The 53,688-nt window shown below is 38.7% G+C and overlaps 2 protein-coding genes across 2 annotated transcripts in view; both read left to right on the plus strand.

Annotated features, from left to right (window-relative positions):
* Positions 1-403: 403 nt before the first annotated feature.
* On the plus strand, positions 404-33,880 carry LOC133659107 (extracellular calcium-sensing receptor-like). Its single transcript, XM_062061842.1, has 11 exons — positions 404-461; positions 4,290-4,515; positions 4,580-4,874; positions 10,806-10,892; positions 13,285-13,392; positions 13,455-13,621; positions 17,302-17,752; positions 17,831-18,061; positions 25,382-25,505; positions 25,575-26,047; positions 33,127-33,880. Exons 1-11 carry the CDS (start codon positions 404-406, stop codon positions 33,559-33,561), a joined length of 2,655 nt encoding a protein of 884 aa, XP_061917826.1. The 3' UTR covers positions 33,562-33,880.
* Positions 33,881-44,596: 10,716 nt separating this feature from the next.
* The window catches only part of LOC133659108 (uncharacterized), an 18,496-nt gene continuing 9,404 nt past the window's right edge, over positions 44,597-53,688 (plus strand). Inside the window, exons 1-2 of the mRNA XM_062061843.1 lie at positions 44,597-44,630; positions 47,650-47,722. Of these exons, the coding sequence (XP_061917827.1) occupies positions 44,597-44,630; positions 47,650-47,722 (107 nt within the window). The remainder of the gene's footprint in view (positions 44,631-47,649; positions 47,723-53,688) is intronic.

Here is a 53,688-nt window from a genome sequence, read left to right on the forward strand (position 1 = left end):
CTAACAATCCTGAAGGTTTGTGTTCCAAAAAAAGCAATCAAGATTGTACGTAATCCAAAATCGACATCAATAATCCAGAAAACTATCGTCCCACGGCACCGTCATCGTGTCCTGCATCGTCGCCTCCGCGACCTCCAGCTTGCCTGCCGCACAAGCAGCCACCAGGCGCCCGCACGTGGCTCCCTCAGTGGCCAATTCATGGACGCCCCTTGCGCCAACAGCGGCGACGCGCAGGACTTGGGCGTAAAACTCTTCGGCTGCTAAGGTTACGGCGCCACTCACGTCCGCCTCCTCATCGGCCACAAATATGGCCGTTCCGTGGGCGACCTCCTCGCCAGTTGTGACGGCGTTCGACTCGCCGCCACCACCTGACTTGTCCCCGTTGGATTCAGGGACACTTGGCATGGCGACCCACAACCAAGTCTTCCCTCCGCCCTCCCATGACTTTGAACTGGTTCTGGGTTTTTTTCTTGGGACGTCTGGAATCCGTCCCCTATGGGACGTGATGATCCCTTGTTTCTGTTTCAGCACCCCTGTTTTTGTGTTCCTTGTTGCCATGGGTGCAGGACATCAAAAAGTTGCTTTTTATGCGATGTGATCTTCAGCCAAGAAGTCGAGTGATTTCCTCGACTTCTTGTGGGTTTCTCTTGGGGGACATGTTGGCCCTGACAAGTCAGCTATGGCGAGTCTGGTCCAACAGGATCGAGCCCGCCTTCGCTCCGCTAGCGGCTTAGCTCTTTCCCAAAAGCGAACAAGTCCAGTCTGTGATCCAAGAAGCACCAAAAATCTTGAGGTTTGTGTTCCAATAAAAGCAATCAAGATTGTCCGTATTCCAAAATCGACATCAATAATCCAGAAAAATATTGTTGTTGCGCGAGAAGCACAAACAACAGCGTGACCGCGTTTTTAATAAATGTTTCCCAAATACAAAATAATTAAGGACGCTAAATATGTTGTTTTTGAAGCAAATACCAATATTCAAGACATGACAACCAATAACTTAAATCTAAATTTGACCAACAATAGATATTATTAACTGTAGTTTGTGCACACCTGGAGGTAAAAATGTGTCAAAGAAAAGTGGATTTGACAAACTTTACCTGTAGATTAGTTGACAAAATCCAGTATCTTCAAGATAGTCAAGGGCAGGTCGTCCATGATAAAATCAGAAATTGCTTCAGCCCTCGGGTTACCTCTGCCAAACTTTTTGCACTTTTCAAACGCTGAGGCGAAAAGAACAACCCCCCGGGCTTTCTTCATGGCTGGCTTTGGGGAAGCTCCTTTAGCAGCAGGCTTCTTTTTAGGCTTTTGAAACACGATTATAAAGATATTGGCGTTTCTGGTGGCTGATTGTGTTTGATGTGTTGAAGCACGAGGATTTTTTGGGTGCACAACATTTGGTGCAATAGCACATGAAGAAGTCTATAAGAGCTATTTTTTAAAATGTTATTGAAATAATTGGTGTGATGTCATAATTCCTAAAATTGGACTGATAATTATTATAATTAGCGCTTTCCCAAACGCAAGCAAGTCCAGTCCCTGATCCAAGAAGCACCAAAAATCCTGAAGGTTTGTGTTCCAAAAAAAGCAATCAAGATTGTCCGTAATCCAAAATCGACATCAATAATCCAGAAAAATAGATATTTGGGGTCAAAGTATGGTTGTACGGTATACCAGTACCAGTATAGTATCGCTGGTACTAATGAATCAAAAACGGTACGATACTCTGTTTGAAAAGTACCAGTTCACCATATTTTTTACAGGCATGACGGCGCGTCGTCACGTTGTGACATTGCTGGTTTTACGAGCGGAGGAGCATGTTCGGCAGCGCACACACACGGAGTACTTACAAGCAGACACAGTGTGTAAACAGAAAAAAGAGAACGGACACATTTTGGTCTAAAAACTAAAGATAAAGGTGAAGTTATAACACTGAAAGCCCTCAGGAAGAGGTGCTTTAAGACATGGCTAGCTAGCTAGCGGCTAATGTCCGTCCGCAATCTGCAGTGTTTTAGCTACTTCTAAATCGCTGATCCTCGCCTCCATGGCGACGAATAAAGTGAGTTCCTTACAAGTATCATCCCTGCAGGACGAGGAATAGCTAAACATGCTTCACTACACACTGTAGCTCACCGGGTGGCTCTACACCTGACATCCACTGTAATGATACCAAGTACAGGAGCGTATCTAGTCGATACTACTATGATTACATCAATATTTTTTATCGTCACAAAATCTTCTTTCTTTTAATTCAGGAAATATGTCCCTGGACACTTAAATTATGACCAATGTATGATCCTGTAACTACTTGGTAACATCCAAAACTAATTTAAAGTATGAAACAACAGAAGAATAAGTGATTATTACATTTTAACAGAAGTGTAGATACCACATGTTGAAACGGAAAATAAGCAGATAATTACAGTAAATTAACAAGTGGATTAATAATCCATTTGTACAGCTTGTCCCTCATAATTTAGACAAAATAATAGAATATAAATGACACAATATGTTACTGCATATGTCAGCAGACTAATTAGGAGCCTTTGTTTGCTTACTTACTAATAAAAGAAAAGTTGTCTAGTATGTTCACTATTTTATTCAAGGACACAATTGTTCTTTGATTGCAATAATAAACATATGTTTAATGTACCCTAAGATTTTTTGTTAAAATAAAGCCAATAATGCAATTTTTTTTGTGGTCCCCTTTATTTAGAAAAGTATTGAAATATATTTTGGTACCGATACCAAAATATTGGTATCGGGACAACCCTAGTTCAAAGGGTCACCATAATGACATAGTAACTGCACAGGCAATTCTTAAGTAACTATGGCAGTATTTAAATCTGTGCACGTGTAATCCAATTCGCGTGTACGTGTACTAATTTGTGTGTCTGTATTTCATACAGTGTGTGCATTCAGATCTGCATAAGTATGTTTTAGATCCGCTTATATATGGTTTAAGTTGTCTGTCTCTAATCCGAAAGAACCCTTTATACGATGTCTACTTACACGTGACTTTTGCAACACTTCTACTGTGTAAGATTGGAGCGAGCGCGTCCCGATTTGTGAGCGTGTAATAAAACGTATGCACGCGCAATCAGAAGTGTGTACATGTAATACAATCTGTGTGTGCCTACATTTTACCACCACACAATTTAAACCAATCAGAAACAAGGTACAGCTGAGGTGTGTGAAAAAGAGACGCCAAGACCCGCCTTACGTTGTTTCTGATTGGTTTAAATGGCGCAGTGTCTTCTGTGGCGGGAATATCGCAGAAGTCACGTGAAAAAAGAAAGCCAATAGAGGATTCCTGCTTCTCGCAGATCATAGATATGCACATTCAGATTGTATTACACCACCGGTGTCAAACTCAAGGCCCGGGGGCCAGATCTGGCCCGCCACATCATTTTATCTGGCCCGCAAACACCTGGAAATGATATGCGTCAATAAAGTACTTCATATTTTCTCACTAAATGTAAAAAAAATTTTCATGTCGTATTTGCTGATGTTGCTCTATTGTTGTTGTTGTTGTTACTGTTGTGTTTGCTGTTGTTGTTTTTTGTCTCTCCGTCTAATCCCCTCCTGTCCCCACAATTTCCCCCTTTGTCTTCCTTTTTTTCTCTTCTATCCCCTCCTGCTCCGGCCCGGCTGCACCAAATGATAATAGAAATGCATTTAATAAAGCCAAATACAAGTAAGGCAACAAGAGATGTATCCTACACTTCTCTTTTGTAAAGTAAATCTGAACAGCCGATATGGGCATCTACATCAACTATATGATTTGCCTGAGAAGCTGAACAGGACAAAAAAAAAAAAAAAAAGAAATACTGTCCTAACATTTGCTTGCATGTGTCGTGCATGTGTCATGTGTGTGTCATGTGTGTGTCATGTGTGTGTCTTGTGTGTGTGTCCGCCTGTCTCTTCCCATCACTGAAGGTTGAGTTAGGCCGCTCAGCATGACATGGCGACATGACACTGCTTCCTTGTTATGGTAGTTATTTACTTTGCAATCGAGGTTTCCTTTTCCATTGATCGCTTGGGAAATGTGTTGACTTTGACATTGATGACTTGTGACAGGGGGCATATTCAGTACATATTAGGCTGCGGATTGGGGAGTCCTCACACTTTAGTGAAGCGCCATGGAAGGTGTCCACTGAATATTACTCTATAATTTTTTAACACAGCGAGCATATTCATCAAGATTTGCAGTCATTCATTTGCTACCGGGGAATTTTTTCGGGCAATATGTTTCGGGTGTGGATGAAGCCCGGTTTATCGCGTGGCAGGACAGCACTTGTACTGTGGAGTGTCCTGTGGTGGGCCATGTCGATGCCCCACAAATCCCGCCAAGACCAGGAGCAACATTGTGACGGTCATCCCAGGTTCTATGAGCCTGCCGGTGCTGGAGAAGGAAGGGGACATCGTCCTGGGAGGACTCTTCTCTCTACATGATATGGTGGTGGAGCCCAGTATGACCTACACCTCCAAGCCTCCACCTACACAATGCACCAGGTACACAGGTGAGAAGGTGATAACAATGACATTTACGTTGACATTACTTCTTTTGTACTTGCAGATTTAACTTCCGGACATTCCGCTGGATGCAGACTATGATATTTGCTATTGAGGAGATTAACAGGGAGGGCAAACTCCTTCCCAATGTGACTTTGGGATATAAGATCTATGACTCATGCAGCACCCCTCACCAGGCTCTCAAAGCTACTATGGAACTGATGGGCAGCCATACGGCGGAAAGTGGGGTGCAGGGTCCAAGCCGCTGCAAAGGGGCTGTACCTGCTGTGATAGGGGATGGAGGTTCCACCCAGTCTCTGGTAGTGGCCCGCTTCTTGGGAGTCTTCCATGTGCCTCAGGTGAGACCAGATAATATCATTTATTGCCAAAAGTGAGAATTTTTGTAATACCATATTTTCTGGACCAACGGATTATAAGGCGCACTGCCGATAAGCGGGTCTATTCCGGTCTTTTTTCATACAAAAGGCGCATTAAAGGGGTCATATTATGATTTTTTTTTCTAAATGTAAAACACTTCCTTGTGGTCTACATCTACATAACATGTAATGGTGGTTCCTTAGTCAAAATGTTGCATAGATTATGTTTTACAGACCATTTTGAAGTCGCTTTTTGTGGGCGCCGTTTTGTGGGCGGTCTTATTTACGTGGCTCATCTTTGGCAGCGTCTTCTCCCCGTCGTATTTGTTGTAGCGGTGTAGCGTGCAATGACGGGAGTGGAAGAAGTGTCAAAAGATGGAGCTAACTGTTTTAATGACATTCTGACTTTACTTCAATCAATAACGGAGCAGCATCTCATCTCATCCGTGGCTCACTAGTGCAACAACAAGGCCGGAAATGTGTACCATGAAAAACCGTCTGGCCGGAACGCTCTAATAACTAAAGTTCCTTGGGTGAATAATGTAAACTCACTACACCGGTAGTTTTTAGTGCTTCCATAGCTAGATATAAGTTAGAACTTTATGCTACTTTATATTAGAAATGGCAACAGCAGAGGATAAATGTCCCATAACAAGAAGATAGAGGAAAAAGAAGAAGCTTATCGACTGCGGCATCAGCACGGACTACAGTGGCGGACCTGCACAAATTTTCAGGACTTATGCAGATCTCAAATACACATCAGCAGGTAAGAAAAGTTGGTTTTGCATAATATTGTGAAACAAAACGCCAGATAATATGTCTGCTAATGGGTGATATTTTGTGGTCCTTATACACACACCAGAGTAATACTTGTATCTCTGACTACGGTAGCCGTAATGGGCCGGTGCGGCTTCAAAGTCGTACTAAAACATTTTGACAGATTTTTGAGTGCCGTGCTTTATTTTCAATGGAACATTTAAAGTTTTGGTGTTGTTTACTGGCGTCATATTGCAGTCTACACGTATCTCTTATGTGTGACTACCATCTACTGGTCACATTTATCATTACACCATGTACCAAATTAAATTGCTTCGAGGTCGGTAAGCACAACCAGAATTATCCTGTACATTAGGCGCACCTGGTAAAAAAAGACTGACGAAGTTGAGGAATGTTCATCAAACACTTATTTGGAACATCCCACAGGTGAACAGGCTAATTGGGAACAGGTGGATGCCGTGATTGGGTATAAAAACAGCTTCCATGAAATGCTCAGTCATTCACAAACAAGGATGGGGTGAGGGTCACCACTTTTGGAACAAATGCGTGAGAAAATTGTCGAAGAGTTTAAGAACAACATTTCTCAACGGGCTATTGTAAGGAATTTAGGGATTTGACCATCTACGGTCCGTAATATAATCAAAAAGTTCAGAGAATCTGGAGAAATCACTGCACGTAAGCGGCAAGGCTGAAAACCAACTTCACTGGTTTTGGGTGTTGTATGAAAATATGGATACGGTGCTGACTTAGACGCAGCTCGAAAGACATACCGTAGAAGTACACTGTAATTATTACATTACTTCATACAACTACCGCAAATGCTAGTATTACATTCTAGTGTATTGTTGTTATACAATATATCCGATGTAAAAGTAAAAAGGCATGTTACATGTTAAAATTCTGCTGTTTTTGGAGGTGTAAGCACCATTGAAATTGTTTAAATTGATTTCAAAAGTGGACGTTGATTTGAGATATCAGTGTTTTGAGTTAAGAGTGCTGTCACAGAACTAATTAAGCTCATAAATTGAGGAACTGCGCTACTGTATAAATTACACTCAATTCCTTTTTTAAATCAATTCAATTAAATCACACCCGTTGAGCTACTTTCCACTAAAAGTGTGCCCAGAATAGGGTTTTATTACAATTTTGTAGCAAATAACGTTTTGAATATTGAAATTGAAGCTACACAAATAATATATTTGATCACTACATTTCTGCATTAAACTAGTTTAAAAGTGTACACCTACAAAAATGCCCCAATCTCCATAATATGAATGTACCCTCTCCTTTAAGAATAGAATTGTCGTAGCACTAGGACAGGGGTCGGCAACCCAAAATGTTGAAAGAGCCATATTGGACCAAAAAAACAAAAACAAATCTGTCTGGAGCCGCAAAAAATTAAAAGCCATATTACATGTGTTATGAGATATAAATTTAATTAAGAGGACTTAAAGGAAACTAAATTAGCTCAAATATAGCTACAAATTAGGCATAATGATGCAATATGTACATATAGCTAGCCTAAATAGCATGTTAGCATCGATTAGCTTGCAGTCATGCAGTGACCAAATATGTCTGATTAGCACTTCACACAAGTCAATAACATCAACAAAACTCACCTTTGTGCACTCATGTACAACGTTAACAGTTTGGTGGACAAAATGAGACAGAAAAAGAAGTGGCATAAAACACGTCCTAGAAAGTCGGAGAAAGTTATGCATGTAAACAGACTATACGGTGAGTTCAAGGACCGCCAAAATAAGTAGGACAAAACGGCGCTCGCCAAATACTTGAATCAGTGAAGCATATTTAATATAAACAGTGTGATTTATAACAATTACGGAGGGTTGTGTCATGTTTGTCCTCCTACAGAAACCATACTAAAACAAAAAAAATTATTTTTTTTCCCCTCATCTTTTTCCATTCTTCATACATTTTTGAAAAATCTCCAGAGAGCCACTAGGGCGGCGCTAAAGAGCCGCATGCGGCTAGGACGGGGGTCGGCAACCCGCGGCTCTAGAGCCGCATGCGGCTCTTTAGCGCCACCCTAGTGGCTCTCTGGAGATTTTTCAAAAATGTATGAAGAATGGAAAAAGATGAGGGGGAAAAAAATCTATTTTTTTGTTTTAGTATGGTTTCTGTAGGAGGACAAACATGACACAAACCTCCCTAATTGTTATAAATCACACTGTTTATGTTAAATATGCTTCACTCATTCGAGTATTTGGCGAGCGCCGTTTTGTCCTACTTATTTTGGCGGTCCTTGAACTCACCGTATAGTTTCTTTACATGTATACATTTCTCCGACTTTCTAGGACGTGTTTTATGCCACTTTTTCTGTCTCATTTTGTCCACCACACTTTTAACGTTGTGCATGAGTGCACAAAGGTGAGTTTTGTTGATGTTATTGACTTGTGTGGAGTGCTAATCAGACATATTTGGTCACTGCATGCCTGCAAGCTAATCGATGCTAACATGCTATTTAGGCTAGCGATATGTACATATTGCATCATTATGCCTCATTTGTAGCTATATTTGAGCTCATTTAGTTTCCTTTAAGTCATCTTAATTAAATGTATATCTCATGACACATGTAATATGGCTTTTAATTTTTTGCGGCTCCAGACAGATTTTTTTTTGTATTTTTGGTCCAATATGGCTCTTTCAACATTTTGGGTTGCCGACCCCTGGGCTAGGAAGTGCATGGTATACTCCACTACAGTATATTTTTTTGTGAAACAGGCGGAAAATTACACTCACCTGACCTTTCATAGTTACAAAGCTAATCATGCTCAGTTCAGTTTGCTTTGGTTTTCCACACTGTAATCCAAATATCAACTACTAATATATTTTATTTATTATAAAATATTATATTAATTACAGTCGTGGTCAAATATGTACATACACTTGTAAAGAACATAATGTCATGGCTGTTTTGAGTTTCCAATAATGTCTACAACTCTTTTTTTTTTTGTGATAGAGTGATTGTAGCACATACTTGTTGGTCACGAAAAACATTCATGAAGTTTGGTTCTTTTATGAATTTGTTATGGGTCTACTGAAAATGTGACCAAATCTGCAGGGTCAAAAGTATACATACAGCAATGTTGATATTTGGTTACATGTCCCTTGGCAAGTTTCACTGCAATAAGGTGCTTTTGGTAGCCATCCACAAGCTTCTGGCAAGCTTCTGGTTGAATTTTTGACCACTCCTCTTGACATCAGACCACATAACTTTCCTCCACAAGGTCTTATCTTTGTCCATGTGATGTCAGATGAAACAAAAATTGAGCAGTTTGGCGACAATACCCAGCAATATGTTTGGAGGAGAAAAGGTGAGGTTGTAGCGTGAAAGATAGACAACTTGACGTATAGTTGACACACAAAAACGTGTGCGTCGTTTATTAATCAAAGCACAAGCAAGAATGAACGCTTTCATCACAAACACTCAAATATCGCGGGAACAACAAACCCCCACCTTTGTGAGAATCTACTGAGGGCCACTTAAAGGGGCCGCGCCGAATTACTCGCTCTTAACTGCACACAAAGAACAACATCGTCATGTACACAATAGAACAGTACAGTGAATGATGATGACAAAGTCAAATAACAGGTGTGGTGAATTATGTCCTTAAATCAACCGCTACAAGGTCTTTAATCCCAGGAACACCATGTCTACCGTCAAGCATGGTGGTGGTAGTATAATGCTCTGGGCCTGTTTTGCTGCCAATGGAACTGGTGCTTTACAGAGAGTAAATGGGACAATGAAAAAGGAGGATTACCTCCAAATTCTTCAGGACAACCTAAAAATCATCAGCCCGGAGGTTGGATCTTGGGCGCAGTTGGGTGTTCCAACAGGACAATGACCACAAACACATGTCAAAAGTGGTAATGCAATGGCTAAGTCAGGCTAGAACAGGGGTCGGCAACCCAAAATGTTGAAAGAGCCATATTGGACCAAAAATACAAAAACAAATCTGTATGGAGCCGCAAAAAATTAAAAGCCATATTACATACAGATAGTGTGTCATGAGATATAAATTTAATTAAGATGACTTAAAGGAAACTAAATGACCTCAAATATAGCTACAAATGAGGCATAATGCTGCAATATGTACATATAGCTAGCCTAAATAGCATGTTAGCATCGATTAGCTTGCAGTCACGCACTGACCAAATATGTCTGACTAGCACTCCACACAAGTCAATAACATCAACAAAACTCACCTTTGTGCCTTCACGCACAACGTTAAAAGTGTGGTGGACAGAGTGAGACAGAAAAAGAAGTGGCATAAAACACGTCCTAGAAAGTCGTAGAAAGTTATACTTGTAAACAAACTACGGTGAGTTCAAGGACCGCCAAAATTAGTAGGACAAAACGGCGCTCGCCAAATACTCGAATCAGTGAAGCATGTTTAATATAAACAGTGTGCTTTATAACAATTAGGGAGGTTTGCGTCATGTTTGTCCTCCTACGGAAACCATATTAAAACAAAAACTTTTTTTTTTTTTCCTCATCTTTTTCCATTTTTCATACATTTTTAAAAAAGCTCCTGAGAGCCACTAGGGCGGCGCTAAAGAGCCGCATGCGGCTCTAGAGCCGCGGGTTGCCGACCCCTGGGCTAGAATGAAGGTTTTAGAATGGCCTTCCCAAAGTCCTGACTTAAATGTGTGGACAATGCTGAAGAAACAAATCCATGTCAGAAAACCAACAAATTTAGCTGAACTGCACCAATTTTGGCTACAAAAAGCGCCTTATTGCAGTGAAACTTGCCAAGGGACCAAATATTAACATTGCTGTATGTATACTTTTGACCCAGCAGATGTGGTCATATTTTCAGTAGACCCATAATAAATTCATAAAAGAACCAAACTTCATAATGTTTTTTGTGACCAACAAGTATGTGCTGCAATCACTCTATCACAAAAAAAATAAGAGTTTTAGAAATGATTGGAAACTCAAGACAGCCATGACATTATGTTCTTTACAAGTGTATGTAAACTTTTGACCACGACTGTATATATTATATTATAAATATTAATACAATATTAAAGATAGCGTTTTAGTTTTGCATAGTGCAACATTTTGTTAAATTAACTTATCTTTACATTTTTTCTGTGTTTTGTCTCTTTCAGGTTAGTTACTTTTCTAGCTGTGCTTGTCTTAGCGACAAAAATGAGTTTCCTGCTTTCCTGAGGACCATGCCCAGTGACTTCTTCCAAGTGAGTACAGCAAACTGAAGACGTATTTCCAATTTCAATAAAAAAATGTACCATTTTCTTTTCGATAAGTCATGGTCATGGGATGGATATCACATGGCTGCCTTTGAAGACACGACCTGATAGTGAGGGGTGTCAAACTAATTTTTAGCTCAGGGGCCGCATGAAGGAAAATCCATTCCCAAACGGGCCGGACTGGTAAAATCATGGCATAATAACTTAAAAATGAAGACATTATTTTCTTTGTCTTACTTTGGCCAAAAATAGAACAAGTGCATTCTGAAAATGTACATAGTATAAAAAAATCCTCTTGGCGAAACACTTGACATACACTACCGTTCAAAAGTTTGGGGTCATCCAAACCATTTTGTGGAATAGCCTTCATTTCTAAGAACAAGAATAGACTGTCGAGTTTCAGATGAAAGTTCTCTTTTTCTGGCCATTTTGAGCGTTTAATTGACCCCACAAATGTGATGCTCCAGAAACTCAATCTGCTCAAAGGAAGGTCAGTTTTGTAGCTTCTGTAACGAGCTAAACTGTTTTCAGATGTGTGAACATGATTGCACGAGGGTTTTCTAATCATCAATTAGCCTTCTGAGCCAATGAGCAAACACATTGTACCATTAGAACACTGGAGTGATAGTTGCTGGAAGTGGGCCTCTATACACCTATGTAGATATTGCACCAAAAAGCAGACATTTGCAGCTAGAATAGTCATCTACCACATTAGCAATGTATAGAGTGTATTTCTTTAAAGTTAAGACTAGTTTAAAGTTACCTTCATTGAAAAGTACAGTGCTTTTCCTTCAATAATAAGGACATTTCAATGTGACCCCAAACTTTTGAACGGTAGTGTAAGTTGAAAACTCTGAGGAAAAAATTGGTGCAGTTTAAAAAAACACCATGAAGAACACAATGAACTTAGACTTTGTCTCAGTGTTTTCACAAAGCCATTGAACTTTAAGCACTTCCTGTTTAGCATTCTAACTAGAGAAGTCCGATAATGGCTTTTTTGCCGATATCCGATATTCCGATATTGTCCAACTCTTAACTACCGATTCCGATATCAACCGATACCGATATATGCAATTGTGGAATTAACACATTATTATGCCTAATTTTGTTGTGATGCCCCGCTGGATGCATTAAACAATGTAACAAGGTTTTCCAAAATAAATCAACTCAAGTTATGGAAAAAAATGCCAACATGGCACTGCCACATTTATTATTGAAGTCACAAAGTGCATAATTTTTTTTAACATGCTTCAAAACAGCAGCTTGGAATTTGGGACATGCTCTCCCTGAGAGAGCATGAGGAGGTTGAGGTGGGCGGGGTTGGAGGGGGTGGGGTTTAGGTGTGTGTGTGTGTGGGGGGGGGGTTAGGGGGTGGGTATATTGTAGCGTCCCGGAAGAGTTAGTGCTGCAAGGGGTTCTGGGTATTTGTTCTGTTGTGTTTATGTTGTGTTACGGTGCGGATGTTCTCCCGAAATGTGTTTGTCATTCTTGTTTGGTGTGGGTTCACAGTGTGGCGCATATTTGTAACAGTGTTAAAGTTGTTTATATGGCCACCCTCAGTGTGACCTGTATGGCTGTTGACCAAGTATGCCTTGCATTCACTTGTGTGTGTGAAATGCCGTAGATATTATGTGATTGGGCCGGCACGCAAAGGCAGTGCCTTTAAGGTTCATTGGCGCTCTGTACTTCTCCCTACGTCCGTGTGCCACTCCGTACAGCGGCGTTTTAAAAAGTCATACATTTTACTTTTTGAAACCGATACCGATAATTTCTGATATTACATTTTAAAGCATATATCGGCCGATAATATCGGACTGCCGACATCTCTAATTCTAACGTTGGCAGTTTATTAAAAGTTTTTGTTTTGTTAACCTGCGCAGTGGCCTTGTGGTTAGAGTGCCCGCCCTGAGCTCGGCAGGTCGGGAGTTCAAACCCCGAGTCATACCAAAGACTATAAAAATGGGACCCATTACCCCCCTGCTTGGCACTCAGCATCAAGGGTTGGAATTGGGGGTTAAATCACCAAAATGATTCCCGGGCGCGGCCACCGCTGCTGCTCACTGCTCCCCTCACCCCCCAGGGGGTGGAACAACGGGATGGGTCAAATGCAGAGGGTAATTTCACCACACCTAGTGTGTGTGTGTGACTATCAGTGGTACTTTAACTTTAATGGCAACCGATTGTTCCCACAAACCGCCGCGTTGGTGAAATCTGCATACTGCCACAACACATTCATTTGTCATCATTCAAATATTACAATTAGTCAAAACAACACCATAGTTTTGTGGTGTGGCTTATGTGAACAGACCTTGTTTTAATGTATCCGCCTTTGTTCTGTGTCCATATTGTAGACGTTAGATCCCTTGTTTCTTTACTTTAGGTTGATGCACTTGTACAACTGGTCAAACATTTTGGCTGGACCTGGGTCGGCGTGATCGCGGGCGACGATGCTTATGGTCGTGGCGGGGCAAACATCTTTGCTAATGAGGTGAGTAAAAAAAAAAAAGTCTCATTTGTGAATAATAGTGTCATCCTGCAATGTTTCCTCAGGTTAGAAAATTAGGTGCTTGTGTTGCCCTTCGTGAAATCATCCCTAAGAACCGGGCACATACTGCAATTTCAGCCATCATTTCCAAAATACTCTCCTCCGGGGCCTCAGTGGTACTCGTGTTTGCAGTGGAACAGGATGCAGCGGCACTCTTTGATGAAGCTCTCAGGTTGGATCACTTATCGTGTGAAATGCCTCAAACATGAAGTACACAACCTAAAACCAGTGAAGTTGGCACATTGTGCAAATCCTTTTCAACTTATATTCAATTGAATAGACTGCAAAGACAAGATATTTAATGTTCGAACAGAGGATTTTTTTTGTTGTTGCAAATAATCATTAACTTAGAATTTAATGGCAGCAACATTGCAAAAAAGTTGGCACAGGGGCATTTTTACCACTGTGTTACATGGCCTTTCCTTTTAACAACACTGAGGAGACCAATTTTTGAAGCTTTTCAGGTGGAATTCTTTCCCATTCTTGCTTGATGTACAGCTTAAGTTGTTCAACAGGTTGATGCCCTTGTACACGTTGTGGTATTTTAGGCTTCATATTGCGGCACACATTTTCAGTGGGAGACGGGTCTGGACTACAGGCAGGCCAGTCTAGTACCCGCACTCTTTTACTACAAAGTCACTGTAGTGGATTGTCCGAAGCTTAAGCAGGCAACAAAAGTAGTTTAGTACAACAAATTTATTTACCCATTATCAGAAGTGCAGGTTGAATTGAGTTGGCCGTGCAGACAAACCACAAGTTACTCCGGAGCCAACAAGACACACACAAGCCAAAATCACCCCCCAGTTCCGGTCTTCTGCCATTTTTTATATGTCTGTTGTGCGTCATCGTTCCTTATCGAGTGCGTCAATTTCTTGTTTGCTTTTCCTATCTGTTCCATAACAACTCAAATCCTTTAGACAGTCAACACATTCTGTAGACAGGTTGGCACGACTTAATATTCACTTTTGTCCCACAACTGGTCCATTCAATGGCACAAAATACAACAGTATTGAAAATGAGCGGACATTCTTAAAAGACAAGAAATATAGGTCAAAAGGTCAGAAATTCTACTACATCACGCTGTTGTAACATGTGCAGAATGTGGCTTGGCATTGTCTTGCTGAAATAAGCAGGGGCGTCTATGATAACGTTGCTTGGATGGCAACATATGTTGCTCCAAAACCTTTATGTACCTTTCAGCATTAATGTTGCCTTCAGAGATGTGTAAGTTACCCATGTCTTGGGCACTAATACACCCCCATACCATCACACATGCTGGCTTTTGATTTTTGCGCCTATAACAATCCGGACGGTTTTTCGTCTGACAACCACAGTTTGAAATGAAGATTCGTCAGACCACAGAACACTTTTCCACTTTGCATTAGTCCGTCTTAGATGAGCTCTGGCCCAGCGAAGCCGGCGGCGTTTCTGGGTGTTGTTGATAAATGGCTTTCGCTTTGCATAGTAGAGTTTTAACTTGCACTTACTTACTTTCAGCATTAATGGTGCCTTCGCAGATGTGTAAGTTACCCATGCCTTGGGCACTAATAAACCTCCATACCGTCACAGATCCTGGCTTTTGAACTTTGCATCTATAACAATCCGGATGGTTATATATATATATCTTCCTCTTTGGTCTGGAGGACACGATGTCTACAGTTTCCAAAAACAATTTGAGATGTGGACTCGTCAGACCACAGGACACTTTTTCCACTTTGCATCAGTCCGTCTTAGATGAGCTCAGGCCCAGCGAAGCCGGCGGCGTTTCTGGGTGTTATTGATAAATGGCTTTCGCTTTGCATAGTAGAGTTTTAACTTGCACTTACAGATGTAGCGACAGACTGTAGTTACCGACAGTGGTTTTCTGAAGTGTTCCTGAGCCCATGTGGTGATATCCTTTACACACTGATGTCGCTTTTTGATGTAGTACCGCCTGAGGGATCGAAGGGCCGTAATATTATCGCTTACGTGCAGGGATTTCTCCAGATTCTCTGAACCTTTTGATGATATTACGGACCGTTGATGGTGAAATCCCTAAATTATTTGCAATAGCTCGTTGAGAAATGTTGTTTTTAAACTGTTGGACAATTTGCTCACGCATTTGTTCACAAAGTGGTGACCCTCGCCCCATCCTTGTTTGTGAATGACTGAGCATTTCATGGAAGCTGCTTTTATACCCAATCATGGCACCCACCTGTTCCCAATTAGCCTGTTCACCTGTGGGATGTTCCAAATAAGTGTTTGATGAGCATTCCTCCACTTTCTCAGTCTTTTTTTGCCACTTGTGCCAGCTTTGTTAAACATGTTGCATGCATCAAATTCCAAATGAGGTAATATTTGCAAAAAATAACGTTTCTCAGTTCGAACGTTAAAGGCCTACTGAAAGCCACTACTACCGACCACACAGTCTGATAGTTTATATATCAATGATGAAATCTTAACATTATAACACATGCCAATACGGCCGGGTTAACTTATAAAGTGACATTTTAAATTTGCCGCTAAACTTCCGGTTCGAAACGCCTCTGAGGATGACGTATGCGCGTGACGTAGCCCGGCGAACACGGGTATGCCTTCCACATTGAAGCCAATACGAAAAAGCTCTGTTTTCATTTCATAATTCCACAGTATTCTGGACATCTGTGTTCGTGAATCTGTTGCAATCATGTTCATTGCATTATGGAGAAGGAAGCTGAGCAAGCAAAGAAGAAAGTTGTCGGTGCGAAATGGACGTATTTTTCGAACGTAGTCAGCCACAACAGTACACAGCCGGCGCTTCTTTGTTTACATTCCCGAAAGATGCAGTCAAGATGGAAGAACTCGGATAACAGAGACTCTAACCAGGAGGACTTTTGACTTTGATACACAGACGCCTGTAGAGAACTGGGACAACACAGACTCTTACCAGGATTACTTTGATTTGGATGACAAAGACGCAGACGTGCTACTGTGAGTATGCAGCTTTGGCTTCTAAACATTTGATCGCTTGACCGTACGTGCGCAACTTTTTTTTGCGTATGTACGTAACTTTTTTAAAATATATAAGCTTTATGAACCTTGGGTTAGGTGAACGGTCTTTTGGGCTGAGTGATTGTGTGTGTTGATCAGGTGTTTGAATTGTATTGGCGTGTTCTATGGAGCTAGGAGCTAGCAGAGGAGCTAGGAGCTAGCATAACAAAGACGCAGGTGTTTTTATGCAGGATTAATTTGTGGCATATTAAATATAAGCCTGGTTGTGTTGTGGCTAATAGAGTATATATATGTCTTGTGTTTATTTACTGTTGTAGTCATTCCCAGCTGAATATCAGGTCACCCCCGGCTCTCAAAGCATCTTCCCTATCTGAATAGCTTCAACTCCCCACTAGTCTTTCACTTGCACTTTACTCATCCACAAATCTTTCATCCTCGCTCAAATTAATGGGGAAATTGTCGCTTTCTCGGTCCGAATCTCTCTCACTTCATGCGGCCATCATTGTAAACAATAGGGAACTTTGCGTATATGTTCAACTGACTACGTCACGCTACTTCCGGTAGGGGCAAGCCTTTTTTTTTATCAGATACCAAAAGTTGCAATCTTAATCGTCGTTGTTCTATACTAAATCCTTTCAGCAAAAATATGGCAATATCGCGAAATGATCAAGTATGACACATAGAATAGATCTGCTATCCCCGTTTAAATAAAAAAAATTCATTTCAGTAGGCCTTTAAGTATCTTGTCTTTGCAGTCTATTCAATTGAATATAAGTTGAAAAGGATTTGCAAATCATTGTATTCTGTTTTTATTTACCATTTACACAACGTGCCAACTTCACTGGTTTTGGGGTTTGTCAGTTAAAAGAACCTTCTTCCCAGAGAGGGACTCACTGGGATACAATGGCTGGCTAGCGAGGCTTGGAGCACCGCGGCCATTCTCTCCAGCCCCAAAAAGTACCAGCCTATCCTACAGGGATCCATGGGGTTTGCCGTCCGGCGAGCGAACATCCCGGGGCTGCGTGACTTTCTCCTCCGCCTGCATCCCTCCGGCACCGAAGCTCTTGAGGACCCGTTTCTGTTACCATTCTGGCAAGAAGTTTTTCAATGCAGCTTAGGTGTTGGGACTAAACCACCGTGCACCGGAGCTGAAGACCTGAAGAGTGTGGCAAATATTTATTCGGATGTGTCCCAGCTGAGGATCTCCTATAATGTTTATAAAGCTGTGTATGCTATCGTCTATGCATTGAGGAGCATGGAAGGCTGCGAGGAAGGAAATGGGCCTTTTGCTTTTCAGGCATGTCCATATTTACAGAGCATACAGCCATGGCAGGTATTTCAAAATGATGTCAATTTGCTTTTTTTTTTGCATCATCTGCTCATCGAAATAATTCCCTTTCCGTGCTTGTAGCTTCTTTATTACATCAAACAGGTGGAATACTTCAACTCCTTTGGCGATGAAACCAAATTTGATGAGAACGGTGACATCGCAGCCATGTACGACCTCGTCAACTGGCAGCTGGGACCGAGTGGAGAGGTCGAGTTTGTCACCGTTGGAAAGTTTGACGAAACAGTCGAAAACGGACAGCAGAAGCTCCGTATCCAGGAAGAGGATATCGTGTGGAACGGCAACCAGACCCAAGTAGAGATCTCATTCAAATATTCTACTTTCCTCTATGAATACAGCAATCTGCACCTTTTAATGAGATCCAACACTTGAACTGGGATTGTACGGTATACCGGTATTAGTATAGTACCGCGATTATAATGAAGAATTTTCGGTACTGTACCGCGTCGCAGTCATGTCGAGTCATTGCTGGTTTTACGAGCAGAGGAGCATGTTCGGCAGCGCCCAATCACGGAGTACTTAGTGTGTAGACAGAAAAGGGAGAACAGATGCATTTCGGTCTAAAAACTAAAAATAAAGGTGAAGTTATAACACTGTAACGCCCTCAGGACGAGGTGCTTTAAGACATGGCTGGCTAACTAGCGGCTAACGTCCATACGCCGTCGGCAGTGTTTTAGCTACTTTTAAATCACTAATCCTCGCCTCCATGGCGACAAATAAAGTACGTTTCTTACAAGTATCATCCCTGCAGGACGAGGAATAGCTAAACATGCTTCACTACACACTTTAGCTCACCGGCATCAAAATGTAAACAAACTCCATTGGTGGATCTACACCTGACATCCACTGTAATGATATCAAGTACAGGCACGTATCTGGTCAATACTACTATGATTACGTCGATATTTTCGGTTTTTTAAAATTCATATTATGTTTATAAACACAGGAAATATGTCCCTGGACACATGAGGACTTTGAATATGACCAATGTATGATCCTGTAACTACTTGGTATCGGATTGATACCCAAATGTGTGGTATTACCCAAAACTAATGTAAAGTATCAAACAACAGAAGAATAAGTGATTATTACATTTTAACAGAAGTGTAGATAGAACATTTTAAAAGAGAAACTAGGCAGATATTAGCAGTAAATGAACAAGTAGATTAATAATTCATTTTCTACCACTTGTCCTTAATAATGTTGACAAAATAATAGAATGCTAAATGACACAATATGTTACTGCATACGTCAGCAGACTAATTAGAAGCCTTTGTTTGTTTACTTACTACTAAAAAGACAAGTTGTCTAGTATGTTCACTATTTTATTTAAGGACTTACTGTAATTGAAATAAGAAACATATGTTTAATGTACCCTAAGATTTTTGGTTAAAATTAAGCCAATCATTTTTTTGTGGTCCCCTTATTTAGAAAAGTAGCGAAATAATTTTGGTACTGGTATCGGTACCAAAATATTGGTATCGGGACAACACTTAACTAGAACTATATTTAAAACGATACTTATTTTTTTGTGAAAAAGTCATTCTATTTTCAATAAGTGTGTGCAGAGACTATCATTGAGGTATTACTTTTGGTGGTATATACCATACCATACCATACCAACTTTTTTTTTTATAAAGCCTTTTAAAAAGAACCACAGTTGAAAAACAAAGGGCTGTACACCACAAACAAGTAATACACACAAAAAGCAGAGAAATACAGGCAAAGGACAGACTAAAATATATCATTTAAAACAGAGGTAAAATAAATATATATTCACATAAAAAGAGCAGATAAAAATTAAATTGAATTAAATTATTCAACATTTTATTACATTTTTGACCCTTAAGATAATGAAAATATAAGAAACACCTCAGTAAGATGCGGTAATACTGCAAGCTAAAATCACAAAAATAAACATAAAGTTCAACCTTTTGAAGGCACTCGTTGATGTTGAGGAACAAATAAAATGCAAAACAAAATTGTACTTACATTTACCATGTAAATGAGTAGCTTTTTCAAAAGTTTTGATAGTGATTATTACAATTTCAATATTATCTAAAGGACTATTGTCTCCGTCCATTGAAAAACATGTACAGTATCTCCAAATTTGGTGAGTTTTTTTAAATAAATAAATAAAACAAACCTTAAATACTTATTCTGCTTTTAAAAAAATAAAAATAAAAAGAACCATAGAAATGCATGCTTTTATATTAGACGACAATTAAAAATGTACAGTACAGGCCAAAAGTTTGGACACAACTTCTCATTCAATGAGTTTTCTTTATTTTCATGACTATTTACATTGTAGATTGTCACTGAAGGCATCAAAACTATGAATGAACACATGTGGAGTTATGTACTTAACAAAAAAAGGTGAAATAACTGCAAACATGTTTTATGTTCTAGTTTCTTCAAAATAGCCACCCTTTGCTCTGATTACTGCTTTGCACACTCTAGGCATTCTCTCGATGAGCTGCAAGCACACCTGGGAAGTGAAAACCATTTCAGGTGACTACCTCTTGAAGCTCATCGAGAGAATGCCAAGCGTGTGTAAAAAAGTAATCAGAGCAAAGGAATTTTGGAAAAAAATAGAATATAAAACATTTTTTCAGTTATTTCACCTTTTTTTGTTAAGTACATAACTCCACATGTGTTCATTCATAGTTGTGATGCCTTCAGTGACAATCTACACTGAAAATAGTCATGACAATAAAGAAAACACATTGAATGAGAAGGTGTGTCCAAACTTTTGGCCTGTACAATATATATTCTTTTATCGTGTCTAATTGTGAATTTTTCATAAACAATACTTTTTTTCACTCATTTGACCGAGCAATCCTTTTAAATACAATTGTAATATTTCATTATGTTTATTGATGCCCTTTCAGTTGCATTACCCTTATTTGCTTATTTGACCAAGCAATGTTTTTCTTACATAATAATTTATAAAAAATAATGTTCACTACCATTACTTTTCTTGCCAAATTGGCTATAGGAGAAATCACGCGGTTCTTTCAAATCAGGGGTGTCAAACTCATTTTAGCTCAGGGGCCGCACGGAGGAAAATCTATTCCTAGGTGGCCGGACGGGGAAAATCATGGCATGATAACTTAAAAATACAACTACGACAACTTCAGATTGTTTTATTTGTTTTACTTTGGCACAAAATAGAACAAGCACATTCTTAAAATGTAAATATCACATATAATCCTTATGACAAAACATTTCAAGTTAGTTGAAAATTCTGAGGAAAAAAATTGTTGTAGTTTCAAAAAGAACATCATCTCAGTGTATTTACAAAGCATTTAAACGTTAAGTCACAGCCCATCTAGGATTGAACAAAAACAAAATAAAGCATAGATAAAAAGGCTTTTATGTATCAACTACCTCATTTGTGATTTCCACCGTTCACTTTCTTTAAATTTGCAAAGAAGACAATCATTTTCACAGAACTATATCAATGTGCAGTGTCTCATGCAGCATTTACCTCGTACCTCTTGTTTAACCCATTTTCCTTGCATGCTAGAAATGCTATTGCGACACCCAGTGGACACATTTAGAACAGCAGTTTCTTTAGTGTAAAAACGCAGCTCAATTTTACACTTAGCAAATTCATCTCATGTTTGACATCCCTGTTTTAAATCAACCAAAAACGGTTCCTTGTCTTCTAAAAAGCGGCATTAATAAAAACTGACATCATTTTTTCAGTGTTTCTCTTCAGATTGTGCAGCTGTAGCTAATGAAGTGCTTCTCAAGATGTGACTCTATAGCAGGGGTGTCAAACTCATTTTAGCTCGGGGGCAACATGGAGGAAAATCTACCCCAAGTGGGCCGGACTGGTAAAATCATGTCATGATAACTTAGAAATAAAGACAACTTCAGATTGTTTTCTTTGTTTAAAAATAGAACAAGCACATTCTGAAATTGTACAAATCATAAGCATTGTGTGAATGCTTTGTTTTGTTTTGTTTTTTTACAATTACCTGTTGCGGTTAATAGTACATATACTTTATTTGTCGTTATTTATATTTTCTGACTACATTATGTGATAATATTGGAGTATAACTGTCATACTCAATATGACAGTTATTTAAACATAACTCCTAAACAAAACATGCATTATGTTTAATAATGCCTTAAAGGCCTACTGAAACCCACTACTACCGACCACGCAGTCTGATAGTTTATATATCAATGATGAAATCTTAACATTATAACACATGCCAATACGGCCGGGTTAACTTATAAAGTGACATTTTAAATTTGCCGCTAAACTTCCGGTTCGAAACGCCTCTGAGGATGACGTATGCGCGTGACGTAGACCGGCGAACACGGGTATGCCTTCCACATTGAAGCCAATACGAAAAAGCTCTGTTTTCATTTCATAATTCCACAGTATTCTGGACATCTGTGTTCGTGAATCTGTTGCAATCATGTTCATTGCATTATGGAGAAGGAAGCTGAGCAAGCAAAGAAGAAAGTTGTCGATGCGAAATGGACGTATTTTTTGAACGTAGTCAGCAACAACAGTACACAGCCGGCGCTTCTTTGTTTACATTCCCGGAAGATGCAGTCAAGATGGAAGAACTCGGATAACAGAGACTCTAACCAGGAGGACTTTTGACTTCGATGCACGGACGCCTGTAGAGAACTGGGACAACACAGACTCTTACCAGGATTACTTTGATTTGGATGACAAAGACGCAGACGTGCTACTGTGAGTATGCAGCTTTGGCTTCTAAACATTTGATCGCTTGACCGTATGTGCGCAACTTTTTTTTGCGTATGTACGTAACTTTTTAAAAATATATAAGCTTTATGAACCTTGGGTTAGGTGAACGGTCTTTTGGGCTGAGTGATTGTGTGTGTTGATCAGGTGTTTGAATTGTATTGGCGTGTTCTATGGAGCTAGGAGCTAGCAGAGGAGCTAGGAGCTAGCATAACAAACACGCAGGTGTTTTTATGCAGGATTAATTTGTGGCATATTAAATATAAGCCTGGTTGTGTTGTGGCTAATAGAGTATATATATGTCTTGTGTTTATTTACTGTTGTAGTCATTCCCAGCTGAATATCAGGTCACCCCCGGCTCTCACAGCATCTTCCCTATCTGAATAGCTTCAACTCCCCACTAGTCCTTCACTTGCACTTTACTCATCCACAAATCTTTCATCCTCGCTCAAATTAATGGGGAAATTGTCGCTTTCTCGGTCCGAATCTCTCTCACTTCATGCGGCCATCATTGTAAACAATAGGGAACTTTGCGTATATGTTCAACTGACTACGTCACGCTACTTCCGGTAGGGGCAAGCCTTTTTTTTATCAGATACCAAAAGGTGCAATCTTTATCGTCGTTGTTCTATACTAAATCCTTTCAGCAAAAATATGGCAATATCGCGAAATGATCAAGTATGACACATAGAATAGATCTGCTATCCCCGTTTAAATAAAAAAAATTCATTTCAGTAGGCCTTTAAATAATGTATCTTTGTGAGTCTTACTAGAAACATATGCTTGTGTAAGGTTTGCAAACACAAAAATGTGTTTTTTACTCAATATGACAGTAATGTTCTTAGAATACTGAGATTAATTTTCAATCTATCAAGCTAAAAAAAATTATATCAAAATCCAAATGCACTATGTTATTTATGTAGTTTGATCATTTTCCTCGACTGATGTATTGTGTGTTTTATATTTTCTAGTTTCTTCAAAATAGCCACCCTTTGTTCTGATTACGGCTTTGTACACTCTTGGCATTCTCTCGATGAGTTTCCAGCACACCTGTGAAGTGAAAACCATTTCAGGTGACTACCTCTTGAAGCTCGTCGAGAGAATGCCAAAAGTGTGCGAAAAAAAGTAATCAGAGCAAAGGGTGGCTACTTTGAAGAAACTAGAATCTAAAACATGTTTTCAGTTATTTCACCTTTTTTTGTTAAGTACATAACTCCACATGTGTTGTTGTGATGCCTTCAGTGACAAACTACTATCTAAACATAACTCCTAAACAAAACATGATATATGTCTAGTAATGCCTTAAATAATGTATCTTTGTAAGTTTTACTATAAACATGCTTTTGTAAGGTTTGCAAACACAAAAATGTGTTATTTACTCAATATGAATGAATGAAATAAGTTTATTTCGGTCATATGATCAACCATTAACCATTTTGTGTGACAGTACAGTACAAATTATACATATATAACAATCATACACATTTACACACAAAAAGAAAAGAAAAGAAAAAAGCATGACCGAAAAAGGAATAGGCTGAAGCCAAGGCTTATATTTGCCTATCCTATACCTTCACTGAAAATAAGATTACCTGGAACATCAACATTAAAAAGAAAAAAAAAATCAATGGGATGAAAGTAATCGTTGCTATATTTTATAATTTTCAATTATTTCACCTTTCAATGTTTTCTTAAACCTTAACAAAGAAGTACATGTCTTCAACTCATCACTGAGCTTGTTCCACCATTTAACTCCTAAAACTGAAATACATTTGTATTTTGTATTTGTTCTTGCTTTACATATTTCGAAAACCAATATCCCCGTAAATTATAGTTTTCTCCTCTTAATTGAAATAACCTAAGAATACAAGCTGGAAGGCTGTTGTTCTTTACTCGAAACATAATTTCCATTGTTTTAAAAAACACAATATCTGAAAATTTTAGCACATTAGAACTTATAAATAATGGATTGGTATGTTCATAGTAGCACGCTTTGTGTATTATTCTAATGACCCTTTTTTGAAGTTTAATTATTGGGTCTACGTTTGTTTTATAAACATTTCCCCAAACTTCAACACAATATGTTAAATATGGAAAAATAAAAGAATAATATAACATATGCAAACATTTCTTATTCAGCATATGTTTTACTTTATAAAGAATAGCAATGGATTTGGATATTTTTCCCTTTATATATTCAATATGCGGTTTCCAACATAATTTATGATCAATTATTATTCCCAAGAATTTAGTTTCATATACTCTATCAATTTCCACTTGATTTAATTTTAATTTTGCTTCACAGTTTGTCCTTGCACCACTAAACACCATAAACTTAGTTTTCTTATCATTTAATGTTAACTTATTAATATCAAACCATTTTTTTAGCTGAATCAACTCAACCTCTATTATCCTCAACACTTCCTTCAAGTCTTCTCCTGAACAATATACATTTGTATCATCTGCAAACATAATACATTTCAATTTATTAGACACTGAACAATATGACAGAAATGTTCTTAGAATCCTGAGATTAATTTTCAATCTATCAAGATTAAAGAAATTATAGATCAAAAAAATGATATCAAAATCCATTTACAGTATGTTATTTACGTAATTTGATCATTTTCCTCGATTGATGCACTAACATCATGTGTTTTTTGTGTGTGTTTTTTTTCATCTACAAAGATACAAACAATTGCTATTGCGACATCCAGTGGACACATTTAGAACAGCAGTTTCTTTCATTCAAAAATTTCAGGTTCATTTTTATACTTAGCAAACTCATCACGCGGACCGGATACAACCAGTTCGCGGGCCTGTACGTTTGACACCCCTGCTCTATAGGAACCGGTGTAGTTTGTGTTGTCCTTGTTGCACAGGTCCCACTATCGGTGTGCAGCAACATATGTCCCCCAGGAACCCGCAAGGCCATCAGACCTAACTTCCCTATCTGCTGCCATGATTGTGTGGTGTGTACAGCTGGGGAGATCAGCAATCAGACCGGTGAGGGAACTGAACATGACACTAAACAGTCTCTCTTTAAAGAGTTAAACATCAGCTTCTGCTTGTTAGATGCCATAGAGTGTGTGCGCTGCTTGCCTGAATTCTGGTCCAACACGGGAAGGACCGCCTGTATCCCCAAACAGGTGGACTTTCTGTCCTTCACAGACACCATGGGCATCACCCTGATGGCTATATCTCTCATCGGCTCCTTCTGCACCTGCGCCGTGGTCTTCATCTTCTCCTACCACAGAACCACGCCCATCGTCCGGGCCAACAACTCGGATTTAAGCTTCCTGCTGCTCTTCTCCTTGACCTTGTGTTTCCTGTGCTCACTGACCTTCATCGGCCGGCCCTCAGAGTGGTCCTGCATGCTGCGCCACACGGCCTTCGGCGTAACCTTCGTCCTCTGCATCTCTTGCATACTGGGAAAGACCATAGTGGTGCTCATGGCCTTCAAGGCGTCGTTTCCTGGGAGCAAAGTCATGAGGTGGTTCGGGCCCGCCAAGCAAAAAGCAATCATTGGACTTTGCACTCTGGTTCAGGTGAGGACATATTCACTGCTACACTACTGTTGCATCATGCATTTTGATTTGTACAACAGTGAACCCTCTCAATTCCAATTCAGAATTTCAGAAACGTTTTTTTAAGTGGCCGCAAAGACCCCCAGGCGCCATTAATCTGCTCAATATGTCACTGGCAATAAAACAGGAGTTATGAACATTCAGAGAAAGCGGGAAAAAAGTAACACCTAATCGATCCATTTTTCAAAATGAATCAAAGTCTTTCTAAAAAAAAAAAAAGACAAGACTAGAAAATGAAGTTGACCCTTGAGGGTCTGTTTGCAACTTTTCGGCACTTTCCAAAGTGTTGTAAGCGTTAGATTCTTCCCTGTTCTAGCTTTGAATACGCAAACTACGCCCCACATAACACGCACACATTACTGTAGCTTTGTGTGTTTTGGGATGTGGAAAAGCTACAATTAGCTACTAAAGTTGGCTATCATTGAATGTACAGTCGTGGTCAAAAGTTTACATACACTTGTAAAGAACATAATGTCATGGCTGTCATCCTCTGGGAGGTGAGGGGAGCAGTGGGCAGCAGCGGTGCCGCGCCTGGGAATCATTTCTGGTGATTTAAACCCCAATTCCAACCTTTGATGCTGAGTGCCAAGCAGGGAGGGAACGGGTCCCATTTTTATAGTCTTTGGTATGACTCGGCCGGGGTTTGAACTCACAACCTACCGATCTCAGGGCGGACACTCTAACCACTAGGCCACTGAGTAGTTAGCCATTCCTTTACCATGTTTGACGTGTGTTTGGGGTCATTGTTCTCTGTGTTTTGTGATTTGGAAAAGTTTAGCTACAATTAGCTACTAAAGTTGGCTATCATTGAATGTACAGTCGTGGTCAAACATTTACATACACTTGTAAAGAACATAATGTCATGGCTGTCTTGAGTTTCCAATAATTTCTACAACTCTTATTTTTTTGTGATAGAGTGATTGGAGCACATACTTGTTGGTCACAGAAAACATTCATGAAGTTTGGTTCTTTTATGAATTTATTATGGGTCTACTGAAAATGTGACCAAATCTGCTGGGTCAAAAGTATACATACAGTAATGTTAATATTTGGTTACATGTCCCTTGGCAAGTTTCATTGCAATAAGGCGCTTTTGGTAGCCATCCACAAGCTTCTGCTTGAATTTTTGACCACTCCTCTTGACAAAATTGGTGCAGTTCAGCAAATGTGTTGGTCTTCTGACATGGACTTGTTTCTTAAGCCTTGTCCACACGTTTAAGTCAGGACTTTGGGAAGGCCATTCTAAAGCCTTAAAGGCCTACTGAAACCCACTGCTACCGACCACGCAGTAATGATGAAATCTTAACATTATAACACATGCCAATACGGCCGGGTTAACTTATAAAGTGACATTTTAAATTTGCCGCTAAACTTCCGGTTCGAAACGCCTCTGAGGATGACGTATGCGCGTGACGTAGCCCGGCGAACACGGGTATGCCTTCCACATTGAAGCCAATACGAAAAAGCTCTGTTTTCATTTCATAATTCCACAGTATTCTGGACATCTGTGTTCGTGAATCTGTTTCAATCATGTTCATTGCATTATGGAGAAGGAAGCTGAGCAAGCAAAGAAGAAAGTTGTCGGTGCGAAATGGACGTATTTTTCGAACGTAGTCAGCCACAACAGTACACAGCCGGCGCTTCTTTGTTTACATTCCCGAAAGATGCAGTCAAGATGGAAGAACTCGGATAACAGAGACTCTAACCAGGAGGACTTTTGACTTCGATACACAGACGCCTGTAGAGAACTGGGACAACACAGACTCTTACCAGGATTACTTTGATTTGGATGACAAAGACGCAGACGTGCTACTGTGAGTATGCAGCTTTGGCTTCTAAACATTTGATCGCTTGACCGTATGTGCGCAACTTTTTTTTGCGTATGTACGTAACTTTTTTAAAATATATAAGCTTTATGAACCTTGGGTTAGGTGAACGGTCTTTTGGGCTGAGTGATTGTGTGTGTTGATCAGGTGTTTGAATTGTATTGGCGTGTTCTATGGAGCTAGGAGCTAGCAGAGGAGCTAGGAGCTAGCATAACAAACACGCAGGTGTTTTTATGCAGGATTAATTTGTGGCATATTAAATATAAGCCTGGTTGTGTTGTGGCTAATAGAGTATATATATGTCTTGTGTTTATTTACTGTTGTAGTCATTCCCAGCTGAATATCAGGTCACCCCCGGCTCTCACAGCATCTTCCCTATCTGAATAGCTTCAACTCCCCACTAGTCCTTCACTTGCACTTTACTCATCCACAAATCTTTCATCCTCGCTCAAATTAATGGGGAAATTGTCGCTTTCTCGGTCCGAATCTCTCTCACTTCATGCGGCCATCATTGTAAACAATAGGGAACTTTGCGTATATGTTCAACTGACTACGTCACGCTACTTCCGGTAGGGGCAAGCCTTTTTTTTATCAGATACCAAAAGTTGCAATCTTTATCGTCGTTGTTCTATACTAAATCCTTTCAGCAAAAATATGGCAATATCGCGAAATGATCAAGTATGACACATAGAATAGATCTGCTATCCCCGTTTAAATAAAAAAAATTCATTTCAGTAGGCCTTTAATTCTAGCTTGATTTAGCCATTTATTTACCACTTGTGTGTGTTTGGGGTCATTTTTCTGTTGGAAAAGACCCAACCTACGGGCTGATGATTTTAGTTTGTCCTGAAGAATTTGGAGGTAATCCTCCTTTTTCATTGTCCCATTTACTCTCTGTAAAGCACCAGTTCCATTGGCAGCAAAACAGGCCCAGGGCATAATACTACCACCACCATGCTTGACGGTACGGATGGTGTTCCTGGAATTAAAGGCCTCACCTTTTCTCCTCCAAACATATTGCCGTGTATTGTGGCCAAACAGCTCAATTTTTGTTTCATCTGACCACAGAACTTTCCTCCAGAAGGTACTATATTTGTCCATGTGATGTCAGACGAAACAAGACCAGCAAGTATGTGCTCCAATCACTATCACAACAACAACAAAAAAATAGTTGTAGAAATTATTGGAAACTCAAGACAGCCATGACATTATGTCCTTCACAAGTGTATGTAAACTTTAGACCACGACTGTATATCGTAACAATTGACTCCAAATTGTTAGTTGTTTATTTTGGACTGCATGCGCTCTGGGTGTTTACGTGTGTACGAGACAGCGGTGAGTGACAAGCCCGAACAGGGGCGTAGCACCAAATTCTGGGTTCCCATCCCACCCAAAACCCCAATTTTGGCACCCCATACACTTGGTGTGTTTACATGCACTACAAAAGTCATTATTGCATGGATTTGGTTAAAACCAGCTTTTTAAAAGACATATAATAGGTTTTTGACATTTAAAAAAATGGGATTGAATTTTCAAGATGACGAATTTTAGTAATTTAGTTTTATTTAATAACATTTTTTTTTTTTTTTTTTTTTTTTTACAAAAATATGTCAATTAATTTAATATAAATTGGCCATAACATGAATGATATAATATGATTATAAATATTTCAAGTTACTTCATAGTGTATACATCAGTTGATACACATAGAATTATAATTAGTGAATAATACAGATCATATTATTGTGTAAGTGCTCCAAAAATTCCCAGGTTTCTCAGAATTCCAGGTTTTCCAGGACATTTTTCCCATTTAAAATGAATTGGCCATTTGTCAAACTTTCACCATTTCCACATTTTTCAACCTATTCAAACCATTTCACCTTCAACACATTCCACCATCAAAACACTCATATTCAGGACAAAAACCAAGTTGGTTAAGGAATGAGAAAAATTCCAGGTTTTCCCGAAATTCCAGAAATTTCTCAATTAAAAACTGTTACTAATTCAACATTTCTTGACCGATTTAAACAATTCCAACACCAACCAATTCACCTCATTCAGGACATGCGTGCTCGTAATCATTTGGAAAAAAATACAGCTTTTCTAAAATTCCCAAATTTCCAGGAAGTTCCCATTGAAATGAATGGGACATTTTTCCAAGTTACACAATTCCCACATTTTTCAACCTATTTAAACCATTCCAACAATACCACATTCCACTCCTCCTGGACATTCAAACTAACACTTTCCCAAGTTCCAAAACAAATACCGGTTTTCCTGGAAATTCTAACTCTTTAACATTGAAACCATTCCAACATTCAAACCATTTCAGCCTTTAAAGGATTTCAACATTTAAACCATTTCTACATTCATCCTACCTCCCATTAGCATTTCAGTTCAGCGTCAGCTCTTCAACATTCAAACCATTCCAACATTCAAACTATTCTTACATTCATACTACATTCTATCAGCATTTCAGTTCAACTTCAGCATTGGAGCATTCACACGCAATTCCTTCAGGAATTGCCTCATCTAGTTGTGTGAATGCTCCAAAGCGTTCACACGTATGGTTTCATACACCAAAATTCATCTATTTATTCTTCTTCTTCTTATTATTCTTCTTCTCCAGATTTTAGCGCGCTCTACGTTTCCACATTTTTCACCCGATTCAAAACCGTTCCAACTTCAAACTGTTCAGCCTGTGCGGGAATCGCAGGATTTCCCTTGACAAATTTCAAAAATGCACAGATTTCCCAGAATTCCAGGTTTTCCGGGATGTTTTTCCCATTCAAAATTAATTGGCCATTTTTCAAACTCCCACCATTTCCACATGACCTATTCACACCATTCCACCTTCAACACATTCCACCATTCTGGAAATTCAAGCTACCCGTTTTCCAAGTTCACAAAAATTCCAGGATTTTCTAGAATTCCTGGTTTTCCAAAGCCCTGTTTCTGGCGACTACTCCTCCCACATTTTTCAACCGTTCCACCGTCAAAACATTCCTCTTAATGAGGACAAAAATTGAAGTTGTTTTTTGAACTGGAAAAACTCCCAGTTTTCCCAAAATTCCAGGAATTCCCTAATTCCATTTCTTAATTCAACATTTCTTGACCGATTTGAAAAATTTCAACACCAACTATTTCAACTCATTCAGACAATTGAAGTTTTTTTTTTTAGCATTTTCAAAAAAATTCCCGCTTTTCCCGAAATTCCCATATTTTTGGGAAATTCCCATTGAAATCAATTGGAAATTTTTTAAAGTTCCACAATTCCCACATTTTTCATCTGATTCAAACTGTTCCAACTTCAAAATATTCAGCCTGTTCGGGAATTGTGTTCTCTACTGATTTCCCATAATTCCTTTTTTTTTTTTGCATTTTCCTCATTCAAAATGAATTGGCCATTTTTCAAACTTCCACAATTCCCACATTCTTCAACCCATTCAAACCATTCCACCTTTGACACATTCCACCATTCTGGAAATTCAAACTACCCTTTTTCCAAGTTCAAAAAAATTCAAGAGATTCCCGATTTAAACATTTCTAACACCAACCAACTCATGCTCTTAATAATTAAAAAATAATAATCCCGCTTTTCCCCAAATTCCCAACATTCCAGGAAGTTCCCAATAAAATGAATGGGCCATTTTTCCAAGCTGCACAATTCCCACATTTTTCAACCTATTCAAACCATTCCAACATTGACATATTCCACTCATCCTGGACATTCAAAAAAACATTACAGGAATTCCGTAATACCATTTCTCAGTTCAACATGTTACTACTTCAACATTTCTCGGCCGATTTGAACAATTTCAACACCAACTATTTCAACTCATTAAGACCATTCAAGTTTTTTTTTTTACCATTTAAAAAAAAAACCGCTTTTTCCTAAATTCCCATATTGTTTTGGAAATTCCCATTGAAATCAATGGGACATTCTTCAAAGTTCCACAATTCCCACATTTTTCATCTGATTCAAACCGTTCCAACTTCAAAATATTCAGCCTGCTCGGGAATTAAAGTTAAAGTACCAATGATTGTCACACGCACACTAGGTGTGGTGAAATTTGTCCTATGCATTTGACCCATCCCCTTGTTCACCCCCTGGGAGGTGAGGGGAGCAGTGGGCAGCAGCGGTGCCGCGCCCGGGAATCATTTTGGTAATTTAACCCCCAATTCCAACCCTTGATGCTGAGTGCCAAGCAGGGAGGTAATGGGTCCCATTTTTATAGTCTTTGGTATGACTCGGCCGGGGTTTGAACTCACAACCTACCGATCTCAGGGCGGACACTCTAACCCAGGGGTGTCAAACGTACGGCCCGAGGGCCGGATCAGGCCCTCGAACAGGTTCTATCTGGCCCGCGGAATGAGTTTGCTAAGTATAAAAATTAACCTGAAGTTTTTCAATGAAAGAAACGGCTGTTCTAAATGTGTCCACTGGATGTCGCAATAGCAATTCTTTGTATCTTTGTTGATTACACTACAATATGTACAAAATAAACCACATGATGTTAGTACATCAGTCGAGGAAAATGAGCAAACTACATAAATAATATACTGTAATTGGATTTTGATATAATTTTTTCATCTTGATAGATTAAAAATTAACACCAATGAGTTGACTGATGAACATTATCACATAATTTATTCAGAAATATATATAACGACAAATAAAGTATATAAACTATTAACCGCAACAGGTAATTTGTAAAAAAAAACAACAACATTATGATTTGTACAATTTCAGAATGTGCTTGTTCTATTTTTAAACAATCTGAAGTTGTCTTTATTTTTAAGTTATCGTGCCGTGATTCTACCAGTCCGGCCCACTTGGGAGTAGATTTTGCTCCATGTGGCCCCCGATCTAAAATGAGTTTGACACCCCTGCTCTAACCACTAGGCCACTGAGTAGGTCCACTAGTGTGCTCTACGTCAACAATTCTAAAAAAAAATTCCAGGATTTCAATACAACTTCAGCATTGGAGCGTTCACACGCAATTCCTGCAGGAATTGCCTCATCTTGTTGATCTCGATCTTATTATAAAACTTTATCTTCTATATGTCTTACCTTAGCATGTATGACGTCGTGTTTTACAACTTACATATTGAAACGACACTAAAGACAGTCCATTCACACATCAACAATCCATCAAAGGTATGATGGTCCTTTGTGTGTATTAAACTGTTTTCAAATGTACTTTTGGACAGGTAATCATCTGCATTGTGTGGCTGACCGTGGCTCCTCCAACCCCACGTAAACTGATTCCTCGCGAGAGCGCCAGGGTCATCCTCCTTTGCGACGAAGGCTCCCACGTGGCGTTCGGTCTGGTCCTGGGCTACATCGGGCTGCTGGCCTGCCTCTGTCTCCTGCTGGCCTTCCTGGCGAGGAAACTTCCGGATAATTTTAACGAGGCCCGGATCATCACCTTCAGCATGCTGATCTTCTGTGCCGTGTGGGTGGCCTTCGTTCCCGCTTACATCAGCTCTCCAGGAAAGTACTCCACAGCCACTGAGGTGTTTGCCATTTTAGCTTCCAGCTATGGCTTACTGGGCTGTATCTTTGCACCAAAATGCTACTTAATCCTGTTTAGGCCTGAAAAGAACACCAAGAAACATCTCATGTCCAGAGCTGATAAGTTTTAGTCCCTGCCCTATTCTCACACTTTCTTTGAAGAGGTGAATAAATGCTTTTAATACATGACAAACAATACATGACAAACATGTATTAGAACCAGTGTGTATGTGTACAGACCACAGTACTAACTGTATACCAATCCTAAATGCCTAAAAATATATTTGGATTTTTGACCAGTAGGTGGCAGCAGCGGTTAGTGTTGCACTGCTTTACCTATATTAAAATGTGTTAATTCATTTTCAGCTGGAATTAACACAACACATTCATTATTTTGCCTTTGTTTTGATTTGGAAAAAAAAAATCATAAAAAAATGTGGTAACACTAGTATGGGGATCATATGAACCATTAATTAGTTGCTTATTAACATAGGGTTAGGGTTAGGGTTAGGGTTAGGGTTAGAGTCCGGGTTAGGCTTAAGGTTAGGTTGAGGTTGGGGTTGGGGTTAGAGTTAGGGTTAGGGTTAGGGAAGACTCTTAGTTAATGGCTTACTGGTTGTATAAGAAGGCCATGCAGAATAAGGCATTAATAAGTACTTCATAAGTACTTAATAATGACTAATTAAAGGCCAATATGTTACTAATTTGCATGTTAATAAGCAACTAATTAATGGTTCATATGTTTCCCATACTAAAGTGTTACCAAAAATGTTATACTTTAATATGGTACATGGTAATTGTTATATATTGTATATAATTCTATAAAAAATATAATTTAATAAATGATAAATGGGTTATAATTGTATAGCGCTTTTCTACCTTCAAGGTACTCAAAGTTCTTTGACAGTATTACCACATTCACCCATTCACCCACACATTCACACACTGATGGCGGGAGCTGCCATGCAAGGCGCTAACCAGCACCCATCAGGAGCAAGGGTGAAGTGTCTTGCCCAAGGACACAACGGACGTGACTAGGATGGTAGAAGGTGGGGATTAATAAGTACTTCATAAGTACTTAATAATGACTAATTAAAGGCCAATATCTTACTAATTTGCATGTTAATAAGCAACTAATTAATGGTTCATATGTTTCCCATACTAAAGTGTTACCAAAAATGTTATACTTTAATATGGTACATGGTAATTGTTATATATTGTATATATTCTATAAAAATATAATATAATAAATGATAAATGGGTTATAATTGTATAGCGCTTTTCTACCTTCAAGGTACTCAAAGTGCTTTGACAGTATTTCCACATTCACCCATTCACCCATTCACCCACACATTCACACACTGATGGCGGGAGCTGCCATGCAAGGCGCTAACCAGCACCCATCAGGAGCAAGGGTGAAGTGTCTTGCCCAAGGACACAACGGACGTGACTAGGATGGTAGAAGGTGGGGATTAATAAGTACTTCATAAGTACTTAATAATGACTAATTAAAGGCCAATATGTTACTAATTTGCATGTTAATAAGCAACTAATTAATGGTTCATATGTTTCCCATACTAAAGTGTTACCAAAAATGTTATACTTTAATATGGTACATGGTAATTGTTATATATTGTATATATTCTATAAAAATATAATATAATAAATGATAAATGGGTTATACTTGTATAGCGCTTTTCTACCTTCAAGGTACTCAAAGTGCTTTGACAGTATTTCCACATTCACCCATTCACACACACATTCACACACTGATGGCGGGAGCTGCCATGCAAGGCGCTAACCAGCACCCATCAGGAGCAAGGGTGAAGTGTCTTGCCCAAGGACACAACGGACGTGACTAGGATGGTAGAAGGTGGGGATTAATAAGTACTTCATAAGTACTTAATAATGACTAATTAAAGGCCAATATGTTACTAATTTGCATGTTAATAAGCAACTAATTAATGGTTCATATGTTTCCCATACTAAAGTGTTACCAAAAATGTTATACTTTAATATGGTACATGGTAATTGTTATATATTGTATATATTCTATAAAAAATATAATATAATAAATGATAAATGGGTTATAATTGTATAGCGCTTTTCGACCTTCAAGGTACTCAAAGTGCTTTGACAGTATTTCCACATTCACCCATTCACCCACACATTCACACACTGATGGCGGGAGCTGCCATGCAAGGCGCTAACCAGCACCCATCAGGAGCAAGGGTGAAGTGTCTTGCCCAAGGACACAACGGACGTGACTAGGATGGTAGAAGGTGGGGATTAATAAGTACTTCATAAGTACTTAATAATGACTAATTAAAGGCCAATATCTTACTAATTTGCATGTTAATAAGCAAATAATTAATGGTTCATATGTTTCCCATACTAAAGTGTTACCAAAAATGTTATACTTTAATATGGTACATGGTAATTGTGATATATTGTATATATTCTATAAAAATATAATATAATAAATGATAAATGGGTTATAATTGTATAGCGCTTTTCTACCTTCAAGGTACTCAAAGTGCTTTGACAGTATTTCCACATTCACCCATTCACCCACACATTCACACACTGATGGCGGGAGCTGCCATGCAAGGCGCTAACCAGCACCCATCAGGAGCAAGGGTGAAGTGTCTTGCCCAAGGACACAACGGACGTGACTAGGATGGTAGAAGGTGGGGATTAATAAGTACTTCATAAGTACTTAATAATGACTAATTAAAGGCCAATATGTTACTAATTTGCATGTTAATAAGCAACTAATTAATGGTTCATATGTTTCCCATACTAAAGTGTTACCAAAAATGTTATACTTTAATATGGTACATGGTAATTGTTATATATTGTATATATTCTATAAAAATATAATATAATAAATGATAAATGGGTTATACTTGTATAGCGCTTTTCTACCTTCAAGGTACTCAAAGTGCTTTGACAGTATTTCCACATTCACCCATTCACACACACATTCACACACTGATGGCGGGAGCTGCCATGCAAGGCGCTAACCAGCACCCATCAGGAGCAAGGGTGAAGTGTCTTGCCCAAGGACACAACGGACGTGACTAGGATGGTAGAAGGTGGGGATTAATAAGTACTTCATAAGTACTTAATAATGACTAATTAAAGGCCAATATGTTACTAATTTGCATGTTAATAAGCAACTAATTAATGGTTCATATGTTTCCCATACTAAAGTGTTACCAAAAATGTTATACTTTAATATGGTACATGGTAATTGTTATATATTGTATATATTCTATAAAAAATATAATATAATAAATGATAAATGGGTTATAATTGTATAGCGCTTTTCGACCTTCAAGGTACTCAAAGTGCTTTGACAGTATTTCCACATTCACCCATTCACCCACACATTCACACACTGATGGCGGGAGCTGCCATGCAAGGCGCTAACCAGCACCCATCAGGAGCAAGGGTGAAGTGTCTTGCCCAAGGACACAACGGACGTGACTAGGATGGTAGAAGGTGGGGATTAATAAGTACTTCATAAGTACTTAATAATGACTAATTAAAGGCCAATATGTTACTAATTTCCATGTTAATAAGCAACTAATTAATGGTTCATATGTTTCCCATACTAAAGTGTTACCAAAAATGTTATACTTTAATATGGTACATGGTAATTGTTATATATTGTATATATTCTATAAAAATATAATATAATAAATGATAAATGGGTTATACTTGTATAGCGCTTTTCTACCTTCAAGGTACTCAAAGTGCTTTGACAGTATTTCCACATTCACCCATTCACACACACATTCACACACTGATGGCGGGAGCTGCCATGCAAGGCGCTAACCAGCACCCATCAGGAGCAAGGGTGAAGTGTCTTGCCCAAGGACACAACGGACGTGACTAGGATGGTAGAAGGTGGGGATTAATAAGTACTTCATAAGTACTTAATAATGACTAATTAAAGGCCAATATGTTACTAATTTCCATGTTAATAAGCAACTAATTAATGGTTCATATGTTTCCCATACTAAAGTGTTACCAAAAATGTTATACTTTAATATGGTACATGGTAATTGTTATATATTGTATATATTCTATAAAAATGTAATATAATAAATGATAAATGGGTTATAATTGTATAGCGCTTTTCTACCTTCAAGGTACTCAAAGTGCTTTGACAGTATTTCCACATTCACCCATTCACCCACACATTCACACACTGATGGCGGGAGCTGCCATGCAAGGCGCTAACCAGCACCCATCAGGAGCAAGGGTGAAGTGTCTTGCCCAAGGACACAACGGACGTGACTAGGATGGTAGAAGGTGGGGATTAATAAGTACTTCATAAGTACTTAATAATGACTAATTAAAGGCCAATATGTTACTAATTTGCATGTTAATAAGCAACTAATTAATGGTTCATATGTTTCCCATACTAAAGTGTTACCAAAAATGTTATACTTTAATATGGTACATGGTAATTGTTATATATTGTATATATTCTATAAAAATATAATATAATAAATGATAAATGGGTTATACTTGTATAGCGCTTTTCTACCTTCAAGGTACTCAAAGTGCTTTGACAGTATTTCCACATTCACCCATTCACACACACATTCACACACTGATGGCGGGAGCTGCCATGCAAGGCGCTAACCAGCACCCATCAGGAGCAAGGGTGAAGTGTCTTGCCCAAGGACACAACGGACGTGACTAGGATGGTAGAAGGTGGGGATTAATAAGTACTTCATAAGTACTTAATAATGACTAATTAAAGGCCAATATGTTACTAATTTGCATGTTAATAAGCAACTAATTAATGGTTCATATGTTTCCCATACTAAAGTGTTACCAAAAATGTTATACTTTAATATGGTACATGGTAATTGTTATATATTGTATATATTCTATAAAAAATATAATATAATAAATGATAAATGGGTTATAATTGTATAGCGCTTTTCGACCTTCAAGGTACTCAAAGTGCTTTGACAGTATTTCCACATTCACCCATTCACCCACACATTCACACACTGATGGCGGGAGCTGCCATGCAAGGCGCTAACCAGCACCCATCAGGAGCAAGGGTGAAGTGTCTTGCCCAAGGACACAACGGACGTGACTAGGATGGTAGAAGGTGGGGATTGAACCCCAGTAACCAGCAACCCTCCGATTGCTGGCATGGCCACTCTACCAACTTCGCCACGCTAAAAATATATCAGTATATATCATATATTGTATATCTAATATGTATAAATCACATATATGTCATATTTTATATTGCTACTACGGTACATTTTTAGTCTACTTTATACCTGCATTATCCTTTCCGGCCTTACACTTTCCATCCTTTGAAACTGAGCTACCGTGTGGAACAATTTCCCTTGTGGGTCATTAAAGTTTGTTTAAGTCTAAGTCTATACTTAAAAGCAAAGTAGTAGTCAGTATTGACAAGGCAGAAATTAAACTGTCTTCTTTTTGCAGCCCGCTGTATTTAAAATAAACACATAAAACAAAAACACTAACAAAGTTAAAAAAAAGTGGACATTATTTTCAATAACATTTTTTGAAGTACCTTTGCAGGCCTTAAAGGCCTACTGAAATGAATTTTTTTTATTTAAACGGGGATAGCAGATCTATTCTATGTGTCATACTTGATCATTTCGCGATATTGCCATATTTTTGCTGAAAGGATTTAGTATAGAACAACGACGATAAAGATTGCAACTTTTGGTATCTGATAAAAAAAGGCTTGCCCCTACCGGAAGTAGCGTGACGTAGTCAGTTGAACATATACGCAAAGTTCCCTATTGTTTACAATGATGGCCGCATGAAGTGAGAGAGATTTGGACCGAGAAAGCGACAATTTCCCCATTAATTTGAGAGAGGATGAAAGATTTGTGGATGAGTAAAGTGCAAGTGAAGGACTAGTGGGGAGTTGAAGCTATTCAGATAGGGAAGATGCTGTGAGAGCCGGGGGTGACCTGATATTCAGCTGGTAATGACTACAACAGTAAATAAACACAAGACATATATATACTCTATTAGCCACAACACAACCAGGCTTATATTTAATATGCCACAAATTAATCCTGCATAAAAACACCTGCGTGTTTGTTACGCTAGCTCCTAGCTCCTCTGCTAGCTCCTAGCTCCATAGAACACGCCAATACAATTCAAACACCTGATCAACACACACAATCACTCAGCCCAAAAGACCGTTCACCTAACCCAAGGTTCATAAAGCTTATATATTTTTAAAAAGTTACGTACGTGACGCGCACGTACGGTACGGTACGTGTTATGCTAGCTCCTAGCTCCTATGCTAGCTACTAGCTCCATAGAACACGCCAATACAATTCAAACACCTGATCAACACACACAATCACTCAGCCCAAAAGACCGTTCACCTAACCCAAGGTTCATAAAGCTTATATATTTTTAAAAAGTGACGTACATACGCAAAAAAAAGTTGCGCACATACGGTCAAGCGATCAAATGTTTAGAAGCCAAAGCTGCATACTCACAGTAGCACGTCTGCGTCTTTGTCATCCAAATCAAAGTAATCCTGGTAAGAGTCTGTGTTGTCCCAGTTCTCTACAGGCGTCTGTGTATCAAAGTCAAAAGTCCTCCTGGTTAGAGTCTCTGTTATCCGAGTTCTTCCATCTTGACTGCATCTTTCGGGAATGTAAACAAAGAAGCGCCGGCTGTGTACTGTTGTTGCTGACTACGTTCGAAAAATACGTCCATTTCGCACCGACAACTTTCTTCTTTGCTTGCTCAGCTTCCTTCTCCATAATGCAATGAACATGATTGCAACAGATTCACGAACACAGATGTCCAGAATACTGTGGAATTATGAAATGAAAACAGAGCTTTTTCGTATTGGCTTCAATGTGGAAGGCATACCCGTGTTCGCCGGGCTACGTCACGCGCATACGTCATCCTCAGAGGCGTTTCGAACCGGAAGTTTAGCGGCAAATTTAAAATGTCACTTTATAAGTTAACCCGGCCGTATTGGCATGTGTTATAATGTTAAGATTTCATCATTGATATATAAACTATCAGACTGCGTGGTCGGTAGTAGTGGGTTTCAGTAGGCCTTTAAACTTGCAGATCATCCTCCTTATATTCAGGATCAACAATATCAGGTTCTGAATTATAACTATTCCCAAAGTAATCGTTGTCGGCTTTCACAAAGTCTGCATGATTTGCATTGTTGTTGATGGGGAAGGGATCATGGGGAAGGGATCTGCGGTTGTGCTTGACTATGTCTTCTTACATGTTCATTTTAAACCACAAACTTCAGTAAGCTATAGTAGCGATTTGCAGTATACAGAATTATATAACAGATGAGGTTTGTTCTCCTTATACTGGAAATCATTGGTCATTGGTCATTGTTACACTTATTTATGTTACTGTATTATTAGCATTTGGATTGAGCTACAAACCCCAAAACCAGTGAAGTTGGCACGTTGTGTAATTCCTAAATAAAAACAGAATACAATGATTTCCAAATCTTTTTCAACCTATATTCAATTGAATAGACTGCAAAGACAAGATACTTAATGTTTGAACTGGAAAACGTTGTTATTTTTTGCTAATATTAGCTCATTTGGAATTTGATGCCTGCAACATGTTTCAAAAAAGCTGGCACAAGTGGCAAAAAAGACTGACAAATTTAAGGGATGCTCATCAAAGACTTATTTGGAACATCCCACAGGTGAACAGGCTACTTGGGAACAGGTGGGTGCCATGATTGGGTATAAAAGCAGCTTCCATGAAATGCTCAGTCATTCACAAACAAGGATGGGGCGAGGGTCACCACTTTGTGAACATTTCTCAACGAGCTATTGCAAGGAATTTAGGGATTTCACCATCTACGGTCCGTAATATAATCAAAAGGTTCAGAGGATCTGGAGAATTCACTGCATGTAAGCGATGATATTGCGGACTTTGGATCCATCAGACAGTACTGCATCAAAAATCGACATCAGTGTGTAAAGGATATCACCACATGGGCACAGGAACACTTCAGAAAACCACTGTCAGTAACTACAGTTTGTCGCTACATCTTGTAAGTGCAACTTAAAACTCTACTATGCAAAGTGAAAGCCATTTATCTACAACAACCAGAAACGCCGCCGGCCTATCCGGATTGTTCTAGGCGCAAAGTTCAAAAGCCAGCATCTGTGATGGTATGGGGGTGTATTAGTGCCCAAGGTATGGGTAACTTACACATATGTGAAGGCACTGTTAATGCTGAAAGGTACATACAGGTTTTGGAGCAACAATGTTATCATGGACGCCCCTGCTTATTTCAGCAAGACATTGCCAAGCCACGTGTTACAACAGCAGGGCTTCATAGTAAAAGATTGTGGGTATTAGACTGGCCTGCCTGTAGTCCAGACCTGTCTCCCATTGAAAATGTGTGGCGCATTATAAAGCCTAAAATACCACAACAGAGACCCCGGACTGTTGAACCATTTAAGCTGTACATCAAGCCCCTGTGCCAACTTTTTTGCAATGTGTTGCTGCCATTAAATTCCAAGTGAATGATTATTTGCAAAAAAAATTTAGTTTCTCAGTTTGAACATTAAATATCTTGTCTTTGCAGTCTATTCAATTGAAGTTGAAAAGGATTTGCAAATCATTGTATTCTGTTTTTATTTACAAATTACACAACGTGCCAATTTCACTGGTTTTGGTATATTGATTAAGCAGTGGTTTCGGAAGTTACCCCTGTGGACGCAGCTGGCTTAGCATTATTTTGTAGCCCAAAGGGTTTAGCATACAGGCTCTTGCCTACAATAGGCAAAGTGATGTCACGTCATGTAACTTGCAGCAGCTGCATTAAGCTTTCATTGATTACCCAGAAGGAAGCGAGTGATTTGTCATCCTCCTAGCGGTTAAACTCTCTCAAGGAATGGTACTTTAATTACTCCGTTTTTAATTACTTTTAAATGTGTAGCCCACTCTTCTTTCTGATTAATGGTAGGACATTCCAATTAATCATAATGATACTTGGCCCAATTGACCTAAATTAAACCTATTGTTCTATTTTGAATTCAATTACCAAATAAAGTACAATGGTAGGCATACGTTGTGCTGTAAACGTGGCAATATAGACATTTCCATTATTAAATATAACTTGGAACAGATTGTTTTCAAAAAAGATGACAATGCTAATTTGCTAATTTACCGAATCATTTCATTAGTTTTGTTGACCAACCAGATGTTTTACGGAACATTACATGATTGTTGAGTTTATTACAAAAAAGCTTTAAAAAATGACATCAAGAACCTCATGTGTTAACACAATTCGAAAAGGAGTGGGAAGAAGCATAACTTATTTACCGTATTTTTCGGACTGTAAGGCACACTTAAAATCCTTTCATTGTCTCAAAACTCGACAGTGCGCCTTATAATCCAGTCCGTCTAATGTACGGAATAATTTTGGTTGTGCTTACCGACCTCGAAGCTATTTTATTTGGTACATGGTGAAATGATATGTGTGACCAGTAGATGGCAGTCACACATAAAAGATACGTGTGGGTTGCAATATGTTGGCAGTCACACATAAGAGATACGTGTAGACTGCAATAGGACTCAAGTAAACAACACCAAAATGTTATATGTTCCATTGAAAATATAGAACATTACACACGGCACTCAAAAATCTATCAAAATGTTTTAGTATGACTTTGGTAAGCTATGAAGCCGCACCGCTTGATGGATTGTACTGTGCTTTAGCATACGAGTATTATTATGGTGTGTGTATATAAGTTAAGACATACTATCTGGCGTTTTGTTTCGCAATATTATGGAAAAGCAATCGGCTGATCTGTATTTGGGATCTGCATAAGTCCTGAAAATGTGCGTGCTTCCGCCTTTGTAGTCGATAAGCTTCTTCTTTTTCTCTATCTTCTTGTTATGGGTCATTCATCCTCTGCTATTGCCATTTCTAATATCAAGTAGTGTAAAGTTCTTACTTATACCTGTCAGTAAACTTGCCATGAAATCGCTAAAACATACCGGTGTAGCGAGTTGACATTATTCACCCAAGGAACTTTAGTTATTAGAGAGTTCCGGTCGGACAGGTTTTTTCACGGGACACATTTCCGGCCTTGTTGTTGCACTAGTGAGCCACGGATGAGGAGATGCTGCTCCGTTATTGATTGAAGTAAAGTCTGAATGTCATTAAAACAGTTAGCTCCATCTTTTGACACTTCTTCCACTCCCGTCCTTGCACGCTACACCGCTACAACAAAGATGACGGGGAGAAGACGCTGTCGAAGGTGAGCCACGTAAATAAGACCGCCCACAAAACGGCGCATCCTGAAGAGACTGTCAGAAAGCAGCTTGAAGATGATCTGTAAAACATACTCTCTGCAACATTTTGACCAAAGAACCACCATTACATGTTATGTAGACCACAAGGAAGTGATTTCCGTTCAGAATTTTTTAAAACATTTTTTACCCCTTTAATGCGCCTTATAATCCGGTGCGCCTTTTGTATGAAAATAGACCTGACTAGACCCGCTCATCGGCAGTGCGCCCTACGGTCCGTAAAATACGGTAATCCATCCTATTTCCAATGTCTCAGCAATTACTGGTAGCCACTTCACTTCCTGTGTTTATTATGTTCCTCTTTTCTATATTAAAGTATGGTTGTCTTTGACTAAGTTTTTGCATAGGCACAATCTATGGCGTCGGTAGATGTTGAATTGGTTAGTGAAGTTTGGTCATCCCTGGCAGAAACTTTATTAACAGTACAGGTCAGGTTTCAGGAAGCCTTTAACATTTTTAACGTCCAACTATTATGTACTGGAGATTCCCCTTTGAACAATTCCATGGAGCTACGTGGGAACAGTTCTAGCACGGACAACTCTAATGTGCGTGACTATGTTTGACGACTGTATGGGAGGATTCTTGTGTTGTTGAAGTGCAATTATCAGGAGGTTTTGAGTAGAGAGCCCAATTAGGACAAGAGCCATTTGAGAAAAATTTGCATGGGTTGAACTGTCAGGTGTTTGCCCAATTATACCACAAGAGTTTTCTCTTTTCCACTCCTCTCTTTGTTCTTTTTCCCTTTAGTCTCTCAACCACCTGATCCTTGTTAATAAATGACAGCCCCCAACTTTTATTTCAATCATTCGCGTAATGAGCTCTGTTGAGTTTAACTACTCCAAGCATAGTAAAATAGTCATCTGTACTGGTGTACCTAAAATATGCAGCTTGGTCCACAGTCAAAGGTTATTCACTGGGGCAATTGAACACGTTGTTCTTGGTGTCCTCCACTGTTGTACTTTATGTGTTAATGTTAGTTAGTTCTGGCTTACTGTTCCGGACTAAATTTGATTGCTTCACGGAGGCTTAGGCCTGTTAGTACGTAGTAACAGTCTTGTACAATAGGGTTTGGCTCTGGTAAATACTGATTAGGTTTATAGGCTTCCAACAGGTATAAAAGAAAGGGCATCTCTATCCTCCTTCAAAACCGCAATAAAAGTTCACCTCCAGGCAGCTACAACCCTAAACTAACACCCTACCCGGATTGCTAATAATCAAATGTAAACAATCAAATGCAGATACTTTTTCTTTTTCTTATGCCTTCTGATCTCTCTCTCTCTCTCTCTCTATGTCCACTACTTGATGTCCATATCCCCCCCCCCACCACCCCTCCCTCCACACCCCTGATTGTAAATAATGTAAATAATTAAATGTGATTATCTTGTGTGATGACTGTATTATGATGATAGTATATATGATAGTATATATCTGTATCATGAATCAATTTAAGTGGACCCCGACTTAAACAAGTTGAAAAACTTATTCGGGTGTTACCATTTAGTGGTCAATTGTACGGAATATGTACTTCACTGTGCAACCTACTAATAAAAGTCTCAATCAATCAATCAATCAATTCTCTTTGATTTACGGGAATAATCTGATTAATGGCAGTCTGTCATTCAGTACGTGTCCATGCACTAAATTAGTCCGATTTCTCAAATAGTTTGGCTCTAAATAAGCCTCCTACGACCTATGGAAACACCTTAAAAATTAAAACTATCATTTTTCTAAGTTCAAAAAAATTCCAGGCATTCCTAGAATTCCCTTTTTTTCAAACCCTTTTTTGACCCTTTTTTCTGGCGACTACTCCTTCCACATTTTCAACCCATTTCAACCGTCCCAAAAACGACGATGTTTTTTTTTTAACTGCAAAAAAATCCCGGTTTTCTCGAAATTCCTGGTATTCCTTCATACCATTTCTCAGGTAAAAATGTTACTACTTCAACATTTCTCAACCGATTTGAAAAATCCCAATATCAATCATTTCAAAACATTCAGAACATTTGAGTCGTTTAACATTTTCCATTTTCAACATATTCAAACCATTCCACCTTCAACACATTCCACTAATCCAACTAACGCTTTCCCAAGTTCCAAACCAAATTCTGTTTTTACTGGAAATTCAAACTTTTCACATTCAAACCAGTCCAACATTCAAACTATTCTTACAGTCATACTACATTCTGTCAGGATTTCAGTTCAATTTCAGCATTGGAGCATTCACACGCAATTCCTTCAGGAATTGCCTCATCTAGTTGATCTTGATCTTATTATTAAACTTTCACGCTTTATTTTTTTTACCTTAGAATGTATGACGTATGGTTTTACAACTTACATATTGAAACGACACGAAAGACAGTCAATTCACACATCAACAATCCATCAAAGTTATGATGGTCCTATGTGTGTGTATATATGTATTAAACTCTTTTCTCTTTATTCAAATGTACTGTTGTACTTTGTGTGTTTTGTTCCTCTTTTTTTTTTGGCACAATGTTAGTTAGTTCCGGCTTACTGTTCCAGACTAAATTGAATTGCTTCACGGAGGCTTAGGCCTGTTAGTACGTAGTAAGTACAGTCTTACATAGTTCTGTTTGGTAATCTACAGTAATGTTCGGCTCTGGTAAATACTGATCAGGTTTATAGGCTTCTTCTCTTTGATTTACGGGAATAATCTGATTTGTCATTCAGTACGTGTCCATGCACTAAATTAGTCCGATTTCTCAAATAGTTCGGCTCTAAATAAGCCTCCTACGACCTATGGAAACACCTTAAAAATTGAAACTATCATTTTTCTAAGTTCAAAAAAATTCCAGGCATTCCTAGAATTCCCTTTTTTCCAAACCCTTTTTTGACCCTTTTTTCTGGCGACTACTCCTTCCATATTTTCAACCCATTTTAACCGTCCCAAAAACAAAGTTGTTTTTTTGAACTGCAAAAAATCCAGGTTTTCTCAAAATTCCTGGTATTCCTTCATACCATTTCTCAATTAAAAATGTTACTACGTCAACATTTCTCAACCGATTTGAAAAATTCCAATATCAACCATTTCAAAACATTCAGAACATTCGAGTCGTTGAACAACATTTTTCATTTTCAACATATTCAAACCATTCCACCTTCAACACATTCCACTCATCCAACTAACGCTTTCCCAAGTTCCAAACCAAATTCCGTTTTTCTTGGAAATTCAAACTCTTCAACATTCAAACCAGTCCAACATTCAAACTATTCTTACAGTTATACTACATTCTGTCAGGATTTCAGTTCAACTTTAGCATTGGAGCATTCACACGCAATTTCTGCAGGAATTGCCTCATCTAGTTTATCTGGATTTTATTATTAAACTTTCACGGCTATATTTTTTACCTTAGCATGTATGACGTCGTGTTTTACAACTTACATATTCAAACGACACGAAAGACAGTCAATTCACACATCAACAATCCATCAAAGTTATGATGGTCCTATGTGTGTATATATGTATTAAACTGTTTTCTCTGTGTAGCTACTGTGGTACTTTGTGTGTTTTGTTCCTCTTTTTTTTGGCACAATGTTAGTTAGTTCTGGCTTACTGTTCCAGACTAAGTTTGATTGCGTCACGGAGGCTTAGGCCTGTTAGTACGTAGTAAGTACAGCCTTGTACAGTTCTGTTCAGTAAACTACAGTAATGTTCGGCTCTGGTAAATACTGATCAGATTTATAGGCTTCTTCTCTTTGATTTACGGGAATAATCTCATTTGTCATTCAATACGTGTCCATGCACTAAATTAGTCAGATTTCTCAAATAGTTTGGCTCTAAATAAGCTTCCTACAACCTATGGAAACATCTTAAACCTGATTGTGTTTGTTTTTTGTCGGACTAGCACACCTGGATTATGCGATTGGAAACCAGATCTCTCGAGTGCGGACGGAGAGGACCCTTCAAATCACGCATGCGTCAGTCTCAACGCGCAGGATAGAACCCGGAAGCAGATACCATTCAATAAAAACAGCAACAATTGTAATGAAGAGGAGACTGTTAAATTGGGTCACAAATTAATAGAACAGAACATTTTAAAGTCCATCAGTGGTAGAAAAAAACACACATTTAATTCAGAAGGTAGCTGAGAAAATGTAAAATGCTGGCTTAATTTGAACTCCTTAAGAAAATACGAATAAGATGAAAGATAATAAAGCAGGTACAAACCCCATAACCAGTGAAGTTGGCACATTGTGTAAATGGTAAATAAAAACAGAACACAACCTATATTCGATTGAATAGACTGGAAAACGTTGTTATTTTTTGCAAATATTAGCACATATGGAATTTGATGCCTGCAACATGTTTTAACAAAGCTTGCACAAGTGGCAAACAAGACTGAAAAAGTTGAGGAATGCTCATCGAACACTTATTTGGAACATCCCACAGGTGAACAGGCTTATTGGGAACAGGTGGGTGCCATGATTGGGTCTTTCGGTCTCCCCTAGAGGGGGGGTTACCCACATATGCGGTCCTCTCCAAGGTTTCTCATAGTCATTCACATTGACGTCCCACTGGGGTGAGTTTTCCTTGCCCGTATGTGGGCTCTGTACCGAGGATGTCGTTGTGGCTTGTACAGCCCTTTGAGACACTTGTGATTTAGGGCTATATAAATAAACATTGATTGATTGATTGATTGATAAAAGCAGCTTCAATGAAATGCTCAGTCATTCACAAACAAGGATGGGGCGAGGGTCACCACTTTGTGAACAAATGCGTGAGCAAATTGCCCAACAGTTTAAGAACAACATTTGTCAACGAGCTATTGCAAGGAATTTAGGGATTTCACCATCTACAGTCCGTAATATCATCAAAAGGTTCAGAGAATCTGGAGAAATCACTGCACGTAAGCGATGATATTACGGACCTTGGATCCCTCAGGCGATCAAAAAGCGACATCGGTGTGTAAAAGATGGGGGTTCAACATGGGCTCAGGAACACTTCAGAAAACCACTGTCAGTAATTACAGTTCGTCGCTACATCTGTAAGTGCAAGTTAAAACTCTACTATGCAAAGCAAATATCTGGATATCAGTCGGGGCACGAACTGTCTTTTCCTTCGGATTTAAAACTCCTTCCATCAATCCACAGAACCTTTTGAATGAACTTTGAGATTAAAAACTAAAAAAAATAGAGTTTAGTTTAACATTTTATTAGCATACTGAGTAATTGTCATTTAAATCCATTCAACCTGTACTGGGCCCTCCCAAAACACCACCATTTCCATGTGTAACATGCCTTTTAAAAACAAAAAATGACTTTTTGAAAAAATGGTTTAAAAAACAATGCGATAGCATGTACGACAAACAACTACTGTACATTAGTTTTATGACGTAATGTTTTAATATTGTAAATCATAAGCAGCTAAGCCCGTGACCTTCGATCCCTCAGGCTGTACTGCATCAACAAGCGACATCAGTGTGTAAAGGATATCACCACATGGGCTCAGGAACACTTCAGAAACCCACTGTCAGTAACTACAGTTGGTCGCTACATCTGTAAGTGCAAGTTAAAACTCTACTATGCAAGGCGAAAACCGTTTATCAACAACACCCAGAAACGCCGTCGGCTTCGCTGGGCCTGAGCTCATCTAAGATGGACTGATACAAAGTGGAGAAGTGTTCTGTGGTCTGACGAGTCCACATTTCAAATTGTTTTTGGAAACTGTGGACCTCGTGTCCTCCGGACCAAAGAGGAAAATAACCATCCGAATTATTATAGGCGCCAAGTTGAAAAGCCAGCATGTGTGATGGTATGGGGGTGTGTTAGTGCCCAAGACATGGGTAACTTACACATCTGTGAAGGCGCCATTAATGCTGAAAGGTACATACAGGTTTTGGAGCAGCATATGTTGCCATCCAAGCAACGTTACCATGGACGCCCCTGCTTATTTCAGCAAGACAATGCCAAGCCACGTGTTACATCAACGTGGCTTCATAGTAAAAGAGTGCGGGTACTAGCCTGGCCTGCCTGTAGTCCAGACCTGTCTCCTATTGAAAATGTGTGGCGCATTATGAAGCCTAAAATACCACAACGGAGACCCCCGGACTGTTGAACAACTTAAGCTGTACATCAAGCAAGAATGGGAAAGAATTCCACCTGAGAAGCTTCAAAAATGTGTCTCCTCAGTTTCCAAACGTTTACTGAGTGTTGTTAAAAGGAAAGGCCATGTAACACAGTGGTGAACATGCCCTTTCCCAACTACTTTGTCACGTGTTGCAGCCATGAAATTCTAAGTTAATTATTATTTGCAAAAAAAAAATAAAGTTTATGAGTTTGAACATCAAATATCTTGTCTTTGTGGTGCATTCAATTGAATATTGAATATTGAATATTGAATATTGTTGATTCTGAAGAATCAACAATGCGGGCAGATTTGGTACAGCATGGTACATAATAAGCTAGCTGAATTCTGATTGGATACAAACTAAAACTAAAAACAACAGCACTGGAAGGAGCATAATATGACATGAAGAGAATATGAATACTTTTAGATATATAGGGAAAGTGCATTAAAAATGACTTTTATCCTCAATTATGATCATGAGTTTTGGTTATGTTAGGCCAGCAGAGAAGGCCTAACATAACGGCACACCACTGTTAAAATGTGGGTAGAAACGCACCCAAAGCAGTACATTAAAACCTTGTCATCTGGTCTGGCCCACCCAGGTGGGATTCTAATTGAAACATGTCCACCTTGTCAATGAGAATTATACGGGACATCTACAAAGCAAGTATCCTTTTGTCTTGGAAGCTTTGAAACTGAACTTTTTTGAAACTAGAAAAAAAAAAAATACCCAGCGGAGACAGACTGGGTCGTCTCAGCTGGAAGTTGATCCTCCTGGGGAAAACAGCCAGCAAGGCCGAGCACAGCTGGGATCAAATCCACCGAGGAAAGAATGGAATGAAAAAAGACTCCAAAACATGAGAGAGAGAAAATGATTAGGTTTCTATATATTTTTACACATGGCTAACTCTAGTACATGCAGTTGGAAGTGGAGCGGTTGGATTTCGCTCCAGTATGCAAGATGCCAATGTCAACCCGTTAGAAATCTGGCCATGTGCTCGTTAAGATGAGATGATGTTGGAGAGGAAAGAGAGCAGCATGGCTACACAGAAGATTTGACACTAACATCAATATTTATATTTCTCTCTCCCCCTGACATAAAACCCTCAGACTTTATGTTCTTATCTCCAGCTGGGAGCCTGACGGCTTCGTCCTGCAAACTCTTTCCGGTTCTGCTGATTGTTGGATGGATTGTGGGCTGTTGTTTATTATGTCTTCATTCTTGCCTCAGCCAAGATGTATCAAGTTCATACATATTGTATATTTCACTTCAACGTTTGTTTGTAATAATATACTGCTCTACAAATATTAGCTCTGTTAAGAAAATAGATTTTTTTATATTTTGGGTTGATATATGATGATATCTGTGTGTATATATATATATATATATATATATATATATATATATATATATATATATATATATATATATATATATACACTACCGTTCAAAAGTTTGGGGTCACATTGAAATGTCCTTATTTTTGACGGAAAAGCACTGTACTTTTCAATGAAGATAACTTTAAACTAGTCTTAACTTTAAAGAAATACACTCTATACATTGCTAATGTGGTAAATGACTATTCTAGCTGCAAATGTCTGGTTTTTGGTGCAATACCTACATAGGTGTACAGAGGCCCATTTCCAGCAACTATCACTCCAGTGTTCTAATGGTACAATGTGTTTGCTCATTGGCTCGGAAGGCTAATTGATGAGTAGAAAACCCTTGTGCAATCATGTTCACACATCTGAAAACAGTTTAGCTCGTTACAGAAGCTACAAAACTGACCTTCCTTTGAGCAGATTGAGTTTCTGGAGCATCACATTTGTGGGGTCAATTAAACGCTCAAAATGGCCAGAAAAAGAGAACTTTCATCTGAAACTCGACAGTCTATTCTTGTTCTTAGAAATGAAGGCTATTCTCCAAAATTGTTTGGGTGACCCCAAACTTTTGAACGGTAGTGTATATATATATATATATATATATATATATATATATATATATATATATATATATATATATATATATATATATATATATATATATATATATATATATATATATATATATATATATATATATACAGGGTATAACACATGGCACACTGACAAAGCTTAACCTATTGTTACTATAACAATCTACAAGGTTAAGGTTGCTTCTCTTTCTTCCCCTCCATTTTTCTGCATTCTTTCTTATCTCAAGTTATCATTACGTATATGTATTGTTGCATTTGAACAATTGTATTGTTGATAATAAAGGTAAAGTACTGGTGTTGTTTATTATCAATAGCACTATTTCTATTGGTATTCATATTGCTCCATTTTTAGTGTAATAATGCTCATTGTCATTTCTGTATTTTTTTTTTTTTTTAATTTTCGCTAACTGCTTATTTGATATTACTTTTACCATCATATTTGTGCATGTCGTATTTGCTGATGTTGCTCTGTTGTTGTTGTTGTTGTTGTTGTTGTGTTTGCTGTTGTTGTTTTTGTCTCTCTGTCTAATCCCCCTCTTGTCCCCACAATTCCCCCCTCTGTCTTCCTTTTTCTCTCTTTCTATCCCCTCCTGCTCCGGCCCGGCTGCACCAAATGATAATATAAATACATTTAATAAAGTCAAAATACAAGTAAGGCAACAAGAGAAGTATCCTACACTTCTCTTTTGTAAAGTAAATCTGAACAGCCGATATGGGCATCTACATCTGCTATATGATTTGGGCAGGACATTATTAAAAAAAAAAATATATATATATATATATATATATATATATATATATATATATATATATATATATATATATATATATATACATATATACATATATACATATATATGTATATATATATATATATATATATATATATATATATATATATATATATATATATATATATATATATATATATATATTTAACAATAATTCATGTTTATTTTCATATCTTTGGCAGAACGGAGGCGATGACAGAAGAAAGATAGCAGCAGCAGTGAGGTTACTCCTTAAATTGTGCACAGACATACCGTATTTACTGGACCATAGGGCGCACCGGATTATAAGGCGCACTGCTGATGAATGGCCTATTGTCGATCCTTTTTCACATATAAGGCGCACCGGATTATAGGGCGCATTGAAATGAGTCCTATGTACACTATAATGCCAAAAGTATTGGGCCACCCATCCAAAGGATCAGATTAGGTGTCCTAATCACTTGGCCCGGGCCACAGGTGTATAAAATCAAGCACTTAGACATGGAGACTGTTTCTACAAACAATTGTGAAAGAATAGGGAGCTCAGTGATTTCCAGCGTGGAACTGTCATAGGATGCCACCTGTGCAACAAATCCAGTCGTGAAATTTCCTCGCTCCTAAATATTCCAAAGTCAACTGTCGGCTTTATTATAAGAAAATGGAAGAGTTTGGGAACAACAGCAACTCAGCCAAGAAGTGGTAGGCCACGTAAACTGACAGAGGGGTCAGCGGATGCTGAAGCGCATAGTGCAAAGAGGTCGCCGACTTTCTGCACAGTCAGTTGCTACAGAGCTCCAAACTTCATGTGACCTTCCAATTAGCCCACGTACAGTACGCAGAGAGCTTCATGGAATGGGTTTCCATGGCCGAGCATCTGTATCTAAGTCATACATCACTAAGTCCAATGCAAAGCATCGGATGCAGTGGTGTAAAGCACGTCGCCACTGGACTCTAGAGCAGTGGAGACGCGTTCTCTGGAGTGATGAATCACACTTTTCCGTCTGGCAAACTGATGGACGAGTCTGGGTTTGGAGGTTGCCAGGAGAACCGTACACTTCGGACTGCATTGTG

Source organism: Entelurus aequoreus, linkage group LG10, assembly GCF_033978785.1.
Source record: "Entelurus aequoreus isolate RoL-2023_Sb linkage group LG10, RoL_Eaeq_v1.1, whole genome shotgun sequence".
In the NCBI taxonomy this organism is placed as follows: domain Eukaryota; kingdom Metazoa; phylum Chordata; class Actinopteri; order Syngnathiformes; family Syngnathidae; genus Entelurus; species Entelurus aequoreus.

Excerpts from the sequence above, each read along its gene's own strand:
- LOC133659107 (XM_062061842.1), top strand. The coding sequence starts at position 404 with ATGGCGACCCACAACCAAGTCTTCCCTCCGCCCTCCCATGACTTTGAA. Across the intron at positions 4,875-10,805 it reads GAGTCTTCCATGTGCCTCAG|GTTAGTTACTTTTCTAGCTG; the intron begins GTGAGACCAGAT and ends TGTCTCTTTCAG. Across the intron at positions 18,062-25,381 it reads GGAACGGCAACCAGACCCAA|GTCCCACTATCGGTGTGCAG; the intron begins GTAGAGATCTCA and ends CTTGTTGCACAG.